Below are 72,089 nucleotides of genomic sequence, written 5' to 3' on the forward strand. Positions count from 1 at the left end.
CCACAAGGGCTTAAGTCGTTTTGCCTGCTTAATAGCAGCACAAATGTCACAGTCATGGATGACTTGTGTGATAGCATCCATGGAAATGTCTATGGATCTGTCACGAGCCCATTGGTATGTCGCATCTCTGCCCTGATGTCCTGACGAATCATGAGCCCACCGAGGAAGAATATCTCACCATGGTGTTTCCAGTTGAGATCAAGAATAGAGTCCATGTCTACTTGAGAAACTCTTGCAGCTAGATCTGCCTGATGGTTGTGTTGCTGTTCCTCAGTAGCTTTGCTCTTAGGAATGTGAGCATCGATGTGTCTCACTTTCACTGGAATTCTCTCGATTCGATCATCAATGTCCTGCCAACCACTCTTCTTCTAGTTCTTTAGCCAACCCCATAGAGCATTGGCTACCATCCATGAGTCGGTGTAGAGATAAAGCTTTGGCCACGTCTCACATTCAGCTACATCGAGAGCTAGCTGGACAGCTTTTACCTCTGCGAACTGACTGGATTCTCCTTCTCCGTCTTTCGCCTCTGCAACTCGGTGTGTTGGACTCCACACTGCAGACTTCCACCTTCGCTTGTTTCCAACAAGACGACAGGAACCGTCTGTGAACAAAGCATATTTCTTTTCATCATCAGAAAGGTCATTGTAAGGAGGAGCTTCCTGAGCACGCGTTACTTTCTCCTCTGGAGGTTTAGCACAGTTGGTACCTTCAGGCCAACTTGAGATCACCTCCACTAGACCAGGTCTTTCAAGATTTCCCATTCGAGCTCTCTGTGTTATCAGAGCCATCCACTTAGACCAGGTTGAGTCTGTGGCATGATGTGGAGTGGAGCCTTTGCCTTTGAACATCTAATTCAAAACTGGTAATCTGGGAGCTAAAAGAAGTTGTGATTCAGTTCCAATCACTTCAGAAGATGCTTTCACTCCTTCATAGGCAGCTAAAATTTCTTTCTCTGTTGGAGTATAATTAGCCTCTGAACCTCTGTAACCTCGACTCCAGAAACCAAGAGGTCGTCCACGTGTCTCACCTGGAGCTTTTTGCCACAAGCACCAGGTTGGACCATTGTCACTTGCAGCCGTGTACAAAATGTTCTTAATGTCTGGACCATCTCGGACAGGTCCCAGACGCATCGCTTGAATTACCTCTTGCTTTATCTGGTCAAAGGCTGCTTGTTGTTCAGGTCCCCAGTGGAAATGGTTTCTCTTTCGAGTCACATCATACAGAGGTTTCACAATCTGACTGTATCCAGGAATGTGCAGTCTCCAAAATCCCACTATCCCCAAGAAACGTAGGGTCTCTTGCTTGTTGGTGGGATTTGCCATGGTAGAGACTCTATTTACCACATCCACTGGAATGTGTTGACGTCCATCCTGCCATCGCACTGCTAGAAATTGAATCTCTGTGGAAGGTCCTTTCACCTTGTCTCGCTTGATGGCAAAACCTGCATTCAGAAGAATGTCAATGATTTTGTTACCTTTCTCGAAGACTTCCTCAGCAGTTTTACCCCAGACGATGATATCATCGATGAACTGGATGTGTTCTGGAGCACCTCCTTTCTCCAGAGCATCGTGGATCACTGCATGACAGATGCTTGAGCTGTGGATCCAGCCCATTGGTAGTCTGTTGAAAGTGTACTGGATTCCTCTCCAGGTGAAAGCAAACTGAGGCCTGCATTCCTCTGCTATGGGAATAGAGAAAAATGCATTAGCAATGTCTATGGTAGCATACCATTTGGCCTCTTTGGATTCCAGCTCATACTGTAGTTCCATCATGTCTGGTACTGCTGCACTCATGGGTGGTGTCACTTCGTTCAGGGCTCGGTAGTCTACCGTCAGACGCCAGTCTCCATTCTGCTTCCGCACAGGCCACACTGGACTGTTGAAAGGTGAATGAGTTTTTCTGACGACTTTTTGACTCTCCAACTGACGAATCAGATTCTGAATGGGCAACAAAGAGTCACGGTTGGTTCTGTATTGTCTGTGATGCACAGTCTGAGAAGCAACCGGCAATTTAATGTCCTGTATCTTATGTTGTCCCACAACTGCAGATTCATCAGAAAGCTCAGGTCTAGCAGACAGCCTCAATTTTTGTCCATCAATTTCTATAGAAGCTACTCCAAAAGCCCATTTGTAACCTCTAGGGTCTTTGAAACGCCCTTCTCTCAGAAAATCAATTCCCAAAATACAAGGTGCGTCAGGTCCGGTCACAACTGTATGCTTCCTCCATTGTTTACCAGTTAAACTTATATTAACCTCTACCTTACTTAAGTCTTGAGATCCACCAGTGACTCCCAGAATAGTTATAGACTCTGATCCCTGATAATTTGATGGTATTATGGTGCACTGAGCTCCTGTGTCAACCAAGGCCCTGTACTTCCGAAATTGTGAAGTGCCAGGCCACTGGATGTGCACATCCCAATAGATTCTATTATCTCTGTTATCCCTCTCCTCCCCCTGGCGGGAGGCAGGGCACCCCTAGTTATGGGGAACATGCGCACACGTGCATTGCACATAGTTTGCAGTGTTATAACTTTGCATGTTATAACTGGAGCCACTGTTGGAGCCATAAGAGTCGTTCTGGGGAACTGTGGAAGTAACAGCTACCCTTCTGGTATTGCTACCTTGGGTTCTGCCACTTTGCAATTCCCTCAGTCTCCTGAAAAGATTAGAAGTTGGTTGGCCATCCCAGCGGTTCATGTTCTCACCAAACTGATCACGCAGAGTTATCCAAATAGTTCTACGTGATTGCCTTGGTGGTCTATTTTGGAATGACCTGTTTTGGAATGACCTGTTTTGGAATGACCTGCTTGGAGGACGTGTATTCCTCACAGATGAAACTTGGACCCACCTGGAGGAAGAATTGAAATTATCCCTTTGTTCCAAGTGGGATATGGAATTTCTAAATTCATCTTTTAACTCTCTTATGCAATTCTGTATATCACCAGACATAGTTTTAATGGCCGAAACCAAAGAACCACGTGTCATGCTATCCTCCAGTTGTCTCATTTGATCACTGAATTGGCCAACCGTAGGAGAAGCTCCACCATAACTTCTTGACACAATTCTGCTTGCCAGAATGTTTGCATAATTAGAAGGAGCAAGTTTGATGATCTTTTTAGCAAGACCAATACCCACAGGAATGTCATCAGGATTCAGAGTTTCATGTTCACCATAGAGTATCTCTCTAACAGCAAATTCTCTCAAGTGCTTAATTCCCTCATCTATGGTAGTCCAGGGTTTAGGATTCCAGGGAAGATCATCTCGGGAAGGGTATCTCAGGGCGACTGCCATTAAAAGGCATATCCACAGATTAACCTTACCGAGAGCTTCACCTAGATGTCTATCTACCTACTAAGCCAAGCTAGAACTGGCTCCTTATGTGCCCTGGTGAAATCTTTATGGACATTGCGCAATTCCTCCCGTGGAGAAGAACACTCTGAAATATCATCTTCCTCCTCATCTCCCTGAATTCTTTGTCCATATAATCCTGCTGTCATTCTCCTAAGGATCTCTTTAAGCTGAGAACCACCTTTGCCAGCTGCTTTCCTAACTTCATCTCTATCCTGCTTTGATCTCACTAGGTTAGCTAGATCTTTAAAACAAACCTTCTCTTCCTCCTCAGCAGGATCTTTTAGAGCAGAGGGCCCCTCACCAGGATCAGTCTCCACCTCTTCTTCTCCATCTTTGCCCTTTCCACCTCTAGTCTTTAAAGGAGCCACCTTAACTGGAGCTGTGTTTGAATTTACAGCCACCTTAATGGAAGCTGACAGGTCCTGAGATAAACTTTGTCAGTATAAATGGGGAGCATTCATACTTTTCAAGCATAAAAGTTCATGGGGGACTGTGGAAAACCTCCAAAATTTTCATGCTCTGTCAGATGTGTTGCCCAGATCCCTGTGAGACAAATGATGGGTGTTGGTGGTAGCATGGAAAAAGCAGAAGTAGCATCTTTCTAAAAGGGGTTGAATACCACCTGCCAACTCACATTGACTTCTTTTTGCTGCTACCTTAATACCAATGGGATAAATGGTATTAGTTAGTCTAAGGTGAGAAAAATCACTAAAGATCACTGGTAGTTTTTGGTTCTTGCAGTCTTCAGTGCAGTTCAGCAGAATGTGACTCTGGCTGAGAGGGGATGAACTCAGAGGAGGCAACACTCATCAATGTAATTATGTGAAGAGTTATAAGTTGTTCTAAGTTTCTCCCTCCTAGCTTAATACCAGCCCAGCATCCAGGACTCAACGTACCCACTGCACACCAACCCAAAGAGCTCCTGCATCATCTCACCTGCACCCGTTCCTGATGTCCCTACAGCAACGGACTGTTCCCTATGTCCCTACAGCAACGGACTGTTCCTGATTTTTTTTTCTTTCCCTTTCAAAGACAGACTGATTCCTGATTCTTCACCACATGCCTGCCCAGTTCAAGCACCACCTACAGTGACCATCACCAGAGAGAGAGAGAGACTGCCCTGGGAGAGAGCGAGCCGGGATAGCAAGGGACTAGCACCAAGGATTCAAGTACTACATGTCAAGATTGCATGAAGGGACTGTGGCAGGAGGGAGGAAGTGGAACAGAGGGGTGGATTGTGAAAACAAAAGAACAAAGCAGGGTGGAGGGCTTGCGGGTACTTTACCCTCCCTGCAGGGCGTTTCCCCTGGGAAAGCTGAGTCTGTTCCACTCCCCCCTCCCTGCCCAGCTAGGGTATAAAAAGCAGGACATCATAGCTGTTGGATCTCCTTTTTGGCTCCTGCCTCTGCTGGATGAGAGCTACTGCAGCTGCCCTCCTGATCCTCAGCCACGTGGCCGGACCTGATCCTTTTCCCTGCTGCCTCCGCACCTCTTTTCTGTCCCACTCCCATCCATTCTTGTTCCTTGCCCTTGTGAACGTTTTTTTTTTCCCTGTTATTGTCATATATATATATATAATTTGAAGAAAAACGATTCGCCTCTCTACTTCCAAGCTGACTCCAGATTGTTGTTTAGTTGATTTGCTCCTTACCCTTTTTTTTTCCCCTCTCCTTGTTTGGGGGGGGTGGGGGGGGGAGTGGGGAAGAGATTCTCAGCCTTTTCCCCATTTGAGCTTTTAACTCTCAGTTAAGGCTCAAACCACTACAGTCATAACATCATTGGACACACTGGATTTTAAATCACAGCACATTTGTTCCTGTATGCATAAATTTTTGTGAACAGCTTCGCAATCCTGGAGGTGTGACATCCTGATCTCCTTCTCCGTTCCTGTTGTCACTCTAGTGATAAGTTTGTGCCATGCAGTCACAATGACTGCAAGATAATTTCTCCCCCTCTCCACCTCCTAAAAGGCAATTTTAATTTTTCTCCCTTTTCTACTGGACTGCGTAGAGGGTACCATCTCATTATTTGATAGTAGCAAAATTGATGCATGTCATTATTCTGGAGAGTGCTTTATAAGAAAGAGAGGGCACTAAACATTAGCTTAACTCAGCCCTCTCTGTGAGATGCATCACAATGTGCTGCTGCACATTACACTGGATTAATGCCAAGGTAAATTTAATCTTCTAATCTAAAATTTGTCTCACAGCTAAAATTATATTACTCTTTCAGTCTATTTCTTTTACCTTAAAATAAGACTATTTTTCCCCTGGAAGTTGAATATATTGGATGAAACAATATTTTCTTTTATGTGCACAAACTTTATCAAAAAGACCCAAACCAACCAACCAAAAACAACAAAAAAACTCCCACCCAATACAAAACCAAAAAACCCAAAAAAGACTGTACCTAGCAATATTTGCATTAAGAGTTTAAATAAAGGTTGTAATAAATTAATTAAGTTAAAAAGTGAATTTTTTTTTAAAGTACTTATACACAAGAATTTTCTGGATCTGAAAAAGAAGGCAAAATCTGCATTCAAGTATTACGTTGCTAATAGGGACAGGATTTTACCCTATCTCTTCTAGCTATGCTGGAAGTGCGGTGATGTCTTTTTATTTTCAGTATTCAAAGACCAAATACAATTAAAAGTGTTTTGTATGGAATAAAAAACTTTTGAACATAAGGCTCATGAGTAGCATGGGGAAATCAATAAGGATCTGTTGTTTACTTCTCCTTCCATTGCAAAACCAAAGGGCATCCAGTGAAGCTAGCAGGTGTATGATTGTATGCTTTATGCTTCATTTGTGTTTTTATTAAGTACCAGTCTCAGCTGATGATTTTTGTATGGCAAACTGTTTTTTGATATATGTTAGGGAAACTCCTGAAGTTAGATCTATAGTCCAATAAGGGTCAAGATTATTTCTTTGTTCCTCTGGTCTGCTGCCCGACATGTCCCATAGCTCCTCTCTCTCCTTAATAGATCGTGATCCCATTCTATATCTGACTTATTGTTAGTTTGTCTGGATATCAAGAAGGAACTGAATGTAGGGGTACTGCCAGATCCTGTGGAAATTGCGTAAGAACGTTTCATCTAGACACAGTCCAGCTTGGTGAGGGGACAAGGAGTAACAACAGCACCGAAAGACGCTCCCAGGGCTGAGGGTGAGGCGGAAAACTTCAGCCGACGCTCCGGACCGAGAAAGGCGAGCGGGGAGGGGTGACAGAGCTGCCCTGTCCGCCCTTTGCCGGGCGGATTGGGGGCCCGGCGGGGCCCGGCGGCGGGCGGGGCGCTGTCCCCGCGGTGGGTGCTGAAGGGGCGGTGCCGCTCCGGCACCTGCCACACAGCGCTACTCGCTGGTCTTGGAGCTTCGGCAGCCCGCAGTCAGCCATGGCAGCACTCCTCTGCCTCGGTAAGTGCCGCGGGAAGAGGGGAGGGCCCGGCCAGGACTCTCATTTCTCTCCGCTCTCTTCCCTTGGCGGGTTCCCCTTACAGCTCCCTCTCTAAGATGCGTCTCCTGGGGAGCGTCAAGTGTGGGGGACCAGGTAGTTGTCAGGGGTTTGTACTAACCTGCGATGCTGAGGCCCTGTGGCTTGGCTCACCCGTCTCCAACCAGGCTCCGGGCAGTGTCTGAAGCGGGAGTTAGGACAGGGTAGTAGAGACGGCACTAGCAAGAAGTTGACCAGACGAGGAGACACACGGGATGCCCTGCAAATAACAGCCACTTGTTTGCTGAGTGGAGAGCATTTCATGCTGGCAGTGCTACAAAAAGGGCTATTAACATTTCCCTTTTTGTCTAAGTGGAGAAAAAGGGGAAATCAACAAAGCTGGCACATAAGGAATTAGTAGAAGAGAATACATTGGGACAAGTATATTTCAATTTCTTTTTTTCTTCTTTTCATCTCTCTACATATTGTATACATCTTGATCTCTAGCATCCCACTGCTCTAAACTCATATCCCACTGTAGAAAACATTCTGTAGGTATTTCTGCCCTAGGTTTTGTAACAATGAAGTTGTCCTTTAACACTTTTGAAATATATTCAAATTACATTCAAATATAGTTTGCTTTTTGCCTTTGGAGATGGCTATCTTGGGGCTCTTACACTTGGTCAGAAACCATAGCTTGGTTCCCTGTTGTTCTTGTGTCGAGGGTTGGAAGGGTAAGGCCCAAAAGCCTCCTCCCTCCCCCCTGTAAATTAAAGGGAAAGAAAATTGAAGGGAAAGGGAAAAAAACCTCACAGCTGAATTAGCAAAGCAGTGGAGCTGTATATTTACAAAGCAATACAGGATATGCAGGGAAATATATACAAATTTACAATATTTACGATATATACAAAGATATACAATAAAGTAACACAGAAATGAGAGTTCCCCCCTCTGCTGAGGGGGTTCCCCACCTCCGCTCTCCCGTCTCTCCTCCCTTTGCCCAGAGTGGGTTAGAAAGAGAGAGAAAGAGAAAAAAAAATTAGAAGCAGTTTGTGTTAATTGGAAAGGAGTTAATACAGGCCTTGGTAGCTTGTCGGTTTCAAGGCCAAAGCCTTGGCCGAAAGCCCAGGACAGAGAGCTGCTGCCCTGCGGAGGAGCGGAAGCAAGACTGATAGAAAAGTGCTGGAATGCCCAGGATACCCTCCTGCACTCCCAGTTCAGAAGGTGCTTCCTCCCACTTTACCAATGAAATTAGTTTAGATCGTTCTTTTCATTTACCAACTTCCGTCCACCATATTCCCTTTCTTAAGGGGACAGCCCCAACCGGTGACATCTTGGTTACCTGACAGGTAATAATTCTGCAGTCTTGGCAGATTAATTCCTCCATCACTTAGTTCTCTGCAAAATGGAGGAGGTAAAATGTTCTTCCCCCCCCGATTCCCCTACCCCCTCCTTTTCACTTGAGACACCAAATTCCCCAGGGAATTCTATTCCTCCCCAGTGAGCCAATAGATGTCTGTATAAAAAATACAAACACTTGGAGAAATCTAAATTTATATAAAATTGAATCCCTCTTGTGACCGTTTGAGGCGGTGCCTTTAACAAAGTGACACCATGGTTGCATGTTTTATAACCAAGACAGATCTAAACTAATTTCATTGGTGGATTGGTAGAAAGCAATTTTGATTCCCAGTGAGACTAGTCTCAGTCTTGCACTTTCTCCTTCTGCAGCTCACAGCTTCTGGGCTTTCGGCCAGGCTGACCTTGGAAAAAGATAAGGCCTCTGCTAACACATATGCTCTAACCATATTTCTGCTTTTAATTAACAAATGATTCCTTTTTCTCTCTTTCTAACCCTCTTTGGGGAAAAAGGGGAGAGAAGAGGGTACAGGGGGAAACCCTTCCTCCAGATGGGGGGAAAGGAATCTCATTCTGTGTTACTTTGTTGTATATTTCTGTGTATATATTGTAAATATTGTAAATTCTGTATATAAACCTGCATTCCCTAAACCGCTCTGTAAATACAGCACACAATCCTTTGCTAATCCAACTGTGGTTTGTTTTTTTTTCCCCTTTCATTTCTCTTTCCCTTTACTTACGGGGGGGGAAGGAGGCCTTGAGGCTTTTCCCCTCAACCCTCGACACCTCTAAAAGTTTTAGCTACAAACTAACCCTGAACTCTTCAAGATAGGCAGTAGTGGCTGAGTGCTTCAAACACAAGAGTAAATAACTAAAGTGAATGACTAATGTAATTACCATTAACTTAAGGAACTGTATCAGCTACAGTGCACCAGATTCGGAAATCATATAGACCAAATTGTTTCATGTAGGCTTGCCAGTGTCCTCTCTGTACTGCTGCAGAAAAAAAGACTCACCATAATATGGCATTGGATCTTTAGAAGCCCTTTCTTAGACTGAATTAACTTCAATCACAGATTATGCCAGTCTTTGCAAAAGCACCTCCTCCTTTTGTGGTCAAGGTAGGTTCGGAGTAAACACACTCTGAAATAATCCTACCAAAGGAGCAGGAGCTGCTGATCCTTGTGCTGTATTGAGGCAGCCCCCTTCCCCACCCCTGGCAACAATAAACACTCAAATGGGTTGCAAAAAGTGATGGAAAGTTTAAATAGAAAGCAGTGAACATTTACAGAAAACCAAAAGCGCAGTGACAAAGAAAAATCCCAAAACAGACCCAGAGAGATCCCATCCCCACCTGAGGGTACACCCAAAACCCCCAGTGCTCCTTCTTCTCCCTCCCACTGCTAGGCTAGTCTCAGCTGGCCAGATCTGAGACTGCCCATCCCCCCGTGGCCTTGGGCCTAGCCAGGCCCAAAGCCAGGAAACATCTCCCCCAGTTACCGGCTGACAGATTAGGAAGAGAAGAGGAAGTGCTAGACTCCGCACTGGATCTTATAGTGGTGCAAAGGATTGTGGTAGGAAATACTACATAATTTCCTGTGTCCACCCCTCTGGGCTGGACTTCTGGACACAGGAAGTAAACATTTCAGGGGGGCACCCAGCTCAAACTGCAACAATCCTCTGCTCATTTAGGTCTACTTTGACTATTCATTTTCAGCCACTAGTTATGAAAAGTTGTTTTAATGGGAGGTAAACAGTGCAGGGGCATTGTGCTTTAAACACTAGTAAGATATGTAAATCTTCCATCATGTTAGACCTAAAAAAAAAGTAAATGGTCCTCCCAAAAACACCTTTTCATAATAAAGTCCCTGGGTTTGTCATTGTATTGCCTTATTTGCATACACACCCCTTTTCACCTGTAAGGTATTTGGCACCTTTTTTCTCTATCTCAATAAACAGTGAGTAATTTTACAATTGCAAATAAAAAACAACCTTTTGGGGACAGTCTCCGGACTAAAATGTTACAAACATCCAAAATTGCCCCTACGTCTGCCCAGCTAGACATTCCTCAAAGACTAGCAGTAGGATCCATTTGTATCAATCAGCCTTCCAGAGTGACTGACAGACACAGCCTGGAAGAGTGTATCAAACTGGAAATTATTGAGGTTATAACCAACCCTGCTGGGGAAGGACTGGCGCCAGCAAGCATATGTAGCCTTTTACACATCTCAGACACACTAGATGCTATTGTATCTCTTGGTTATAAAGTACTCAGCATTTCTTCATCTTTATCAACATGCAACCAGAAAGTGTTCTCTACAACAGCACTGTTATATCATAGGTAAGCATGATTTGCAGAAGTGAAATCACCCTAAATAGGGTAGTACCTCTAAAAGGTAGATTCTCTTCAAGATTATTGAGAGCCTTATTTGATATTTCATTTCTTATTTCTCAAAATGTGTCATTTGAAACATGCCATTTCTCTTGATATGGTCTGGACAAGTCCTGAGAGAATATTTCATGCCTCTTGTAGATGATGTTTAAGGGATTAAACAGTGCTGGCAGTTCCTCAAATTCTATATGAACTTCCCTGAACATAAGAGAAAATAGGAGACTTTGTCTATAAGATGCTATGTCCTTCAATATATAAAGGAAATACTTGCATTAGGTGTTCAGCAGCTAGATTGATAAGGCCTGAAATCATGTGTCTGAAACTTAATTTTAAAGAAAATTGAGACATGGTTATCAATTAGAAGTTGTGTTACATTGGGCACGCTGATGAAAGAGCAAAATCCCAAGTGATTTCTTTTCTAGCAGATTTCAATTTTTCTACTGCTAAACCAGAGGTGGTGATGATTTAAAATTCTTTACCTTGAAACATCCATATCATTGTTCAGTTTCAGAACATTTTTATGCAATTAAATTGGTCCTTGGGTCCAAGAGAAGCAGGTAAAGACATAAATGTGGTAGTTGTTGCCTAGAACAATGCATCAGTGAAGTAAAAACAAAGAAAATTAAGAGTACTGTAATATGAAATTAAAATATGCAATATGAATATGTAATGTGAAATATAAATGTATAATAAATATATATATAAATAAATATATATGTAATAAATATGTAATATGAAATAAAATCTCATCTATTATCTAACATTTGAGTAGCTGTCAAATTTCTTTCTCACAGTCTATTCAGAGGAATTCCTCTGTAGTTTCTAGCTTGACAAAGTTGCAGCCCAAATAAAATGCTCTTTTCTCTGTTAAAATGTAACCTCATAGAAAATTTGAATCTATAGATAAATCACAGTAAATTATATTGCTGTAATCTAAATGTAAATGAAAAAGTATAGTACAATATCTGTTCTATTATATGGTCACCATATTCTGTTTTTACAGTGTTACTCATGTACTTCACAAGTATATCTACTACCCAGACAAATCACAATAAAGCCTTCTCTCCACCCTGCTTTGATGACTTACTCTTCTTTTGTCCCATTTTCTCCTGACTACCACAAATCTTACAAATAATAAACAAATAAAATAAAACTAAAATAAAATAAAACTAAAATAAAAAACTAAAAAAATCCAAAGAATTCCAAATACTCATGCAAGTGGAACAGTCTAAACAATTCCTACTCACGAATACAATTCCTGGCTACTACAAAAACTCATGCAAGTGGAACAGCCTAAACCATTCCTACTCACGAATACAATTCCTGGCTACCACAAATACTTAGGCAAGTGGAATAAACCACAAATACTCATTCAAGTGGAACAATACCACAAATAATCATGCAAGCGGAATAATCAAAATAATTCCTACTCACGAATACCCCTCCTCTTTACCAGCCAGAGCCACCGCACCAGATCCACCGTACCTCCCCCCTTGCAGAACCTGAAACAGCGGACTCAAACACTCAAACTATGGTAGCCGAATACAAATGTAGCCGAATCCTTCCCCCCCCAAGCAGTATTCTCACCACCGTGGTCGTCGTCGCTTGGATCTCATATATGAAGTTTTACGGGGTCCACATCCTCCAATTGGATGTCAAACAACAAAAAAAAACACCAAAAAAGAAAAAAAAGGAAAATAAAAGAAAAAAGGAAAAAAAATTAAAAGAAAAAAATTAAAAATTTCTTTGCTTGCCTTTATTGAGTTCTGATCGTGCTGACCTTTCCGTCTTTTGACTACAATGAAGCCACAGAAAATGCTGTGGGGCGCCCCTTCATTTGCAGTTCAAAAGATGTGAAGGTTCAGACGATTCCCGGCCAACGCACCATTTGTTATAGATGACTCCAGGTAAAAGTTTTTGGTAACAGATTTATTGGCACTAAAAGGTCGTAAAAAGGCAATAAAAGCAATAACAGCAAGCAAAGCAGCGCGCTGGGCTTGGGAGGGGACAAAACTTCACCTCCACATCAGCCTTACAATAGTTTTTCTTCATCTTATATAGTTACATCATCTACATAGGCAAACTTATGCTAAATGAAGGCAGGCATATGATAATGAGTCTTAGAATAGGTGGTCAAATCCCTTCTCCCTACATTCAGTGTGGTAAGGGTCAAAGCATCCACTTTCATGCATGCCCAATTGTGCAGGCTTCTTATCCAAAGAAAACAAATTCCTAGTTCTGAATGTTTATCTTTAAGACAGCTCCTTCTCAGCCGTGATGTCTCCAATTAACCAGACAGTATCCTTGCAAGTCTGCAAGATAGGTTTCTTTCCCTTTACCCTCTAAACAGGCCTCACAAGATCCTGACCCTTAATCCCAGTGCACTCTAAGTCTTATAATTTTGACACAAATCATCAGTATATTCATCACAGCAATCAAGCCAGTTCCTTATCCATCTAGAGGTCCACCCATCAAACCCATGTGTCACCAGTTTGGAGACCAGGATGTGGTGCGGGACAGTGTCGAAGGCTTTGCTCAGGTCCAGGTAAATGACATCAGTTGCTCGCCCCTGACTGTTCCAAATCACCTCTTCACTATTCTTCTGAGCCTGTAGCGACTCCAGGAGGATCTGCTCCATGATCTTTCCAGGCACAGATGTGAGACTGACTGGCCTGTGGTTCCCTGGTTCCTCCTTCTTACCCTTTTTGAAGATGGTGGCAATGTTTCCCCTTTTCCAGTCTGTGGGGACTTCACCAGATTGCCATGACTTTTGAAATATAATAGAGAGGGGTTTAGCAACCTCCTCTGCCAGTTCTCTCGGTACCCGTGGGTGTATCCCGTCAGGTCCCATGGACTTGAACACTTTCAGGTTCTTCAGATGATCACGAACCTGATCTGCACTTACAATGGGCAGTTCTTCCTCCCCGTCCCTGGCATTGTCTTCCATAACATCAGGAGTGTGGCTAGAGGCCCATGCAGTGAAGACTGAGGTAAAGAAGTTATGAAGTACCTCAGCCTTTTCCTCATCACTTGTGACCATGTCACCATTTTCTGCTTTCTGCTGCACCAGGCCAGCTGGCAACAGATGGAGCACATCTGTCCCAGAGGAGGGGTAAGATCAGAGTGTACGAGAATGGCCTATCCCTCAAAGGGAAAAAGATTCTGGGGAGGGAATTGGCAGGTCTCATAGATAGGGCTTTAAACTAGTTTCGAAGGGGGAAGGGGTTGAAACCAGTCCCCCCAGGCTGGGGTCTGGGGGTGATAAGCCAGAGCCAGAGGTGAAACCAGCAGCCCGGATGAAGTGCATGTACACTAATGCACGAAGCATGGGCAACAAACAAGAGGAGCTGGAAGCCTTGCTGCAGCAGGAAAGTTATGATGTAGTTGCCATCACAGAGACGTGGTGGGACGACTCACATGACTGGAGCGCTGCAATTGATGGCTACAGGCTCTTCAGGAGAGACAGGCAAGGAAGAAGGGGTGGAGGGGTGGCGCTGTACATCAGGGAGGCACTAGATGCCATTGAGACGGAGATTAGGGATGATCGGGTTGAATGCCTGTGGGTAAGAATTAGAGGGAAGGCCAACAGGGCTGACATCCTGGTTGGAGTCTGTTATAGACCACCCAACCAGGAGGAGGATGTTGATGAGTCATTCTATAGGCAGCTTAAGGCTGTCTCAAGATCGCCTGACCTTGTTCTCATGGGTGACTTCAACTTGCCTGATATCTCCTGGGATCTTAACATAGCAGAGAAGTGGCAATCTAGGAGGTTCTTAGAATGCATGGAGGACAGCTTCTTATCCCAGGTGCTGCGAGAGCGTACCAGGGGCAAGGCTATGCTTGACCTCCTCTTCACCAATAGGGAAGGGTTGGTGGGTGATGTGGTGGTCGGAGGGTGTTTGGGGCCAGGGACCACGAGATAATTGAATTCTCATTATTTGGTCAAGCTAAGAGGGGTAGCAAGAAGACCTCCACTCTGGATTTCCGGAGGGCGGACTTCAGGCTACTCAAGGAACTAATTCAGAGGGTTCCTTGGGATAAAGCCCTTAAAAACAAAGGGGTCCAGGAGAGCTGGTCCTACTTCAAGGAAGAACTGTTGAAGGCTCAGGGACAGGCTGTGCCAATGTGCCGGAAGATGAGCCGCCGGGGCAGACGGCCAGCCTGGATGGTTCATGAACTTTTAATGGAACTAAGGGAAAAAAAGAGGGTGTATCACCTTTGGAAGAGAGGGGAGGCAACCCGTGAAAAATTTAAGGATGTTGCTAGGTCTTGCAGGAAGAAAATTAGGGAGGCAAAAGCGCACTTGGAGCTGAAACTGGCCTCTGCTGTGAAGGACAACAAAAAGTCCTTCTATAAATATATTAATAGCAAGAGGAAGGGCAGAGACAACCTCCACTCCTTGGTGGACACGGAGGGGAATGTTGTGATAAGGGATGAGGAAAAGGCAGAGATACTTAACACCTTCTTTGCCTCAATTTTTACTAGCAGGACAGAATGTCTTCCAGACAGCTGGCCTCCAGAGCTGGCAGAAGGAGCCAGGGAGCAGCATAGTTTTCCACTGTTCCAAAATGGGGTAGTTGGTGATCTGCTCAGCTGCCTGGATCCCCACAAGTCCATGGGACCAGATGGGTTCCATCCTAGGGTGCTGAGAGAGCTGTCAGAGGAGCTGGCCAAGCCGCTCTCCATCATTTTTCAGCAGTCCTGGCTCACTGGAGATGTCCCAGAGGACTGGAAGCTGGCCAACGTGGTGCCCATCCACAAGAAGGGCCGGTTGGATGAGCCAGGGAATTACAGGCCTGTCAGCCTGACCTCAGTGCCAGACAAGATCATGGAACAGGTCATCCTGAGTGCATTAACACAGCACTTAGAGGATGGCCAAGGGATCAGGCTCAGCCAACATGGATTTAGGAAGGGCAGGTCCTGCCTGACCAACCTGATCTCCTTCTACGAGCAGGTGACCCGCCTGGTGGATGTGGGGAGGCCTGTGGATGTAGTTTACCTGGACTTCAGCAAGGCCTTTGACACCGTCCCCCATAGCAAACTCCTGGCCAAGCTGTCAGCCCATGGCTTGGACAGCAGCACTCTGAGCTGGGTTAGGAACTGGCTGGATGGCCGAACCCAGAGAGTGGTGGTGAATGGTGTCACATCCAGCTGGCAGCCAGTCAGTAGTGGAGTCCCCCAGGGATCAGTGCTGGGCCCCATCCTCTTTAACATCTTTATTGATGATCTGGATGCGGGCATTGAGTCTATCATCAGCAAATTTGCTGATGACACCAAGCTGGGGACAGGAGTTGATCTGCTAGAGGGTAGAGAGGCTTTGCAGAGAGACCTCGACAGGCTGGACAGATGGGCAGAGTCCAACGGCATGAGATTTAACACATCCAAGTGCCGGGTTCTGCACATTGGCCACAACAACCCCATGCAGTGCTACAGGCTGGGGTCAGAGTGGCTGGAGAGCAGCCAGGCAGAGAGGGACCTGGGGGTGCTGGTTGATGGTAGGATGAACATGAGCCTGCAGTGTGCCCAGGCAGCCAAGAGGGCCAATGGCATCCTGGCCTGCATTAAGAACAGTGTGGCCAGCAGGAGCAGGGAGGTCATTCTGCCCCTGTACACTGCACTGGTTAGGCCACACCTCAAGTACTGTGTCCAGTTCTGGGCCCCTCAGTTTAGGAATGATGTTGACTTGCTGGAACGAGTCCAGAGAAGGGCAACGAAGTTAGTGAGAGGCTTGGAACACAAGCCCTATGAGGAGAGACTGAGGGAGCTGGGGCTGCTTAGCCTGGAGAGGAGGAGACTCAGGGGTGACCTTATTGCTCTCTACAACTACCTGAAGGGGGGTTGTAAACAGGCAGAGGTTGGTCTCTTCTCCCAGGCAGCCAGCACCAGAACAAGAGGACACAGTCTCAGGCTGCACCAGGGGAGGTTCAGGTTGGAGGTCAGGAGGAGGTTTTACACAGAGAGAGTGATTGCCCATTGGAATGGACTGCCCGGGGAGGTGGTGGAGTCGCCGTCACTGGAGGTGTTCAGGAGGAGACTTGACAGGGTGCTTGGTTACATGGGTTAGTTGATTAGGTGGTGTTGGGTGATAGGTTGGACGCGATGATCTTGAAGGTCTCTTCCAACCTGGTCTATTCTATTCTATTCTATTCTATTCTATTCTATTCTATTCTATTCTATTCTATTCTATTCTATTCTATGCTAGTTTCCTTTCTGAGGGGGCCCACACCTTCCCTAGTCTTCTTCTTCCCATTAATATACCTGTAGAAGTTCTTTGTGTTCCCTTTAATCTCCCTGGCTAGATTCAATTCAAACTCTGCTTTGGCTTTCCTAACCAGGACTCTTGCTGCTCGGGCAGCTTCCTTATATTCCCCCTGTTCTACCTGTCCTTCTCTCCACTTCCTGTAGAGTTTCCTTTTAAGTAATTGTGTGTCCAGTAGCTCCTTGCTCATCCAGGCAGGTTTCCTAGCATTTTTACCTGCTTTTCTCTTTGTTGGTATACAGAGCTCCTGGACTCAGAGGAGGTAGTAGTTTAGAAACACTGTTGGATTCAGATTCTTTCAGCCAAAGGATAGTGTTGAAAACACATTTACCATCAGTGAAATTTCTTATATTCTGGAATTCAATATTAAATCTCTCTCTAATCAATAAGACAGAGTCATCTGTGGATATGCTGAGAAATAAAATTTGCATTACATGAGCAACTTTGAAATCACAAACTTGAACACATAGGAATTGTACATACTGCAGTTTTCCAAGCAAGGAGTCAGAAAACCTGTGCTTGACAGTTAGGCTTCTAAAGGGGCATTTAGGTGCATAAATTCTGCTTTAATCTCAGTTATCCTAGATCTCAAGCAACTGAATATTTTGGCAAGAAGTTAATTTCTAGTTATAGTTAAAAGTTGGTTTAAAATGTTAAAAGTTGTAGCAATCTGTTAAAATCAATTTAGAATGGAATTATTGCACACATTGTGTATGTATCTGCTGTGCATACATGTTTTTATTTTCTGTCTTGTACCTTAAATCGTCATACTGCATAATAAATACTACTAAAACTTTAAGTGCTAGCTTTTGCTTCTAGAACTTAGATAAATGAATGAATCTTTCATCACATTGCAATGGGATGTTAAATACAACATTTAATACTGATGTGAGAAACAAACTCACTGCTGAAAATTTATAACCAGTTTATTATCAAATAAAGGCAACACAGCGCTGGGCGCATAGCGAGTTTGCTAGAGGCGCACCCTAACAACACGAGGTTAACTTAAATAGACAGCAGACATACATATTAATATATTAAAATATACATATTCATATATTCCCCAACACGCTCCCACTCCTCTCCATCAAGACTGAGACAAAACCTGCACTTTTGACCTGGCCAGTCTTTAGACCTCTTGGCACCTCCCCTTTCTCTCCCAATACCCCACACAATACAGACCATCAGCCCAACGATCCAGGCCAACGATCGAGCCCCACAGTCCCCAGTAATTCCCCTTGCAAAAGCCAAATATCATAACCAGTTTATCACAATCCCTCCCCTTCTTTCTACTACATTTGGCTTGAGCCATAATAACCTAACTTGGCAACAATTCTACAACAAGCAAAATCCAACTTAAAAGGAATGGAATAACAACTGATGTTCCTTGCCTGAAAATACTTCCTCTTTTACTTTAATAGGTACTATCTGGATGACACCTTTCTCCCTCCGAGAGGTTAATCCTGGGAATTAGGAGTCCGGTTTGACTTGCAACTCCACTCACATGGCCTATGGGGTTGCTGCCCACAGCCATGGTTCTAGATCTTCTTCGTGGCAATTACAGAGGTCTACCCGGTCTTGCCTCCTACAATCCCACCAATGCTCTGCTCGGACCGTGTCTCCTTCCCTTGTCCAGGGAGGTTGTACCAACTTTGAACCCTGACCTGTTTCTAGTTTGTGATGTTTTCAGGCAAGGACCATTACCACTCCTATTCTGATACTGGAACTCATCCTCATGTCCTCCATTCATAGAGCGGTAAGCTGCCTCCCTGGTGCCCAAGTAAAAGACGTAGTAGATAGAATTCCCAACCTCGTGAGTCCTTCGGACTACTACCCACTGCTGGTCTTTCAGGTGGGCAGTGACGATGTAACAATGAGAGGCTCACAATCTATTAAAAAAGACTTCAGAACCTTAGGGCAAATGCTAAAGGGATCAGGGGCTCAAGTCATGTTCTCTGCCATCCCTCTAACGTCAGCAATGGATGAGGACACACTGAGGAAGGGCCGACAGATCAATTCATGGCTCAGGGGCTGGTGCCATCAACAGGGCTTTGGGTTCCACAATCATGGATTGGTTTTCAAGGCACCTGAGCTGAAAACAACTCATGGGACACACTTGTCCCAGAGGGGGATAAGAATCCTGGGGCAGGAATTGGCAGGGCTCATTGATAGGGCTTTAAACTAGATTTGAAGGGGGAAGGGGTTAATAGTCTCCTGCTGGCTGGTGACAAACAGAGGGGCAGCTCACCACCAGTAGAGAGAAGGAGAGCTGGTAAGGGCTCTCAACTTCCTGCCCTGTGGAAAGCCACGAATGATCCACAAGGACATTCTGTGGAAACCGAGGGGAATTGGCACAAGAAGAGGACAGGGCCAGCCCAGCTGAAGTGCTTCTATGCGAATGCTTGGCAATAAACAGGATGAGTTAAGGGCCACTGTGCTGCTGGGATGCCACGACATAGTGGCTGTTACTGAAACTTGGTGGGATGAATCCCATGACTGGAATGTAGGCATAGATGGGTATAAACTCTTTAGGAAGGATAGGCAGGGAAGGAGAGGAGGAGGTGTTGCCCTCTATGTCAATAGCCAGTTGGAATCAGTGGAGCTCCAACTGGGGAGGGATGATGAGCTAGTTGAGAGCGTATGGGTTAAAATTAAAGGCAGGACAGGGGAAGGAGATATTACTGTGGGGGTCTCCTACAGGCCACCTGACCAGCAGATCCAAGCAGATGAGGCCCTCCATAGGCAAATAGAAGCGGCTTCCAGGTCACAAGCCCTGGTCCTCATGGGTGATTTCAACCACCCTGACATCTGCTGGAGGGACAACACAGCAAGGCACCAGCAATCCAGGATGTTCCTGGACTGCATAGAAGACAACTTCCTCCTCCAAATGGTAGAGGAACCAACAAGAAATGGTGCTATGCTGGACCATGTTCTCACCAACAGGGAAGGGCTGGTAAGCAATGTGAGGCTCAGAGACGGCCTTGGCTGCAATGACCATGAAGCAGTTGAATTTAATCTCCTCAGGGCAATCAGGAGGAAGTATTCCAAGCTCACGACCCTAGACTTTAGGCGTGCAGATTTTGATCGCTTCAGGGATCTGATAGCCAAAGTGTCGTGGGACAAAGCCCTGGAGGGAAGAGGGACCCAGGACAGCTGGTCAGTATTCAAGGACCACCTCCTCTGTGTCCAGGAGCTCTGTGTACCAACAAAGAGAAAAGCAGGTAAGAATGCTAGGAGGCCTGCCTGGATGAGCAAGGAGCTACTGGACACACAATTACTTAAAAGGAAACTCTACAGGAAGTGGAGAGAAGGACAGGTAGAACAGGGGGAATATAAGGAAGCTGCCCGAGCAGCAAGAGTCCTGGTTAGGAAAGCCAAAGCAGAGTTTGAATTGAATCTAGCCAGGGAGATTAAAGGGAACACTAAGAACTTCTACAGGTATATTAATGGGAAGAAGAAGACTAGGGAAGGTGTGGGCCCCCTCAGAAAGGAAAATGGTGACATGGTCACAAGTGATGAGGAAAAGGCTGAGGTACTTCATAACTTCTTTACCTCAGTCTTCACTGCAAGGGCCTCTAGCCACACTCCTGATGTTATGGAAGTCAAAGCCAGGGACGGGGAGGAAGAACTGCCCATTGTAAGTGCAGATCAGGTTCGTGATCATCTGAAGAACCTGAAAGTGTTCAAGTCCATGGGACCCGACGGGATACACCCACGGGTACTGAGAGAACTGGCAGAGGAGGTTGCTAAACCCCTCTCTATTATATTTCAAAAGTCATGGCAATCTGGTGAAGTCCCCACAGACTGGAAAAGGGGAAACATTGCCCCCATCTTCAAAAAGGGTAAGAAGGAGGAACCAGGGAACTACAGGCCAGTCAGTCTCACCTCTGTGCCTGGAAAGATCATGGAGCAGATCCTCCTGGAGTCGCTACAGGCTCAAAAGAATAGTGAAGAGGTGATTTGGAACAGTCAGCATGGCTTTGCCAAGGGCAAATCCTGCCTGACCAACCTGGTGGCCTTCTATGAGCAGGTGACAAAATTAATAGATGAGGGGCGAGCAACTGATGTCATTTACCTGGACCTGAGCAAAGCCTTCGACACTGTCCCGCACCACATCCTGGTCTCCAAACTGGTGACACATGGGTTTGATGGGTGGACCACTAGATGGATAAGGAACTGGCTTGATGGCCGCACCCAAAGAGTGGCTGTCAATGGGTCCATGTCCCAGTGGAGGCCAGTGACAAGCGGAGTCCCTCAGGGATCAGTCCTGGGACCTGTCTTGTTCAACATCTTTGTGGGTGACATGGACAGTGGCATTGAGTGCACCCTCAGCAAGTTTGATGATGACACCAAGCTGTGTGGTGCGGCAGACACGCTGGAGGGAAGGGAGGCCATCCAGAGGGACCTTGACAGGCTGGAGAGGTGGGCACAAGCCAACCTCATGAAGTTCAATAAGAGCAAGTGCAGGGTCCTGCATCTGGGTCGAGGCAATCCCAGGCACAAATACAGGCTGGGCAGTGACTGGCTGGAAAGTAGCCCTGAGGAGAGAGACTTGGGGGTGCTGGTGGACAAAAAGCTCAACATGAGCTCTCAGTGTGCACTTGCAGCCCGCCAAGCCAATCAGATCCTGGGCTGCATCAGGAGAAGTGTGGCTAGCAGGTCGAGGGAGGTGATCCTCCCCGTCTACTCAGCCCTGGTGAGACCCCACCTGGAGTACTGTGTCCAGTTCTGGAGCCCCTATTACAAGAGGGATGTGGAGGTGCTGGAACGTGTCCAGAGAAGGGCCACGAGGATGATCAGAGGGCTGGAGCACCTCTCCTGTGAGGACAGAGTGAAGGAGTTGGGGCTGTTCAGTCTGCAGAAGAGAAGGCTCCGAGGTGACCTAATTGTGGCCTTCCAGTATCTGAAGGGGGCCTACAGGAAGGCTGGGGAAGGACTTCTCAGGATATCAGGTAGTGATAGGACTAGGGGGAATGGAATGAAGCTGGAGGTGGGGAGATTCAGGCTAGATGTGAGGTGGAGGTTCTTCACCATGAGAGTGGTGAAACCCTGGAATGGGTTGTCCAGGGAGGTGGTCGAGGCCCCGTCCCTGGGGGTGTTTAAGGGCAGTCTGGATGAGTCTCTGTCCAGCCTGATCTAGTGTGGGGTGTCCCTGCCCATGGCAGGGGGGTTGGAACTAGAAGATCCTTGTGGTCCCTTCCAACCCTGAATGAAACTATGAAACTATGAAACTATGAATTTGGGGTACCACAGTCCATTTAGTGGATGAATCCACCAGTCCTTTGTTGGCTGTCTGTATTGTAGTCTCTGTGGTCCCACTAGCTGAACACAGTTTTTGGTACTTTAACACAAAGAACACAGATGAATCCTCTGTCCTAATCACTTCAAATTATAACTACAACAGCATTCATTTATAACCACACACATGCTCAGCACATCATTATAGTGCAGCAGAAAAATTTACCATCACTTTTCTAAATAACCAGTTTACCACTGCTATTACACTTTACCCATCCCCAATGACATCAAGTCCCAGGATCTTTTATACACGGAATGAAATCCTCGGTAATGTCAGATGTTTCAAAAGGTGGGTTTGTCTCGCTAGTTCCAGAGCCTTCAGACCAGAGGTGTTCCTGAAGTGGTCCTTTTACTCACGAAGCATGTGTCCACCCTTGTTTTGCAGTACGGACAGCTGTATCTGTTGTTAACAAAACCAAGAAAAGATCCTTCCCGGGGGGAAATTAGTGACTCTCCTTTCCAAGTTGTTATTAACACTTTACCCCCAACTGCAATCCCATATACATCAGGAATCCCAAAGGTGGGATCTGAGACCAGAACAAAACAAAAAGTTGCTTTCTGGGCCTCCTCTACTAATAAAGGTCGCTGATAAACAAATTGGCCCTCACCTAGTTACAGAATCTAATAACTTGGATAAGTATGCTACTGGTTTACGTGACCCTCCCCATTCTTGTGTCAGAACTCCATGGGCCACCCCTCCTTCCACATTAACAAAGAGTTGGAATGGCATATCCAGGGAAGGGAGGCTCAAAACTGGAGCAGTAGTCAAAGCCTTTTTAATTGTTTCAAATGTCTCCTCATCTCCCCCTGTCCAAACAAAGTTATCATCTCCTACAAATTTTTCCTATAAAAGCTTGACTAACTGCCTATATCTCTCAATCCATAATCTACAATATCCTAGTAACCCTAATAATCTTCTGACTTGTTTCTTTGTTTTAGGGGCTTGGAGACATATAATCCCTTCTACTCTTTCAGGATCTATCTTCCTGGCTCCATTACCTAACCATACTCCTAAATATTTAACTTCAGGTTCCACAAATTGTAATTTGCTTTTAGATACTCTTAATCCCGAATTTCCCAGGAAATTCAAGAGGTTTATGGTGGTCCTTCTAACTTCAACTGCCCCTTCTCCTGAAATTAATAAATCATCTACATATTGTGTGATATTGGGTGATGTGGTGGTTGGAGGGTGTTTGGGGTCCAGTGACCATGAGATAATTGAATTCTCGGTTTTTGGTCAAGCCAAGAGGGGCGGCAAGAAGACCTCCACTCTGGAGTTCCGGAGGGCAGACTTCGGGTTACTCAAGGAACTAATTCAGAGGGTTCCTTGGGATAAAGCCCTTAATAATAAAGGGGTCCAGGAGAGCTGGACCTACTTCAAGGAAGAATTGTTGAAGGCTCAGGGACAGGCTGTGCCAATGTGCCGGAAGATGAGCCGCCAGGGAAGACGGCCAGCCTGGATGGTTAATGAACTTTTAATGGAACTAAGGGAAAAAAAGAGGGTGTATCACCTTTGGAAGAGAGGGGAGGCAACCCACGGAATGTTTAAGGATGTTGCTAGGTGTTGTAGGAAGACAATTAGGGAGGCAAAAGCACACTTGGAGCTTAAACTGGCCTCTACTGTGAAGGACAACAAAAAGTCCTTCTATAAATACATTAATAGCAAGAGGAAGGGAAAGGACAACCTCCACTCCTTGATTGACATGGAGGGAAATGTTGTAACAAGGGATGAGGAAAAGGCAGAGATACTTAACACCTTCTTTGCCTCAATTTTTACTAGGACAGAACGTCTTCGTGACAGCTGGCCTGCAGAGCTGGAAGAAGGAGCCAGGGAGCTGCACAGTTTCCCTATGTTCCATGAGGAGGTGATTGGAACTCTCCTTAGCAGCTTGGATCCCCACAAGTCCATGGGACCAGATGGCATTCATCCTAGGGTGCTGAGAGAGCTGGCAGATGAGCTGGCCAAGCCACTCTCCATAATTTTCCAGCAGTCCTGGCTCACTGGCGAGGTCCCAGAGGACTGGAAGCTAGCCAACGTGGTGCCCATCCATAAGAAGTGTTGGTTGGATGAGCCAGGGAATTATAGGCCTGTCAGCCTGACGTCAGTGCCAGACAAGATCATGGAACAGGTCATCCTGAGTGCAATAACACAGCACTTACAGGATGGCCAAGGGATCAGGCCTAGCCAGCATGGATTTAGGAAGGGCAGGTCCTGCCTGACCAACCTGATCTCCTTCTATGATCAGGTGACCCGCCTGGTGGATGTGGGGAGGCCTGTGGATGTAGTCTACCTGGACCTCAGCAAGGCCTTTGACACCGTCCCCCATAGCAAACTCCTGGCCAAGCTGTCAGCCCATGGTTTGGACGGGAGCACACTGAGATGGGTTAGGAACTGGCTGGAGGGCCGAGCCCAGAGAGTGGTGATGATCTGCTGGAGGATAGAGAGGCTCTGCAGAGGGACCTCGACAGCAAACTCCTGGCCAAGCTGTCAGCCCATGGCTTGGACAGCAGCACTCTGAGCTGGGTTAGGAACTGGCTGGATGGCCGAACCCAGAGAGTGGTGGTGAATGGTGTCACATCCAGCTGGCAGCCAGTCAGTAGCGGAGTCCCCCAGGGATCAGTGCTGGGCCCCATGCTCTTTAACATCTTTATTGATGATCTGGATGAGGGCATTGAGTCTATCATCAGTAAATTTGCTGATGACACCAAGCTGAGGACAGGAGTTGATCTGCTAGAGGGTAGAGAGGCTCTGCAGAGAGACCTTGACAGGCTGGGCAGATGGGCAGAGTCCAATGGCATGAGATTTAACGCATCCAAGTGCCGGGTTCTGCACATTGGCCACAACAACCCCATGCAGTGCTACAGGCTGGGGTCAGAGTGGCTGGAGAGCAGCCAGGCAGAGAGGGACCTGGGGGTGCTGGTTGATGGTAGGATGAACATGAGCCTGCAGTGTGCCCAGGCAGCCAAGAGGGCCAATGGCATCCTGGCCTGCATTAAGAACAGTGTGGCCAGCAGGAGCAGGGAGGTCATTCTGCCCCTGTACACTGCACTGGTTAGGCCACACCTCGAGTACTGTGTCCAGTTCTGGGCCCCTCAGTTTAGGAAGGATGTTGACTTGCTGGAACGAGTCCAGAGAAGGGCAACGAAGTTAGTGAGGGGCTTGGAACACAAGCCCTATGAGGAGAGACTGAGGGAGCTGGGGCTGCTTAGCCTGGAGAGGAGGAGACTCAGGGGTGACCTTATTGCTCTCTACAACTACCTGAAGGGAGGTTGTAAACAGGCAGAGGTTGGTCTCTTCTCCCAGGCAGCCAGCACCAGAACAAGAGGACACAGTCTCAGGCTGCGCCAGGGGAAGTTCAGGCTGGAGGTCAGGAGGAAGTTTTACACGGAGAGAGTGATTGCCCATTGGAATGGGCTGCCTGGGGAGGTGGTGGAGTCGCCGTCACTGGAGGTGTTCAGGAGGAGACTTGACAGGGTGCTTGGTTACATGGGTTAGTTGATTGGGTGGTGTTGGGTGATAGGTTGGACACGATGATCTTGAAGGTCTCTTCCAACCTGGTTTATTCTATTCTATTCTATCTACTACAAATTCTAAAATTTCTTCCTGGGGTCCTGTAATGGGTTGGGGCAAACCCCCTCCCCACCACAGGGCAGAAACGACGACTCAGACAAAGGGATTGCAAAAGTGATGGAAAGTTTAAATAGAAAAACAATTAAAAAAAAAAAAAACAAACACCAATGAAAGCTTTACAGAGAACCACAAGCACCGTGACAAAGAGAGAGATCCCAGAACATACCCAAGAACATCCCATCCCCACCTGGGGGTACACCCAAACCCCCCCAGGGCTCTTTCTCCCCCCCAACCCAGCCTTGGGCCTGGGCAGGCCCAAGGGAGGCGGCTCACACCATTTTACCTAGGCTGCAGCTGGGGACGAAAGAGGAAGTGGAGACCCCGCATGGGCATTTTATAGGGGAGCAGGGCATTATGGGATTGAATCCCTGCCTGTGACCACCCCCTGGGCTGGGCCCACCCGTAGGGACGTCCCAGGTGTGTTCTGTGCAGTGGCATCCGGGCCAGCACCCAGCCTAAACCACCACAGGTCCTACTTTTAATTTTATCAAGGGCTCCTGTTGGTATTTTTGCCCCAGGTAAAAGAGCCCCTGACACCCCTATTGCTGATCTTCCTCAAAAACTTTAAGATCTCTCTTTCTCATTTGACAATCTCGTTTAAAATGTCCAATTTTCCCACAATAATAACATTCAGTACCCTTACTTCCAGTTTGAGCATTCCCCAGGTCCCAGTGAGGCCTGGGGGTTTTATCCCTCATAGGTCGAGGAGGTGGAGGGTGGGAGAATTGTGTTTTCTTCTCAGGTTTCCCCACCTGACCTGCTTCCCTCATGCTGGCTACCATAATTTTGGCCTTAGCTTTTGCTTTTTCCTCATCTCTACGCACATACACCTTCTGCGCTTCCCTCAAAAACTCTTGAAGTCCTCTATCTTGCCAATCTTCTATTTTTTCCAATTTTTTCTAATATCTGGCCAGGAATGAATGACAAAATTTACCTTTAACAATATCTGGCCATTCGGACTGCTGGGATCTATTCTTGAATATTGCTGTATATTTTTCCATAACCTCTCGAGCCAATCAGTCGGGGTTTCCTCCCTTCCCTGTTGACTATCAAATGCTTTTTTTGTATTTTGCCCCCTGGGTATTGCTTCCTTTATGCCTCTAATAACCAAGGTTCGATATTCATTCATGTTTTGTCTGCCCCTATCATCATTATGGTTCCAATTAGGAGAAGCTAGGGGCATCTTTTGATCACCTGGAGGTCCCTGCTGATTTTCCCTTTCCCAAATTCTCATTCCAGCTGTTCTAATCATCTGTCTTTCCTCTGAAGTAAAAAGGATTCCCATGATTGATTGCATTTCTTCCCACGTGTAAATATTTGGCCCCAAAAATTGATCAAATTGTTCTGCTACTCCAATTGGGTCTTCCAGGAGACCTTTTAATTCCTTCTTAAAGTTTCTCACCTCAGTAGAAGTGAGAGGGGCATTTACATATCCAATTCCCCGATTCGCTCCCCCCAGGGGCACCTCTCTCAAAGGATATAATGGCACTCCTTCATGTGGATTGTCTGAGTCAGTAGACTCTTCCTCTAAAACCATGACATTTGCCTGTCTTCTAGTTTGCCTACCTCCTCTCCTTTGGCGGGTGGATTTGCTAGTGTGTCCCTCTGCAGGGGGAGCGGGGGCCGTTGCTGCCGAGGGGAGGGGGGCTGTAGGGAGGACAGGGGCTGTAGGGAGGACGGGGGCTGCAGGGAGGATGGGGGCTGCTGGTACTGCAGGGTTATAAGGTGGGGGTAAGTGATTCAGTGGTTCCCACTTTTCAGGTTCTGGCTCTTCCTCTTCCTCCACCTTAAAAACCGTTACTGCCGCTGCTGACCAGACGCTGCCTTTCCAGCAAGTGGCATATTCACTCTCCTCCTGATTAAAAGGCTCCTTACTGTTAACATAAAGGTTGAGAGCCTGACAGATCCATCCTTCCAAGGACCCATATTGGGGCCAAAATAAATTGTCTGATCTGATCTTCTCTCTAGCCCATTTCTCCATACAATAATATATCATTGTTCCCTGATCTTTATCCCGCGTATTAGGATTCTCTTCCCAATACGGTAATTGTAACCCCAGAGGGCTGTCTGGGGGTATATCCCTGGGTACCCTTTCGCTCCCATTTTTCCCAGGGCTGGTCTGTTTACCCGACCCCTGCCCCATTTCCCGAGGTCCACACTCTCCGTCCCCAACCGCTTCGTCCCTTCACTGGCCAAGTCCCTCGCAAGAGCTTGGAAATGCAGTTAGAAGGACTCCACAATCACTTCATGAGACTGGACTGTCCAGCTCACGTCTCATGCACACACTCTCACTGACCTCAATACCCGGCCAACCGGACAATACTTACAGCCCTTTTCTTGCCCGGGTCTTTGTGCACTAGAATTACAGGCAGTCGCGACAGTTGGGAGCTCCTTCCCTTGCCTTTATCTTACAACTTTTGGCTGAATCTACCCGTGTTCTGAGAGGCTTCCAGGATCCTTCTTCTGGGCCGCCGAAATCGGCGGGGGCGCCCCCCCTTCCGAAGGGTCCATGAAGTCGTCGCAGGCAGGGTAATCACGTCGGGGTCACCAAATTGTGAGAAACAAACTCACTGCTGAAAATTTATAACCAGTTTATTATAAAATAAAGGCAACACAGCGCTGGGCGCATAGCAAGTTTGCTAGAGGCGCACCCTAACAACACGAGGTTAATTTAAATAGACAGCAAACATACATATTAATATATTAAAATATACATATTCATATATTCCCCAACACGCTCCCACTCCTCTCCATCAAGACTGAGACAAAACCTGCACTTTTGACCTGGCCAGTCTTTAGACCTCTTGGCACCTCCCCTTTCTCTCCCAATACCCCACACAATACAGACCATCAGCCCAACGATCCAGCCCCAATGATCCAGGCCAACGATCAAGCCCCACAGTCCCCAGTAATTCCCCCTGTGAAAGCCAAATATCATAACCAGTTTATCACACTGATGTGTAAAACTACAAGGAAATGTCAGTGAGAGCTTGCTTGTGGTGAAGTCAACTCATCACTGAAAAAAAATAATATTGATTGCAAATACAAAGGAATCTGGAGAATGACTATGACTGGTTTTAGATAATACCATTATCTAAAATGGCAGTCTGATAGCTGCATTTGCATTAATGAATACATTCATGCTACTGAAGGGATTCTCAGAGTTCAGATAGTACACATATTTAGAAAATTAAACTAGAAACACTACTCAAGAGCAAAGACAAGGATACCACTTACAGTCTGAAATGTATTGTACTCAGACTCAAATGATGGGCATTATCTTTTGGGGGGGGGGGGGGGAAGCCTGTTAGGCAAGAATGGATTAATTTTTATCTTAATCCAGTTTATAGAAAAGCATTTCCTTCTCTTTGATGTGGTACATGCTAAGTGAAAACATCATACTCTACTCATGAGAATCATGCAAGTAGTCTTTCTTTCTTTTGCATTGATGTTACAAAAGGAGATAGCCTGCATGTCTGGAAGGTATCCATGATATTAAACAGTTCATGGGGCTGTGAAGTGCTGAGAGCAATCACGCAGAGCAACAGGCCACAGGAATGCAAATCATCCACAAAGCCAGAAGTGGAGCTAGCAGGTGGCCTCTCCTATTCATCTAATGTCAACACACTGTTCAGATCAAGCCCTTTTAACATCTGGGTAGGCCCACTATTGCTTTTAATTAAATATAATACAGCCATTCAACGTTCTTGCATACAAGAAAACCACACAGTAAAAAAACATATCTTCTGCATACTGAGGGTTACTATAGTTATAAAAATAAATAGTACCATTTAACCTAGATTGTAAGGTAGTTTAAATTTCATATACTTTCCACATACCATTCAGTGTTCTACAGTTAGAGTTGACATTTTAGTTACTGACCATATTTCCATGGAAAATGTTCCTGCTCCTTCAGAGGATTTAGAAAGGGAAAAAAAACCTTATAATTAACTTTTTCTACCTTTGAAAAATTTCCATTGTAAAAGATTTTGAGCAGAAACATTTGTTCTCAAAATTAGTTTACAGAGAGAATTTAACTGTGTTAACGTATAAGCCATGGAAACTGTCATAATATCTAATTAAATTATTACTGACATTCCAATCAGTAGGAAAAAAACCATCTGTAACTGTAATTCTACTACAGGAAAAGCATAATTAAATCTATTCAGTAATGGGTAACAAGCTATTGCAGAAGTATACTGCAGTGTTTTAGAAACTTAGAATATTTCAAATATCTTTTTCAAGTATAATAAACTTGTTTTTCCTTTTTTTAAGTGGGAACATGAATATATGCATTCTTCTGGAAGCCTCTTTATTAGGATTTAATTTCAATGCATTTATGATTACATTAGTTCTTCTGTTTGAAACAGACTGCAAAAAATAACCACCATTATTCAGAGTCCAAGACACAGAAGAACATTAATGTGTTTTCAGTCTGTCTCTGCAAAGGGCAAACATTAATAGCATGCTTCATTTTAATTTCAAGAGATAAGTAAAATAAAGTTCACAGTGGAGTGCTTTCTTGAACAGAAACATTTTCCATAATGTGCCAGAAATGTGTGACAATGCTGAAGTGCATTATTTTAAAATATTAGGAAGGTAGGTGACTTGAAAGTAATAGGATATGATGCATTTAAACTAAGGTTGCAAGGTCAGCTGTTGGTAATGGTCTGAGAGTTTTAATGTAAATGATGGTTGCTCAGTAGCTCTGTGTAAAGAAAGACAGATGTCCAGCCCTTAATGGGCATATGTGATCATCCAAGAACTCCATCACAGTTGTCTTTTGTTACTCCAATCAGAAAAGACTGCATCAAACTGGAATCTCACTCTACAATGCCCATTCCCATCTGCACTGAGGTAGGCCAATGTTTGGAAAACAGATTTGCCTAAATTTGCCTACATTGTAGTTTTGTGCAGAACACAGATATTTTCCCTCCTTCCTCTAAAGTGGAAATTATCACTGAAATGTGTAAGAGACAATAAAAAACCAGCAACATGTCAAACTTCCAACTCAGCCGCTCCCAGATGTAAATGTAAAAGACTGAATTCCAAGTAGTAATGCTTTCCTACTTCCCAAACTCCATTTAATTAATTCAGATGCTTAATAGCAGCTATTACAAATGAAAAAATATCTAGTTTACATTCATTATTCTGAGATAAAGCCTCATATGTCTACTAACAGCCACAGCATGTACAAGAAGTGGTATCTTGATAGCATTTTCAAAGTGAATGTCAGGCTGCAGATTTGCAGGGGGTTGTATGCCTAAAAGCCCTATTAAATGTTTTCAAAATGTACGGCTATGTAACTTTCCCCAGTGTTAAGTTAGTCTAACTGTAGGCAAAAATGTGTGGCACAAATATGTGGCAGTTGTTGTGCAGATAAGAAAATTATTGGCCTGTGTGAGAGACTAAAAGTTTGTCTCTCTTGGTGTGAGTCAACAAAGATAAAATCACTTGCTGCTTGCCCACAATTGCTGATGTGTTGGGCAGAGCCACTGGAAGGAAGGTGCAAAGGATCCTGTCTACCAATCCTGGATGCAAATCAGCTTGTGATTGCATCGTGATAACACTGGACTACAACAATGGACCCAAGGACCCAGCCATCACGCCTTTAGGGCAAGACAATCTCCACCCATCAAGTACCCTGAGGATGACTCACCACCTGTTTCCTGAGGGTGTGGGCAAGTAGATGTGGTGGGAGGAGGCAGAGGCCCCCCCACCACCACCACTGCCCAAACTACACAAAAAATCTTCCTAGGAAATGATACCTGGCTACTTATGATTTCCTGGAAAGATTTCATGGGGGACAATAGCTGGATACTTATTTCCCAGAACGATGTCCTGGGTACTTACCTAAGGATGATTTCCCAGGACGATGTCCTGGAGACCAACACCTGGACACTTGCCTGAGGACTAAAAACTGCATAAAAGACTGGAGCCACTACTGGCTACTTTAGGAGAAATACACGGAAGGAAAATGTGGGGGACTGTATCCCCCGGACTGGCTTAGAGGGAGAAAAACGGAGATGAAGGAAAACACAGGAGATGGACCATGCCGCTGAGAAGGGAAAGCCAGGACAATGCTGCTCCGGAGAAAAGAGGCTGCCCAGAGGACCACAGCTCTTCTCCAGCAAAAGCCTCAGCACCGTTTCTCTACAGACCCAACATCTCCTGCAGCACCTTTCCTCCACGGACTCAAACCGTCTTGGGGGGAGTGAGGGGTGTGGTAATATAATTCCTTTCCTCTTCTCTCTCTCTTTTCTCTCTCTCCCTCTCTATTTTCTCCCTCTCCCCTTGTTATGTCCACTTTATTTATGTAATAAATAGTCTAGCTGTTGATATTTTGGCCTCGTTTGTGCCTCTAATTTCACAACACGGGAATATTTAAAAGAACTGTGTCTCTGGACTGAGACAGCCTGCTAGAGGAAAGAAACTTTAGAGTGCCACTCCTGCTCAGGTCACTGGCAAACCCTCAGTAGCCAAAATGCTGGGACTGGGGGGAAAGAGACTTTCTCTTTTATGTAACTTCTACCATGTGTTTGGGTTGGGTGGGGAGTGGTTGCCTGTGTTGAAGAGAGGGGAGGAGGAGCAAAACTGCAGCTTTAGTGCTGGCAAAGGTCTTGAAATTTCTGGAAATCTTTCAGGATGGACGTCTATTCAGTAGATGGTTGTTGTTGAAGAATAAGTATATAGTAATCATGCAGATTAATCTATTCTGATCACCTAGCAGCTGCTATTAGGCAATAGGAGCCAACAAATTTGCAAACTGTGTAGTTAAGAAACACCTTTAAGTGGTTATGCAGGTCAGACACGTAACACTAAATCATTTTGATGCAGAAAAAGGACACTATACTATTTCTTTTTGGTAATTGTATAAAATCTCTATGGTTTTCCATGATGAAAAAAACTGTTTCTTCTTATTTGTAGATGTTTCTCTTTAGACATGAGGAAACATATTTAATGAGGCATCTTATCAAGCATCTGTCTTTTTAGCACATTTTTTGTACCTGTTTATGGTTTCTCTAGTTTACAGTCTCTTTGGCAAAGAATAGAGAAATGCCATCTGAAGTTTCTATAAATATGGCTTTCCAACATTTTTAACTCTGAGAAAGACAGTTTGAAGTTCCAAAACTTCCAGATTCATTGTAGTTCTTTAACCAAATCAGCAATTGAAAACCTGCTCAGAATTTTTCTGCCATATCTTGTAATGAATCATAGAATCATAGAATCAATAAGGTTGGAAAAGACCTCAAGGATCATCAAGTCCAACCAAGGCACAGTGTTTCTGAAAATAAATCACTAGAAGAATTTTCATAGACCTTAGGAATTAATTTTAAAACCCAACTAAAATATTTCACTTATCTGTCTTAAAAGTACTACACCCACATTAAAACAGTTGATATTTTGGAAGCCATGACCTCACTGCAGTCTACCTCCACTTTGTAAAATGGTTCAGCTCTTCTTGAAAGGATTGGTCTCTCTCAGGTACTTCAATAAAATTGTGTAGCATTTCAGACTTTATTGAAACCTCTGCACCTTTCTTCTATTCATTTCATCATGAAAGTAATTATGTTTTGGAGGTGTTATCTCTGTTAAAAGACTATGTACATCTGTCAAATCTATTTTTACCAACACAATACTCTTTGGGGGAATTCTGAGGCACTTATAAAGATTTCAGTTGGATTAAGTGCTGTAATGAAAATGCTGCTCAAGTGTATTTTATACTACAGTAAGTACTTATTTCCGAATTCAGTTATACCTACAGAAATATATTCTGTGTTTGATTATCCAGGAATGCCAAAGATACATAGTATTTTGGCAGAATGACTTCAACTCTGCTAACTAAATTAGTGCTTTTGAAGTGGAGATTGGGTGAGTGTTACACACAGTTTGAATTTCCTCCTCTTGTCTACCAAACAGCAGCATTTACTTGACAGAAATGAGAATGTGAAGGCTGCTCTCTTTGCTCCTTCTCACATGTACTCTTCTTAAGCTTTTCCACTACATGATTGTAAATGTAGCTGTTAGACATTATTAAACTGCAGCTTGAGGAAAAAAAAAAAAAAGGAAAAAGAGCATTGTGGCCTCAGCTAGTATTTAGTAAGTGCTAGAATAAGACCCTCTCCCAGTACAAACAAGAAAGTATAGGCAGAAGAATGGGTTGCCTTAAGATTTTATTCTACATATATTTTGAGAAATAGCAATCTCGAATCTTTACTCTGCATTTGATGAACACTGATTTATTTTTTTAAATTTTTTTTTGCTATTTGCATCAGTCATTCCAAATCAGAATTCACAGATAGTCTCTTCAACTTTCTAGTTCTCATGAGTTCTTTTGGTGATGTCTTGATATACATTCAGTAGCTAGTTTCAGTTTACTGATTCATTGGGCTACTTGAAGACTTCACATTCAAATAAATTCAATTTTACCATCACTTTGAACTGAAGTTTGTTATTTTGTTTAGGTGTTTGGTTTGTGAGCCATTTAGGACAGATTCTATTGCTGCTTATCTTGTTTATTATCTCTATATGCTGAATGATGATTATACTGTTGATTACATATTATATTGATGAATATATTTTGCTGTTGTGCACATAAATAACAAAATATACAAAATCATTAAGACTGAGGATGTAATTACTGTTACATATTATGATCATCTTATTTATAACTTTGTGCCTTATAATCTTTCAGTAGTTTTACTATGATTTTACTTACTGGTCCTTCTTTTTGTCTTCATTGAAAGCAAATACATTCCTTTCTCCAGTCTTTGTGACCTCTTGATACAGTGAAACATTTTGAACTTTAAAAAGTTTTAAAATATGTTACATGACAGTTCCCATATAGAATTGTTCATGCCTTATCTTAAAAAGAGTTTAGAAAACTCCCCATACTTAGCAGATATCCAAAAAGAGCTTACAGACATGCTTAGAAGAATAAGATCTCCAACAGATCCCTTGAGGCTGTGATTCTCAGTTACACATGGAGGGGGTCTTAGAGGGACTGTACTTATTTATTAGACCAATAATATCAGTAAAATAACTGATACATTTTTAGGAACACAGGACTCGGTTAATCTGAAATGCAAGCAGCAAAACTTCAAGCTATGGGCAAACTGATTATAACTCTTATGATATCATTGCATTGCTCAGAATATTTGAATAGGAGGATGTCACCAACAGAAGAAATGATTCTTAGTCCTTAAATAGTCAAAAGCTACATTTTAGGGAAGCATGTTCTACAAAGGACTGTAATCAGAGATGCATGTAAATACAATATATCCAGTATAAGGGGGAAAAAATAGTTTGGAAAGCAATATAGCCATTGCTATGTACATGTAAAGATGAGTTCTCTAGTTGACCCTCTGCACCCAGCAACTTGTGCAGTTCAAACTCCAATTCAGTATGTGTACTACATGAGTATGACAGACACAGCCAAAGAAGAGTGTTCAGATTTCTGACTCTTGCACATACTTTAACTTTACCTTCTAAAGCATAATATCTGCTCTTTCAATACAAATGGTTAGCCTGTTCTTTGGGTAAGGAGTGTAGTATTTCTAACACTTACATAGTATTCTGATGCTTAGGGTATGCAGCCAAGGTCCCACCTTAACCTCAAGTGATTTGAATCTTTATTTCATTCCAGAAAATGAAAACATTTATTGACTGTCCTGCTGAAGATGCACCACTGGGCTGTCAAAAAACAAACCGAGGAACATAAAGGAGTTCTATTTCTCACAATAAGAATGGTGACACACTGGGACATGTTGTCCAGAGAAGCTGTGGATGCCCCATCCCTGGAATTGTTTAAGGCCAGGTTGGATGGGGCTTTGCATTCCTTGATTTAGTGAAAGATGTCAACTAAACCATGCAACCAAGCACCCCATCAAGTCTCCTCCTAAACACCTCCAATGATGGTGACTCCACCACCTCCCCGGGCAGCCCATTCCAATGGGCAATCACTCTCTGTGTGAAGAATTTCTTCCTAACATCCAGTCTGAACCTCCCCTGGTGCAGCTTGAGACTGTGTTCTCTTGTTCTGGTGCTGGTTGCCTGGGAGAAGAGACCAGCCCCCACCTGTCTACAGCCTCCTTTCAGGTAGTTGTAGACAGCAATAAGGTCTCCCCTGAGCCTCCTCTTCTCCAGGCTAAGCAACCCCAGCTCCCTCAGCCTCTCCTCATAGGGCTTAGGGGAGCTTCTGTAGACTGACAGCTTCAAAGAATGCTTTATAATAAAACTAAGTCCCTAAGAAACAAACAGAATAGTAATATATTATTAAAATTAAAACCACATTATTAAAAGGACTTTATGGTAGTGTTTGAATTGTTTTTCTGGTTTTCTGGCTGACATTTTCCTCCCTGCTGTTCCATACTTTCCCATAAGCATTGTCACAGCTATAGGTTTCAACAACCCTTCATCTGCTCTTGAGGTTCTGACAACTTCTTTTTTTCTCCTCTTAAAAACTGCTCATAGGGCTTTTTACTAGTGCCAATTTTTTTTTTTAATATAAAAAAGTAAGTTAAACAGGGCTAATGGCTTTCTTGAAATGAGGAGTAACAGCAACAAACACTAAAGCAGAAAGACAAAAATACCTCTAGCTGCTTTCTCTTACATTACTTCTTGTGTTTCTCTTTTTACAATGGTGGACTTACCTTTTTCATCATGCTGGATTCCAATACCATTACTGATAGCTATGTAGTAGAGGTATACTATGAGAGAAATAAAAAACCAACCAACAAAACAACAACAACAACAAAAACAACCAAATGAACAAAACCAAAATGAAAAAATAAACCTAACCAAAAAAAATCCCAAACAAAGCTTCAACACCACACACACACAAAAAAACCCCCATCAACAAAACAAAGAAAACCCACCACAAACAAACAAAAACAAAACAATAACAACAAAACCAAACAAACAAAAACACACTCACACAAAAAAAAAACACAAAAAAAACCCACCTTGGACAATAATCAAACCCATGACTTGGAAAAAATCATTCACTGAATTGGGGAATTAAGGAGTGGATAAGTACTTGTTTGGGCTGAGGAATGTGTAAATTCTCTATTTTGGAATCAGTAATGCATCTATTAGCAATTATATTTAGTTGATTGGGTGGTGTTGGGTGATAGGTTGGACGTGATGATCTTGAAGGTCTCTTCCAACCTGGTTTATTCTATTCTATTCTATTCTATTTAGCTAGACCACAGTTGCTTGCCAAATATCTAAGCAATAAATTGGATGGAGCTATTATTTTAAACTTGTTCTTACAATCCATAGTGTGTAGACTGTTGTAATACTCTGGAGCTTTGATCAATGGGTAAAAAATGAAAAGGATTGTGATGTTATAACTAATAAATCTATTGCAATTTAGTACTGCATTTAAGTATCAGTGGGCAGAGTTGAAAAGAGGTATTTCTATATAATTAGGTGTTCTATTTATAAAATGAGATTATGTTTTGTTTGTTTGGTGGGGGTTTTGTGGTTTTCTTTGCGGGGGTTGTTTTTGGTTTGGTTTGGCTTTTTGTTGCTGTTTGTATTCTAGGATCATGACAATTATGATTTTGGTCCCTCTGTAAAAGAAACCTGTGACCGTTTGAGGCTGTGCCTTTAAGAAAGGGACAGTGCTGGGGCACTCTGGCTGAATATTTTGGTAGATTGGTAGAACGCAGCTTTAAGTTTTAGTGCAGTTGGAATTTTTTCTCAGTTTGTTCCTTTCCCTCTCTCTTCCAGCTTGCCTGCTTCTGGGCACCTAGCCAGAGCGACCTTGGATAAGATAAGCACTAATCCTGCATGAGGCCTACTAAAATAATTTTTCCTTAATAACTGTCTTTTTCTCTCTCTAACCCTTTTTGGGAAAAAAGGGAGGTTGGAGGGGAGAGCGGGGTACAGGGAGGGAACTGTCCTCTGTCCGGAGGGGGGAATTTCGTTCCTGTATTCTTTTTTTTTTCCTTGCTGTATATTTCTGTGCATATATTGTAAATACTGTGTATATATTGTGTATATATACAACCTGCATTTTCACATTGCTTGTAAATATAGCATCCCTTCCGCTTCTCCGACTGAGTTAGCTGTGTTTTTTTTCCTCTTTGTGGGGGAGGGAAAGCTAGGCCTTCTCTCCCAACCCACTACAAAACCATAGAGGAGCATTGTCCATTGGTCTCGTGATACTGTTTAGGAGTAAACATCCATTACCATACTCAGGACATTGCTCTCATAAAGGTAATGGCTGTTGTCAGGTTATAGTTTTCCAGAAAGGAACAAAGGCATTACATTCACAGAGATCAAGCTGAAACACTAAATTTAACCTTGCATGCCTGAATGTGTTAACACTGTAATATAATGAAAACTGCTAGAAGAGTATCTTATTAACAGTTTATAGTGATAAGAATTTTTTCCTTGGAAAAATTCAACTTCAGTCACCCTAAAACGCTACATAAATTCTGTTAAATTCATGCAACAGTTTCATTTGGTTTTCTTCAAGCTAAATTTTCCACAAAGCTTCTGGTGTGGAGAGCCTTCCTCTGATCTTTTTATCCAGTGGCTTGAGGGTTAAAGTATTAATCCAAAGAGTGGCTAATGAATTCTCTGGATTAAAGGATCTTAACCATTATCCTTCAAGAAGGGTTTGAAATTTGCAGTGTCTTCTTGGGGGCAAGTAGGCAGAGTGTTCTTTTGTTGAAGCTGCATTTTATGCAAATGCACTACAACTACATCCAAATACAAGCATTTACCAGATGGATGAGTAACTTAACTAGACCCAGTATTTGTATTGCTGAGTATCAGGAACGTAAATCAGCCCTGTCCCATGCATTGCTGGATCTGGCTCCTTAGCCTCCTCCCTTTTCCAAACCAGTCACAAGATGGATCTGGCTTCTGAGCCTCCTCCCTTTTCCAAACCAGTCACAAGACCAGTATTGTTGCTGTCCTACAGAAACAGAGCTTATTAGTTTGGGCTTGGCAAACTAGTCATCTAAGGTTTATAACATTCATCTGGAGGAAGATGACCCAAACCTAAATTTCCTTGATTCAGAGCACATGTGGTAAAAGAAAGCATACTGCTGGAGGGTCAGCCCTAACTTGTATATTTCTCCTATCATTGGTAGGAACACATGAATATGTTCTTCACTTATTAATCACTGGAAAATTTTGTTATTGGTAAAATGTACCTTCTATACTGTGGTTTCAGCCTATTCCTTCTTGATCAGTCTTTCACTGGCTGAGAAATTAGATCTTTTGCTTCCACTTCATTTATTTCAACTCCTCCCATAGGGTACATTTCTTTATGCTTAGCACTATTTATTTGTTCTTTCTGGATAAACTAGGTCTTCAAGATCTCAGATTACTCACTCTTCTCTCCATTTTTCCCCAAAACAGCACAGCAAGGCTTGATCAGAATAGAAGGATTATTTAATGTGCCCTGCAGTCTGCCAGTCTCACATTGGAAGAGTCCTTTCTTGATACTTCAGAAACACCAGAAAACTTCTTGCCTTACTGTGAATTGAGTGCAGTTTATAGAGACCTTAGAGGCTTCTCCCCACTTCTGCCACAACTTCCTATAAACCATTAGGGAGTATCCTGGATTTGCTGGGACAGAATCCCACATTAGCCATGTGCTGTAGGCCTTCAGCAGTTCCAAGCCAGCCAGGACATCTCACTCAGGTGGGTTCACAGGTATATCCCTGTGACCGTTTGAGGATGTGCCTTTAAGAAAAGGGACACTATGGCTGAATGTTTTATAAACAAGGGACAGGTCTAAACTAATTTCATTGGTGGATTGGTAGAAAGCAACTTTAAACTCTGCGTCCAGCAGAGACTTCTCAGTCTTGCACTTTCTCTTTTCGCAGCTTGCGGCTTCTGGGCTTTCGGCCAGACTGACCTTGAGCAGATAAGGCTTCTATTAACATATAACGGCTTTTAATTAACAATTATTCCTTTTCTCTCTTTCTAACCCTCTCTGGGGAAACGGGGGAGAGAAGGGGGGTACAGGGGGGGGAACCCTCCTCAGTAGAGGAGGGATTCTCATTCCTGTGTTACTTTGTTGTATATTTCTGTGTATATATTGTAAATACTGTAAATTGTGTATATATTCCCCTGCATTTCCTAAACTGCTTTGTAAATACAGCACACAATCCTTTGCTAATCCGGCTGTGTTTTTTTTTTTCTCTTTCAAGTTTGTTCCCTTTACTTACAGGGGGGGGAAGTAGGCTTGAGGCCTTCCCCTCAACCCTCGACAATCCCAGACCATGAGCATTACACTCAGTATTAAGGAGGAAGTTTGCTACAAAGAGGAGAATCTTCTGCTTGGGTTTCTCTTCCCCTTACTCCTATTTAGGACTGCCTTCCTGGATGTTGTGATTGCTGCACTTTTCTGGGTTGAATATGACTTTATATATCTTTTAATGGTATTAATTTGACTATTCAATCAATTTTCATTTCAACCTGTGGGTTGCCTCTTCTTTTCCTGACTTCATTTTTCTGCTGGGGACACATCATCAGGTGATGGAGTAACTGCTAGAGTTTAGTCCCAAATACAGGCTAAGTGTAGACAGGGTGTTAAAAATGAGTTGATCTCAAATGTTTTGTTTGATATCCTGTCACAGTAGTTCTGATATCATTCTGTTACAACTGGGGAATTAAAATAGTCATTGAGAAAGCTAGGTTACCCTATAGAATGACCACTAACAATTAAGGAGTTCTTAGGACAGTGACTAACCCAGCCAGCTTTTTAGATCTATTCTTACCCAAAATACAACATTACATTTCTTTATTAACTCACCATAATGTATCCAGGAAATCATTACCCAGAAATTTAGGATGTGGGTAGTAGGTTGTACAAATAATTGCTTTTTCTGTGACCACAGAACCAGAATACACAACACAATTTTTATTTCCTCTCTCACTAATTGAAATAAAATGAATTATTTCTTTGATATTTTAGGGGTCTAAACAGGAAATTGAAGAGTGAAGAAAGAACCGTTATACTATATTCTACGGGAAGAGGCTGAAAATGCTCCAAAATAAAGAAGCAGGTGGAGGGCTTGAGTACGACATCTTTTAAGGAACTATCCAACCCACCGTGTTATATCCTAAGTATGAGTGTACTGATGGGGGCAAAATAGGCTCATAAAGGACACTTAGACTAGAGAATCAAACCACGGAATTTAAAGCACTGGGAAACTTCTCCTTTCCAGAATTTATCTTTTTTTTTTTCCCCTCCACTTAGAACAATTAAAGAAAATTCAAATCAAATTGTCAACTGTTTTGGAATGCCTTCAATTTGTACTTTAGAAAAGCATAGGGAAGAGTAAAGATATTTGTTACTGAAAAAAAATAATCATCCAACATCAGTAGTTAAAGCAGAGCATACTTTCAAGCCTCTATTCAAAGCAAAGCACTGTAAAAAACCCTGCAAATCGTGGTGGGTTGAGAGAGAAGGCCCAGCTTTCTCTCCCCCACAAAGAGGAAAAAAAAACACAGCTAACTCAGCTAGAGAAGCAAAAGGAATGCTATATTTAAAAGCAAAAATGAACTGCAGAATAGAATAGAATAGAATAGAATAGAATAGAATAGAATAGAATAGAATAGACCAGGTTGGAAGAGACCATAGAATAGAATAGAATAGAATAGAATAGAATAGAATAGAATAGAATAGAATAGAATAGAATAGACCAGGTTGGAAGAGACCTTCAAGATCATCACGTCCAACCTATCACCCAACACCACCTAATCAACTAACCCATGTAACCAAGCACCCTGTCAAGTCTCCTCCTGAACACCTCCAGTGACGGCGACTCCACCACCTCCCCGGGCAGTCCATTCCAATGGGCAATCACTCTCTCTGTGTAAAACTTCCTCCTGACCTCCAGCCTGAACCTCCCCTGGAGCAGCCTGAGACTGTGTCCTCTTGTTCTGGTGCTGGCTGCCTGGGAGAAGAGACCAACCTCTGCCTGTTTACAACCCCCCTTCAGGTAGTTGTAGAGAGCAATAAGGTCACCCCTGAGTCTCCTCCTCTCCAGGCTAAGCAGCCCCAGCTCCCTCAGCCTCTCCTCATAGGGCTTGTGTTCCAAGCCCCTCACCAACTTCGTTGCCCTTCTCTGGACTCATTCCAGCAAGTCAACGTCCTTCCTAAACTGAGGGGCCCAGAACTGGACACAGTACTCTAGGTGTGGCCTAACCAGTGCAGTGTACAGGGTTATATATATACACAGGTTATATATATACACAATATACAGTATTTACAATATATATACAGAAATATACAGCAAAGTAAAAACAAAACAAGAATACAGGAATGAAATTCCCTCCTCCTGGGGAGGGTTCCCCCCCTGTACCCCCTTCTCTCCCCCTACCTCCCTTTTTTCCCAAAGAGGGTTAGAAAGAGAGAAAAAGGCAGTTATTAATAAAGCAGAATTCTAGTAGGCCTATTTGTAGGATTAGTTGCTGATCTGTTCAAGGTCACTCTGGCAAGGAGCCCAAAAGCAGGCAGGCTGGAAGAGAGAAGCAAAGGAGCGAACTGAGGAAAGTTCCAACTGAACTCAAAACTTAAAGTTGCATTCTACAAATCTACCAATGAAATTCATTTAGAGCGGTCTTTTGTTTACAAAATATCCAGCCAGAGTGTCCCAGCACTGTCCCTTTCTTAAAGGCACAGCCTCAAACGGTCACAGTCCACCCCTTCTAAATTATTTCATTGGCTGTTTATACTGTCCATCCAATCCGAAACGATATTTACAGTTCGTGAGTAAATTCCATAGTCCGTTCCGGCTATACTCAGATGTAGATGATTCAAAAGTCCAAGAAAATCATGAAACAGGGAAAATGGAAAACAGTTTGTCTCTTCACAGATGAAGTGAAGAAAAAGAAACAGGGATTCTCAGGGTCTCTTAGTTGACTCAGGGCTCTCAGGGTTCTCAGGGTTCGTGCACTGTAGATTCCTCGCTGATTCTTCTTTTGGACGCTATGTAGCGGTACAACAGTCTGAAATTAAACTCTTTCAGCTAACGTTAGATTTCTTTGTGGAATACACTGAATTTCACCATTCTCTTGCATTACCCAATAAGTGTGACCCAGACCTTCAGCTGAAACCACCCCTCGGACAGGTTTAGCCTCTCCTGAGGGTGAAAACACCCAGTTTTACCTAATGGATTCTTTTCTCTAACAACAGGAACTCTATCACCTTCTACTTTCTGTATCAGAAGCCCAGAAGCAGGCAAGCTGGAAGAGAGAAGGAAAGGAGCGAACTGAGGAAAGTTCCAACTGAACTCAAAACTTAAAGTTGCATTCTACCAATCTACCAATGAAATTCGTTTAGACCTGTCTTTTGTTTACAAAATATCCAGCCAGATTGTCCCAGCACTGTTCCTTTCTTAAAGGCACAGCCTCAAACAGTCACACAAATTTATCATGACAGTATAATAAAAACTTGTACAATATAAACCACTTAAAACTACTCTAAATAGTAACTTTGCAGAGGAATTTTCTTAATATAGAGGGCAGAAGATTAAAGATGTCCTGCCAGAAAAACAGAATTAAAAGATACAGCTCAAATGTATATTTAGGATTGTGAAAGATGAGGGATGGTAGTGATTACTTTCGAGCTCTACCAAGCACCTTTGTCCAATTAGTCAAATGCTTTGTTTTCAGAGTTGCTGGCTGGTGTAGACATAAGTACTGCTGATGGAGACTGTTAATCTTTATTGTCTTTGAATTTGATATTCTGTAGAGTGAGAGCCAAATACTAATACCTGTTCTAAAAAGCAGAATGCAAGAACAAACTGCATAAGCACAAAGTGACTTTTCATAAGAATTTTGAAAAGGTATCCTTCCACTTCATTATCTCTCCTTCTCTCACCTAGACCTTGTGCTCAATATTCCTTATTCAGAAAAAGGTTTGGGTCATCCTCCTGATGGGCTTAATTCCCTGACTGCCTCAACCTGCCTTGCATTCTTTGCAATTTTGTACATGAGTTTAAATGAACTAAAATGTATTTGTTATTCTGCAGAGATCCTCAGAATAATTATTTTAGCAAAAACTTTCTATAAAGCTGGGCATTTTCAAATAAAAAAGATAAAAATTAGAGAGTGTGAGAACTCCATTCAAAAGTTACTGCTATTATTATAAGGGACTGATAGGAAAGCTTTCAATCATTAAAAAGTCTGAAAAACAATTATGATAATTGGTCCAATTTTCCCTCTCAGCATATGTGAGAGAAATTACCAGATTAAAACAGGGGTAGACCATTCTCTAACTTTCCTATTGGCAGAAGATGGTGGTTATTTGTATGTCAAAGAATGCTCAGATGGTTCTAGAGTCTTGTTGCTTTTTTATTATTGCTGTCTCTTCAGAATAATTGACACAGTGATAGCTGGACTGCTAGAACAGTTTTTATCAACACAATGAATCAGCCCAGTATGTTTCTTAAATAAAAAAGTTGAGTCTTTACAAAATTATTAGGTAGACTTTTTTTATTTAACCTCTTTTCACTTAGAAAATGTCTCAATTAGTATTTTTTTCAAATGCAGGAATAAGCTTTAGCTTTGACAGTGCTGAATTCATTGACATCTGCTAGTTGTTTCTGTCCTCAACAAACTCCTGTTCTGGGTGAATTTACAATTAAAATGCTTCTCCAGAAGAGAAACACCAAGAGAGAAAAGATCACAGTGGTACTACTCTTAAGATGAAGATGTGTATATGGGGTAGGAAGACTATGGCTGTAGGCAGTGAAGCAGCTTTTCTGTGAACAGGTTCAGAGTACCATGCACATCTCACTGGAAGAAGTATGAAGTCTTGTAGACATTTAACCATTTTTACAGCACTAATTTCAGAAAGGTGGTGCCCCAGTTGCAGAAAGAAGCTGATATTGGATAAGAAGGAAGAAGTTCCAGGAATGGGTGTCACTGAGGAAGGAAGAGAAAGATAAAGAAATGTGAAGCTACCCATTCTATTTGATCAAACATAGTTTCATAGTTTCATTCAGGGTTGGAAGGGACCACAAGGATCATCTAGTTCCAACCCCCCTGCCATGGGCAGGGACACCCCACACTAGATCAGGCTGGACAGAGCCTCATCCAGCCTGCTCTTAAACACCCCCAGGGACGGGGCCTCGACCACCTCCCTGGACAACCCATTCCAGGGTTTCACCACTCTCATGGTGAAGAACCTCCTCCTCACATCCAGCCTGAATCTCCCCACCTCCAGCTTCATTCCATTCCCCCTAGTCCTATCACTACCTGATATCCTGAGAAGTCCTTCCCCAGCCTTCCTGTAGGCCCCCTTCAGATACTGGAAGGCGACAATTAGGTCACCTCGGAGCCTTCTCTTCTGCAGACTGAACAGCCCCAACTCCTTCAGTCTGTCCTCATAGGAGAGGTGCTCCAGCCCTCTGATCATCCTCGTGGCCCTTCTCTGGACACGTTCCAGCACCTCCACATCCCTCTTGTAATAGGGGCTCCAGAACTGGACACAGTACTCCAGGTGGGGTCTCACCAGGGCTGAGTAGAGGGGGAGGATCACCTCCCTCGACCTGCTAGCCACACTTCTCCTGATGCAGCCCAGGATCTGATTGGCTTTGCGGGCTGCAAGTGCACACTGAGAGCTCATGTTGAGCTTTTTGTCCACCAGCACCCCCAAGTCTCTCTCCTCAGGGCTATCCTCCAGCCAGTCCCTGCCCAGCCTGTATTTGTGCCTGGGATTGCCTCGACCCAGATGCAGGACCCTGCACTTGCTCTTATTGAACTTCATGAGGTTGGCCTGTGCCCACCTCTCCAGCCTGTCAAGGTCCCTCTGGATGGCCTCCCTTCCCTCCAGCGTGTCTGCTGCACCACACAGCTTGGTGTCATCAGCAAACTTGCTGAGGGTGCACTCAATGCCACTGTCCATGTCCCCCACAAAGATGTTGAATAAGACAGGTCCCAGGACTGATCCCTGAGGGACTCCACTTGTCACTGGCCTCCACTGGGACATGGAGCCATTGACAGCCACTCTTTGGGTGCGGCCATCAAGCCAGTTCCTTATCCATCTAGTGGTCCACCAATCAAACCCATGTGTCACCAGTTTGGAGACCAGGATGTGGTGTGGGACAGTGTCAAAGGCTTTGCTCAGGTCCAGGTAAACGACATCAGTTGCTTGCCCCTCATCTATTAATTTTGTCACCTGCTCATAGAAGGCCACCAGGTTGGTCAGGCAGGATTTGCCCTTGGCAAACATACCTAGTCCAATCTCTACATTTCTGTGGTTTTCATTCAACACAAAGCGTGTGCAGCCTTGAGGGCTCAGTGTGGGCTCAGTGGTATTACTTAATGGAAATGAAGATGGCCAGGAAATCAGCAAAGTCTGAAGCTACTGGCAGAGGAATGGGTTTAGTCTTCAGTTGAAAAGTGCTCCATCATTTATGTCCCAATCCTCTGTCCATGTAACCCCACTATATGGATCTTGCAGACAAACATCTTCCTCTGCTCTGGTTAGCTCAATGCTCAAGGTCTCCACCATTGTGTCAATCTTATCTTGGCAATTTTTAACTTTGTTTTATTGTTATTTTTTAACTGGCTTTCCGTATTTCTACACCCCTCTTTTGCAGCATCCTCTTCTGCTACAAATGCCCAGAACATCCTGTGAATAGAGGTGGAAAGTCAGTCTTTCTGGTATGCTCTGGAAGATAAAAAAAGCTAGGAGAGAAAAAGAAATCCAAGTACCTAGTTTCTTTATCTTCACTCTTTTGGAGTCATATTAGGAATTACATGTATATTAAGAGTAGAGTACTTACATTCTTAGACCATGACCACACTCGTGTCAAGTGCCAGTGTCAAAGCCAGTTAAATCATACAAATTTGTTACACTCCGGCTTTGCTGCAGCAGACCATCTATATTAGAAATTTGCCCCATCACATCTAGCACATCTAGCCCCAGCACATCTAGGAGGCAGGACTCAATTCTATCTTGGGCAGGACTAAAAGGAACAACTCAAAGAGCAGTGGCCACTAGAGTGGAAACCTAACCCTGTTAAGGTCCATTAAGCATAGTGAGGCCAGGATTTCACCCCAGCCCCTCTTTTCCTGATTTATGTGTGTGATTTGGCAGGGGAAAAGGTCAACTGAAGGTAGACAGTCAAGCTATACATACAACAAAGAGAGAGGGAGGGGGGAAAAAAGCAACACCAAGGATTACTTTTAAAGACAGACCTCAGCTTCTTTAGCATTAAACAATGAAGGAGAGCACATAGGTTTCAACAGGATAAAAGCAGGCTTTATTTTGTAAAGAGTTCTCAGGATGAAACAAAAGACTGTAAATGTACCTCCTATCTGCAGATCTGAGGTGGTGAAGGAAAAGAAAGTGGGTGGATGGTTAATAAGAATAGCTTGAAACCATGCTTTGTTAACAGAGTAAAATTAGCTTGCTGAGAACCTTTACTTTCCACATAACTTTTAACAGGAGCATTATTTTATAGATCTCTCCAGTACAGAGCCCATTTACAAATTCACAACAATTAACCACTGAACTTGAGCTAATTTTCTTCTGCTTAATTAATGATAGTATATCTGAGTTGGGTTGCTAGCACATCTATGGCAAAAAGCTTGTTGGCATTTTTATTCTGCACACCTAGGGCACTTTCACACTGACTTGGTTTCTCCCCATAAAATACACCCAACTGAACCTGGATAACATTTAGAGGTGTTTAGAGTATTTAGAGTATAATATCTTTGCAAAGAAATCCAAATAATAATATGGTTACAGGAGTATTATCATAGCCAGGCTACTTAACCTGGGAAACACTTGAAGAAACCTGCTCTCCTGAGGGCAGACAGAGTCCACTTCTCAGGGAAGGGAAGAGCAAGTTTACCAACTATATCAAATTGTGTAGTGTGTGGTCGACATGCTCAGGGCAAGGGATGCCATCCAGAAGAACCCTCACAGGCTTGAGAGGTGAAACAATGCCAACCTTATGAAGTTCAGTGCTAAGTGCAAGGTCCTGCTTCAGAGTCAGGGCAATCCCAAGCACAAATAAGGCTGGGTAGAAAATGGATAGAGTCCTGAGAAGGACTTGGGGGACCTAGTTGATGAGAAGCTCAATATGAGTCGGCCATGTAGGCTTGCAGCCCAGAATGTGAAACCAATCCTGTGCTGCATCAAAAGCAGCATGTCCAGCAGGTCAAGAGAGTTGATTCTTCCACTCTACTCTGCTCTCATGATGCCACATCTGGAGTACTATGTCCAGCTCTGGAGCCCTCAACACAAGAAGGACATGGAACTTTTCAGAGTAGGTCCAGAAGAGGGCCATGAAGATGATCAGAGGGCTGGAGCATCTCGCCTACAAAAGACAGGCTGAGAGAGTTGGGGTGGTTCAAACTGGAGAAGGCTCTGGGGAGACCTTAGAGGAGCCTTCTAGTATTTGAAGGAGGCCTACAGGATAACTGGAGAGGAACTTTATACAAAAGGCATGTAGTAACAGGACAAGGTGTAATGGTATCAGACTGGAATAAACTTGGATTGAGAATGAACATTTAGAAATTCTTCACCATGAGGATGGTCATGAACTGGAACAGCTTGTCCAAATAAATTGCAGAGGGTCCAAGTGTTCAAACCCAGGTTGGATGGGACTTTGAGAAACCTGGTGTAGCAGGAGGTGTCCCTGCCCATGAGAGGGTATTGGAAATAAATGACCTTTAGTGTCTCTTCCAATCCAAATAATTTGTGTAGCATAGAGCAGGGCAAACCAACTAGAATAAAAATAGAGGAGTGGCCAATTCAAATGCCCTTTTTGTTTGCATGTTGTTGAAAATATGAAAAGCCAAAGGTCTGTCCAGCTCAGCACCTGCCTGAGGGCAGAAGTTACAGCAGATGCTGAGGGAGAAATGATACCCCTGCCTTCTCCTGTCATACCTCCCATACGTTTGCCATATAGATGAGTCAAAATCTGTAATTTGTGCTTTTTTATATATACATTTTTTATAGTTACATTTTAGAAGATGTATACCATACCTGACATCATAAAACCTGCTTCTAGGTGCAGTTATAGTACTGAGTGTCAATTCATTCTTCCATTTCTACAAACCACCTGCACATGGAAACACACTTTTATGCCTGAACATTTGTGTTTCTGTGGTGCCTAGCACCAAGGAACAGGCGAGGCCTGTCAGTGTTCCAGAACTCACCATCCTGTTTTAAAACTATGGCATCTCCTTTCTCTTAATTTTCAAATCTTTTCTGTGATTTTACAAATCCAGTACACAGACCATCCCCTTCATTTGTTTCAAAACCAAATGGGCTTTTGGCTGGAAGTGCCCACTACAACTCCACTCTCAAATTCAGAAATAGAAGTTTTTCCACAAATTCTTTAGGACTTTTCTACCTTGCACTGTGAATTTCATTGTGAGTTATGTCATGGCAGGTGTTCATCTCCCCTCACCTTCTTAATGCAGGAAGCATATGGGGCATTACCCACAATAATAACCCCACTGAATATCTCTACCAGGAAAGATGATGGGAAAGCCAATTAGCCAGTCTGGAGTTCCTTTTCATAAGGGAAATGCCATGGGGGTTATGGGGCTTGTGTAATAATAGCCTTATTCTAGAATATTTTCCTATACGAACTTCATGTTCAGGTTATGGGCTCAAGGGAATGGTTTATAAGGAAAGGAGGTAACATCTCTGAATTACAATTGAAGAATACATCGATTCAGGTTTAATATCAAATTGTTGTGGGGATTCAGGCTCCTGATCTTATCAAGCTATGTTTTTCACTAAATTAATTCTTCCTTTCAGTCCTCGAGTCCATTCAAATTTATTTAGCAGATCCATCTTTGGAGGAGGAAATCCCAACATTATTAAATTCAAAGAAAAAAAAGTAGAAAAAAAAATTATTACTTGAAAAAATATGTTGATTAATACTGAAGGGCTCTCTGACCAATTTAAACTAATCTGAATCCATATAATACATGGAAAATCATTCTGAAGTTGTAACTTAAGAAACTATTTCAGTCTTGAAATGTTGTATTTTTTTCTGTTACACAAAAGTGAGTGTATTTTCACTCTAAATTATACACATATTTAACTCTCATCCTCCAAAAAACCCTCTTTTGACAGTATTCATTAAGTCTATAGTAATACTCTAAACATTATGTACTAGCAATATTTGCAATACAAGAGACACGATATAACAATCAAGACAAACTAAATCAGATAACTTAGCTACAGCACCTAACTTCCCTTTCTGTATATTTAAGGCATCATCCTCTTTTCTTCTTCTATGATTTTAGCCAAACTGTGTGATGTTGTTTATAATGTGCTCTTGTATTGGGATTGCAATTTTAAAACAAGTTTCTTGTTGGGCCAGATAATGCCACCACACTGCACAGCACCAGTTGAAGATTGTCCCAAATGCATAAATTATGCAATGTTTCCATATTTGTTTGTGCTAACCCCAGTCTAGCTATTTTCCCACTCTCCTCCTGGCAAAGAAATATTTGCCAAGCAATCACTGAACTAATATGTAAAAAACAGAATGTGAAACAACATTTTTTGTTCTCTTTTCTCAAATGAAAGTACACAAAATAAAGAAGCATAAAAAGTAAATATAAGCATTTATATATACTCAAAGATGGTATCTGTCAACACAGCTCAGGGTCTTACAGTCAGAGCAAAGTATACTGCAGCTGAAAAGAAGACTGTATGATTCTGTGCTGGTACTCTCATGTGATGGGGAAGGCTGCAACACCAGACAACCCTCTGCAATGGCTGTGAAGTTACAACCAATAAAATTATGCAGAGGTTTACCTAAGTAAGAGTGCCTAAAATCTTAATAGTGTTAGATCCTGTGTTTTCAATCATACATAACTTTTGCCCTGTTATACATGCTCAGGTATTGTAAGAAAAATTTAAGAGCTATAATGGAAGAGGGTTGAAAATACCTTTTTTTCTTGAATCTGGAAAATTAACTTAAATCTCTGTGACTCAGATCAATAATCTGGTGTCAGAATGCTTTAAAAAATGAGAGCTATATGGCTTAAGAGAAACACAGGCTTTTTCCTTTCTTTTTTTTGAGTGAACTGAATGTGATGATGCAATGACTGCTAAAATTTTCTGTTTAATAATACTATATATTTAATATACTCTCCTCAGTAACATTGTGAAGCAACCATGATTCTGTGAAACTAGGAAGTTAGGACGTTACTAGATTTCCAAGAAGAAAGAAAGCTTTTCCAAACCTGATGGATGCTTACATGTTCTTTTTTGTTTTTTTCTTTTATCTTCTTTTCCTTTATCTTTTATTTTCTTACCTTTTTCTCTTTTTTCCTTTTATTTTCCTTTTTTTCCTTTTTTTCCATTTCCTTTTCCTTGTCCTTGTCCTTTTTCTTTTCCTTTTCCTTTTTTTTCTCTTCATTTTACAGGTTTCCTCAACATTGTTGTGAAATCTGGCTTAGTAGCATGAACTGTTTCACTTGCTTTCACCAGCTCTGGCCAACTAACGTGGTTAGTCTTTATTAAGTGACTAACAATGCTGTGGACTTTTACAAGCTTCTGTCACAAGATATATAACATAGGTAAAAGCATAAAGAAGAGATTAATCCTGGAAATCACAACATACATGGTAAATGTCCACCTTGTTCTTGAGAGGTTAACTGCATGTGTGTTTATTCAACATGCTTTTCTACATAAAGTGGGCATTGTGTGACTTTTTGAAAGCTAAAGATGAGATAATTTTTTCCAGAGTATCTTTTGAAGGTTTTGCCCTTTTGTCATTATGAAACATTTGAAGGAGAGTAATGTGGAATTTCTTTCTCTTTATTTTTTTTCCCTACTAGAAATAAATCTCTGTGGAATTGACATTGACACAAAACAAATTTCTTCAGTCTTACACAGAAAAAACATTTAAAATACTGTTAACTAAGTATAAAATTAAGCAAGACATTAAAAATATGCACATTAGAATATTTTGAAAATTAAAAAATAAAGAGAGAGAACAGGAAAAAGTTGAGCTTCAAACTCTAAGAGAAGTGTTACAGGAAAAAAAAAACACATTTCAGAAGGTTTCTTTAGATGAATCTTGATTGTTATGTAGACAAACCTTTTTCTATATCTACTAATCAGCAGGACTACAGATAACTTTTTCCCAATCTATATTATTTTTATAGTAATTTTGGCATGGTATCACAACTGCTGTCAGCAAAGCCTGAAAGGATACACCGTAATTTGTTTCTTAGTGATAACACAGCACTTACTGCACCGGGTACAATCTAGCTTTGCTGGATAGAAACAATCTTTGCATGCCCACAAACTACAGCTATTGATTTCATCATGCTCCTTCCTTAGCAATCAGACACTAAAGGCTGCTGGCACACAAATCTTTCAGTGTAGAAGGTCTTTAGGATGCAGGTAAATAAGGAAGCTACAGTTTTGGTAGATGAAGTTCTTGGCAGGTCAGCTTTTAATTATCTTAGTCCTGTAATGACTGGTAATTTCATCACTCTGATCCTTACTGTACATGCTAGTCTCTCTTTACCTGAACAAGAGTGGTGATGGTATCTCTTCTACCAAGCCATACTGTTGCTTATTTTATTTGCATTATGGATCCATTTGTCCACCCCACCCCACTTATTTAGCTACACAGAAATGCTATAGTTATCTACCTTCCTGAAAGATGCTAAAATAAATGTTATGTTAAGGCTTTGTAATCTGAAGGCTTGGTAGCCTGTCTTTCATTGGCTGGAGCTGATTTTCCCTCAATGAATTAAAAGTTCATTTGCTATTTTAAGGGAATCCAGTAAGGTTTTGTTCTGTGGGAGGGCAGTACAGTGGGGAAACAGTGAGGTTTGGATTCCAGCCAGAATTAACTGGAGAATTTCTGGGGTTTGGCTGTATTTGCTATAACAGCAGATTAGTCTATGCTGAAAGATTTACTGAGGCTTGCACAAAATTAGAAAATCAAGTCTGCTTATGGTGAATAACTTTTCTAGTATGCCAAAGCCTGCTTAGGTATCCTCTGTGCAGTCCACCACTGCCTACCTTCTTTGGACATCTGATGCCTGGATCATAGCAAAGGCATCTGAGCAGAACATATATTTTGATTCCTTGGATGTGCTTTCTTGCAAACATGAAAATAGAAACAAAGACAAAGAAGTGAAAAAGTCTAGAACTTCATTCTCTTCCTTGTTTCTCCACAGCCTAGCAATTATTCAAGACACAAAGGCATGAATTTTAATATATAGGACAAAATATCTTTCCAGGAATATTTGTGAATGAGCTACAATTAATAAATAGTTTCACTGGTTTTGATTGTTTTTGTTCAAACATCATCCAGACAGACCTATTTTCTGTCTTAGGAATCTGTGATAAGCATTTAATGCTTAAACATAAATTTAAGCTTTACTTTTTAATTTATTTTTTTTTTACATCAGTGTAACTCATTTTAGCTCATGGCATTTTTCCTTATTTAAATCAGTACAAATTGGAGTAGAGTCTAACCTAGTAAAGAGAACTAAGGTCCTATGAATAATGAAATTCATAGAGAATTTTTTTTAACATAAAATCTTTTATGCCCATGTCAAGATTATTGAAAAATGTTTCATGTCACAATACTTATGGAATAACTCTTATTTAAATCTAGGATTGCTCTAAGGGATCCCAATGTTTTCTTCCACATCATTTCTATATTTTTTTTTCCACTTTGCCCACAAAATTTGTCTATTTGTGTTTTATACTGACCACTTTTTAACAGACAAAAGCTATTTCCATATAAAAGTGAAATTTAGGAAGAAGAAACATCAGAAAGCTGTTTCACAGATTTTTGGCCTGGTACCAGGAAACTGTGGAGAAGTAAACATTACATCTCAGATACTGACTATGAGGTCATGGTACACTCAGCTATGAAAAGTCATTCATAAACTACTACCTCTCTGGTTTTAAGGGACGGTGTGGGGTCCATATTCTTCCTTTGTACCTTGAAAATAATAAACCAAATGGATTCACTCTCATGGGAAGAAATCTGTGAGTAGAACTGGATGCTGTTGTTAGAAGAAGAGTTTATTTTTAAAAACAAACCAAACAAAAAAAAGAAAAAAAAAGGAAAAAAAAAAGAAGGAAGTAATCACACAGTATCACACAGTATCACACAGTATCACTTAGGTTGGAAAGGACCTCGAGGATCATCGAGTCCAACCTGACACCGCAGACCCCATGACTAGACCATGGCACCAAGTGCCACGTCCAATCTCCCCTTGAACGCCTCCAGGGTCAATGACTCAACCACCTCCCTGGGCAACCCATTCCAATGCCGAATGACTCGCTCGGTGAAGAACTTCCTCCTCACCTCGAGTCTGAACCTCCCCTGGCGCAGCTTGAGACCGTGTCCCCTTGTTCTGGTGCTGGTTGCCTGGGAGAAGAGGCCAACTCCCTCCTGGCTACAACCACCCTTCAGGTAGTTGTAGAGGGCAATGAGGTCACCCCTGAGCCTCCTCTTCTCCAGGCTAAACAATCCCAGCTCCCTCAGCCTCTCCTCATAGGGCTTGTGTTCAAGGCCTCTCACCAGCCTTGTTGCCCTTCTCTGGACACGCTCAAGTGTCTCAATGTCCTTCTTAAACTGAGGAGCCCAGAACTGGACACAGTACTCAAGGTGCGGCCTAACCAGAGCAGAGTACAGGGGCACTATGACCTCCCTGCTCCTGCTGGCCACACTATTCCTAATGCAGGCCAGAATGCTATTGGCCCTCCTGGCCACCTGAGCACACTGCTGGCTCATATTCAGGTGGCTGTCGATCAGCACACCCAGGTCCCTCTCTGTCTGGGAGCTCTCCAGCCACTCCGACCCCAGCCTATAGCTCTGCATGGGATTGCCATAGCCAAAGTGCAGCACTCGGCACTTGGACTTGTTGAAAGCCATCCCATTGGACTCTGCCCATCTTTCCAGTCGGTCGAGGTCCCTCTGCAGAGCCTTTCTACCCTCTAATTGACTAACATCTGCCCCTAACTTTGTGTCATCTGCAAACTTGCTGATGACTGACTCTACCCCTTCATCCAGATCATCAACGAATATGTTGAAGAGGACAGGGCCCAGCACTGATCCCTGGGGGACACCACTGGTGACTGGCCTCCAGCTGGATGCGGCCCCGTTCACGACCACTCTCTGGGCCCGGCCCTCCAGCCAGTTCCTAACCCAGCACAGAGTGTAGTGGTCCAATCCACAGGCTGACAGCTTAGTCAGCAGTTTGCTGTGGGGGACGGTGTCAAAGGCCTTGCTGAAGTCTAGGTAGACCACATCCACAGGCCTCCCCACATCCACCAGGCGGGTCACCTGATCATAGAAAGAGATCAGGTTGGAGAGGCAGGATCTGCCCTTCCTGAATCCATGTTGGCTGGACCTGAGCCCTTGGCCGTCCTTCAGGTGCGCAGTTATTGCTGCCAGGATAATCTGCTCCATCACTTTCCCTGGCACTGAGGTCAGGCTGACTGGCCTGTAGTTTCCAGGTTCCTCCATCCGACCCTTCTTGTGGATGGGGACCACGTTGGCCAGTTTCCAGTCATCTGGGACCTCACCAGTGAGCCAGGACTGGAGGAAAATGATGGAGAGTGGCCTAGCTAGCACATCCGCCAGCTCTCTCAGCACCCTAGGATGGATCCCATCTGGTCCCATGGACTTGTGGATATCCAAGTGGCTCAGCAGGTCCCGAACTAACTCCTCATGGATTTCCAGGGTATTACTCTGCTCCCCGACCCCAACGCCCAGCTCCGGAGACCACTCGTCCTGAACTCCTGCCTTGCTGTTAAACATTGAGGTAAAGAAGGTGTTCAGGACCTCAGCTTTATCCTCATCCTCAGTAACTGTGTTCCCCTCCAGGTCCACTAGGGAGTTCAGGTTCTTCCTGCCCTTCTTCTTATTGTTAATATATTTATAAAAATGCTTTTTATTATCTTTGACTGAGGTGGCCAGCTTCAGTTCCAGCTGGGCCTTAGCCTCCCTAATTTTATTCCTACATAATCTAACAGCTTCCTTGAACATACCTCGAGAAGCCTTCCCCTCCTTCCAAAGGTGATACAGCCTCCTCTTCCCCCTTAAATCCTCCAGGAGCTGCTTGCTCATCCAGGCTGGTCGCCTTCCCCGCCGGCTCGCCTTCCGGCACATGGGAACCGCCAATTCCTGTGCCTTCAAGAGCTCCTGTTTGAAGTAGGTCCAACCCTCCTGAACCCCTTGGTTCATGAGGGCTGGTACCCAGGGGACTTTGCAGACAAGTTTTTTAAATAGGCTGAAGTTTGCCCTTCGGAAGTCCAAGGTGGAGGTTCTGTTGGTGCTCCTCCCAATCTCCCTGCATATTGAAAACTTCACTATCTCGTGGTCACTGCACCCTAGGCAGCCTCCCACGATCACATCTCCCACCAGCCCTTCCCTATTGCAGAACAGCAGGTCAAGCAGAGCCTGTCCCCTGGTAGGCTCGCTTAACAGCTGTGCCAGGAAGCAGTCCTCCATTCGCTCCAGGAATCTTCTGGACTGCCTCCTCCCTGCTGAATTAAGTTCCCAGCAGATATCTGGGAGGTTGAAGTCACCAACAAGGACAAGATCAGATGATCTTGAGACAGCCTCCAGTTGCTTGTAGAACAACTCATCAGCCGCCTCATCCTGGTTGGGTGGTCTGTAACAGATTCCAATCAGGATGTCAGACTTGTTAGGTTGTCCTCTGATTTTGACCCACAGGCTCTCAACTACCTCGTCTTCCACCACAAGTTGTGTGGCAGAGATTGACTCTCTAATATACAGAGCCACCCCTCCTCCTCTTCTCCCTCGCCTGTCCCTCCTAAAGAGCCTGTAACCCCCCATTGTAGCACTCCAATCGTGGGTGCTGTCCCACCAAGTTTCTGAGATGGCGACTACATCATAGTCGCCCTGATGGATTAGGACCTCCAACTCCTCTTGCTTGTTGCCCAGGCTGCGTGCATTGGTGTACATGCATCGCAGCTGGGTTCCTGACTTCTCAACTGACCCTACCTTGCGCCCTACTCTTACCTCTGCAGAGGGACCGATTGCCTCACCCACCCCCTTCAGACCTAGTTTAAAGCCCTCCTAATGAGCCCTGCCAACTCCAGTGCCAGGACTCTTTTACCCCTTCTAGATAGATGCACCCCATCAGGACCCAGCAGGTCAGGTGCAGTGAAAGTTGCCCCGTGGTCATAGAACCCAAAGTTCTGCCGCTGGCACCATCCCCTGAGCCAATTGTTGATGGTGTGGGTTCTCCCATTCCTCTCAGTGTACACCCCTGACACTGAAGGAATTGAGCAGAACACCACTTGAGCTCCTGCCCCATCAATCAATTGTCCAAGGGCCCTGAATTCCTTCTTAATTGTCCTAGTGCCCTTCCTGTCAATCTCATCACTCCCAGCCTGTATTACCATCAGAGGGTAATAGTCAGTGGGCTGGATTAATTCAGGGAATCTCTTCGCAATGTCCCTAACCCCTGCCCCTGGTAGGGAGCAGACCTCCCTGTGGGATGGGTCGGGACGACATATGGGTCCCTCAGTACCCCCCAGGAGAGAGTCCCCAACAACTATAACCCTTCTCCCTTTCTTTGTGGAGCTGGTCGTTATAGCCGGTGGGGACCGCTTGGGCTTAGGCTTCCCCCCAGAGCTGGCTGTTACAGCTGGTGGGGTCCGCTTGGCCTTAGGCTCCCCTCTGGATGGCTGCCCCTCAGACTCAGCCCTCTCATCCTTACTGCCCTCAGCCTGCAGGGCCTCATACTTATTATGCAAGGGCAGAGGAGGAGGAGGAGAGGGTCGGGGTGGATTTCTCTTGCCACCCCTGGCAGGGACCCGTATCCATCCCTCTCTGCCTCCAGAAACCCTTCCCTCAAACATGCTAGGACAGGAAGAACAAGTTATTTGCACAATAGCAAGATATACTCAGATCAAGCAGCCTCTTTTCAAAGTGTGATTGTGGAATGTAATGGCTGCTCAAGATTCTGCTAACTTGTGGGAGATTCATGACCAGTAGATTAATTTGCTTTTCACCAATTACAATTTATCTTATATCAGGACTATTTCATAGTTTCATAGTTTCATTCAGGGTTGGAAGGGACCACAAGGATCATCTAGTTCCAACTCCCATGCCATAGGCAGGGACACCCCACACTACATCAGGCTGGACAGAGCCTCATCCAGCCTGCTCTTAAACACCTCCAGGGACGGGGCCTCGACCACCTCCCTGGACAACACATTCCAGGGTTTCACCACGCTCATGGTGAAGAACCTCCTCCTCACATCTAGCCTGAATCTCCCCACCTCCAGCTTCATTCCATTCCCCCTAGTCCTGTCACTACCTGACATCCTGAGAAGTCCTTCCCCAGCCTTCCTGTAGGCCCCCTTCAGATACTGGAAGGCCACAATTAGGTCACCTCGGAGCCTTCTCTTCTGCAGACTGAACATCCCCAACTCCTTCAGTCTGTCCTCATAGGAGAGGTGCTCCAGCCCTCCGATCATCCTTGTGGCCCTTCTCTGGACACACTCCAGCACCTCCACATCCCTCTTGTAATAGGGGCTCCAGAACTGGACACAGTACTCCAGGTGGGGTCTCACCAGGGCTGAGTAGAGGGGGAGGATCACCTCCCTCGACCTGCTAGCCACACTTCTCCTGATGCAGCCCAGGATCTGATTGGCTTTGCGGGCTGCAAGAGCACATTGAGAGCTCATGTTGAGCTTTTTGTCCACCAGCACCACCAAGTCTCTCTCCTCAGGGCTACTTTCCAGCCAGTCACTGCCCAGCCTGTATTTGTGCCTGGGATTGCCTCGACCCTGCACTTGCTCTTATTGAACTTCATGAGGTTGGCTTGTGCCCACCTCTCCAGCCTGTCAAGGTCCCTCTGGATGGCCTCCCTTCCCTCCAGCGTGTCTGCTGCACCACACAGCTTGGTGTCATCAGCAAACTTGCTGAGGGTGCACTCAATGCCACTGTCCATGTCACCGACAAAGATGTTGAATAAGACAGGTCCCAGGACTGATCCCTGAGGGACTCCGCTTGTCACTGGCCTCCACTGGGACATGGACCCATTGACAGCCACTCTTTGGGTGTGGCCATCAAGCCAGTTCCTTATCCATCTAGTGGTCCACCCATCAAACCCATGTGTCACCAGCCTGGAGACCAGGATGTGGTGCGGGACAGTGTCGAAGGCTTTGCTCAGGTCCAGGTAAATGACATCAGTTGCTCGCCCCTCATCTATTAATTTTGTCACCTGCTCATAGAAGGCCACCAGGTTGGTCAGGCAGGATTTGCCCTTGGCAAAGCCATGCTGACTCTTCCCAATCACCTCTTCACTATTCTTTTGAGCGAGTAGTGACTCCAGGAGGATCTGTTCCATGATCTTTCCAGGCACAGAGGTGAGACTGACTGGCCTGTAGTTCCCTGGTTCCTCCTTCTTACCCTTTTTGAAGATGGGGGCAATGTTTCCCCTTTTCCAGTCTGTGGGGACTTCACCAGATTGCCATGACTTTTGAAATATAATAGAGAGGGGTTTAGCAACCTCCTCTGCCAGTTCTCTCAGCACCCGTGGGTGTATCCCGTCGGGTCCCATGGACTTGAACACTTTCAGGTTCTTCAGATGATCACGAACCTGATCTGCACTTACAATGGGCAGTTCTTCCTCCCCGTCCCTGGCTTTGACTTCCATAACATCAGGAGTGTGGCTAGAGGCCCTTGCAGTGAAGACTGAGGTAAAGTAGATATTAAGTACATCAGCCTTTTCCTCATCACTTGTGACCATGTCACCATTTTCTTTTCTGAGGGGGGCCACACCTTCCGTAGTCTTCTTCTTCCCATTAATATACCTGTAAAAGTTCTTAGTGTTCCCTTTAATCTCCCTGGCTAGATTCAGTTCAAACTCTGCTTTGGCTTTCCTAACCAGGACTCTTGCTGCTCGGGCAGCTTCCTTATATACCCCCTGTTCTAGCTGTCCTTCTCTCCACTTCCTGTAGAGTTTCTTTTTAAGTAATAGTGTGTCCAGTAGCTCCTTGCCCATCCAGGCAGGCCTCCTAGCATTCTTACCTGCTTTTCTCTTTGTTGGTATACAGAGCTCCTGGACACAGAGGAGGTGGTCCTTGAATACTGACCAGCTGTCCTGGGTCCCTCTTCCCTCCAGGGCTTTGTCCCACGACACTTTGGCTAGCAGATCCCTGAAGCGATCAAAATCTGCACGCCTAAAGTCTAGGGTCGTGAGCTTGGAATACTTCCTCCTGATTGCCCTGAGGATATTAAATTCAACTGCTTCATGGTCACTGCAGCCAAGGCCGTCTCTGAGCCTCACATTGCTTACCAGCCCTTCCCTGTTGGTGAGAACAAGGTCCAGCATAGCACCATTTACATTTTCTCTGTCATCTACATGCATTAGGACCAGGTTAATGTGCAAACCATGTACTAAATTATGTCCTGTATAAATCTTTCCTGCTAAATACCACACTCTATGTCCTTACTTCCTGAGAATAACCTTTGATCTTCACGTCAACAAAAAAAATAATTACCATCACTGCCCAACACAGGACAAGTCATTTCACTCCTAAATAGCTGCACAGCTGGAGACAGATGTGTTCTTCTTCCTGGATAGACCCTAAAGGGTCTTCTGTGAGGCTTTATATCATAGTTGTCATTCGTTTATCAGTGTCCAAATGTTGTACACTGCAAATGTGTGTAAAACATTCTTAGAATTTCAAACAATAACAAATCAGAATGGGGGGAAGGGGGAGAAAAGGCTACAGGAAAAAATAGAAGTCTCACAGCTGCGCAAACTTAAGTAGCTCTATTAGCAGAAAATGCAGTCCATAAGTTACAGAAGAAGTTGTTTTAAGAAATACATTGTCAGTTTTCAAATCCAGTGCCAGGCTAATTAAAATGTTTGAAATCTTCCGTTATCATGTACAAAGACATCTGGACTGGTCTACTGTAGAGGACCCATGCGTGGGTTTTTTAGAAACATGATATTTTCTGACTGAAGTGGAAGACAAAAGACTCCTTATATTTTTCCTTTTTTTCCAGGTAAAGAAGATTTTTCTGTAAAGCATATGCCTCAGTGTTTCATTCGGCTTTTCCCTTATTTTGACCATTGTGTCTCTTTTAGGCATTGAGGGTTTTTTCCCCCCTAATCATATCAAAGATTGTCTCATTTCTGCTACATTTGAAAAATATTAAATTAAAAATTACAGGGAAATATGTATTTAAATTAATTTTATGATGCAATAAAGAGCAAGAATTTAAAGGAGAACAAAAAAAGAGAAGGTAAATATTTTTAACATTAACTTGTGAAATGCAATATCATAATGGTATCACAACCCATTATACAGTTACCCAAGAGGAATATAAAAACCTTCAAAGACAATTTAATGAGATCAAACATCATATGAATTTGTTTCAATATGACATGTGCAACTCAAAATGAAAAATGAACAGAATATTTATCAGTCTGCATAATTAATAAAAGAAAATATATTTTCTTTTAATTAAAAAATCAGTAAGATTCAATCAGAAAATATCATCTCTAAATGCCCAATTATGTTGATTTTCTTTTTTCCCTTTACAGCTGTCTACTCTGTCATCAGTCTCCCCTGGTCTCTGCAGGAAACATGGACAGTTGAGTTGCTGCTGCTTTGTTCAGCACCACAACCCTTTCCACCTGGGAATGGCACTTCTCTCAGCAATCTTAGTTTAAAAGATCAGACTGAAATCAAGTGGGAAAACAGTCTGGATGGAAAAAAATTACATGGCCTGTAAACAAACAGCCGTGTTCATTTGGGTACTCTTTCTATACTCAGCAATTTGATAGGCCTGGACAGATCTGTTTTCTCTGGATGAAACAAAGATCTCATCTTTGCCAAATGCTCTTTTTCATCCTGGAGGTGGGTCTATCTCCTTCTGTCAGTCAAAACTACATTCATAATAATGAATAAAATTACCAAGGGTTCACCCTGAGGCTTAAAGGCTTGGCATGATGCATTTCCATAGGGCTAAGTTCGCCCCACTCTCCCTATGCAATATGGCCCCACTCATTCTGCCCTTTGGGAACAGTCCCCTAGTCCATACCATCCCAGAACTGACAGAGTACTAAGTAGCATGAATCAAAACTCTGTCCAGAGAGAATATTAGCAATTATTAATCAGCAGTTTGGAGATGGACAACAGGACAGATAGAGAAACATGATGAATACTGCCCTTGTTTAAGTTACAGTAGACACAGTGATTGAAATTGCCATTCAGTTCTGAGATATATTTCAAATATATAGATGAAACAAATAGACAAAGGTTTTCTAATCATTTGCATATCTGTTGTGCATGATTGCAGTATTTCTTAGTCACTGTCCTGGAAGAGGCATTAGCAAGCCAGCTAAACCTGTTTAGCCACTGCCCTTTCTCCTCCTCCCGTTACAGGGTCCAAGTTTGAGGTTGAGAAGCCAATAGGCAGGTGCCTTTGAGGCTGCCTGGAGGGGGTGGAAGCTGGACTACGAGCCTCATGTTTCAGAGAGGCAACTGCACGTGTCAGAGGCTATGAGAGAAGGCGTATGCAGTTTTGCCTGCCAGACAATATTTTGAACTGATTGGTGGGATTTGAATAGCTAATGTGCCATTGGGCCATTCAGTTTTCAAAAATGAAATTTATAGGGGAAGACTGCAGAGCCCACATCTTCTTCTCTCTCTCATTTTCTCCCCCCCTGTTCGTTAATGGAATTCAAGGCAGTGACAAGCACCTACTTCATGCTCCTGTCTTTAGGGTAATTAGCTTCTTTTGTCCTAGCAGCACAGTGTTTACATCTCCGAGACAGCAGTGTGTCTCCCTCTCTCTCACTTCCTCTAATTTTGGATACTACCCTTTGGATTACAAATATGAACTCAGAGCATCGCTTCATTCAGCAAAGGTTTTGGTAGTTAAGGGCTTGGCGGTTAGTGAGAAACGTATGCTAATTTACCTGGTTATTTCAGAGGTTTATAGCTTGTTTACCTGTTGTGAACCCGAGGAGGTCTGTCTCACCACCCAGGGCAGTATTGCTGTTTGTTTTGCACTTATAAGAAGTTTCCAGTTTGTTCCTGTGTATTCCAAGTTCTGATTTTTCTAGACTGTTATTCCACCATTTATTAGCATCCTGTTGTGAGAAACGAACTCACTGCTGAAAATTTATAACCAGTTTATTATAAAATAAAGGCAACACAGCGCTGGGCGCATAGCGAGTTTGCTAAAGGTGCACCCCAACAACACGAGTTGAACTGATATAGACGACAAACATACATATTTATATATTAAAACGTACATATTCATCTATACCCCAGCACGCTCCCACCCCTCTCCATCAGGACAGACAAAACCTGCACTTTTGACCTGGCCAGTCTTTAGACCTCTTGGCACCTCCCCTTTCTCTCCCAATACCCCACACAATGCAGACCATGAGCCCAACGATCGAGCCCCACAGTCCCCAGTAATTCCCCTTGCGAAAGCCAAATATTATAACCAGTTTCTCACAATCCCTCCCCTTCTTTTTACTACATTTGGCTTGAGCCATAATTACTTATTCCCAATTTCAACTTCCTGGTAAAGGAATGGGATAACAACTGATGTTCCTTGCCTGAAAATACTTCTTCTTTTACTTTAATAGGTACTATCTGGGTGACACCTTTCTCCCTCCGAGTGGTTAATCCTGGGAATTAGGAGTCCGGTTTGACTTGCAACTCCACTCACATGGCCTATGGGGTTGCTGCCCACAGCCATGGTTCTAGATCTTCTTCGTGGCAATTACAGAGGTCTACCCGGCCTTGCCTCCTTCAATCCCACCAATGCTCTGCTTGGACCATGTCTCCTTCCCTTGTCCAGGGAGGTTGTACCAATTTTGAACCCTGACCTGTTTCTAGTTTGTGATGTTTTCAGGCAAGGACCATTACCACTCCTATTCTGATACTGGAACTCATCTTTATGTCCTCCATTTGGGGTACCTCAGTCCATTCAGTGGATGGATCCACCAGTCCTTTTTGTATTGCAGTCTCTGTGGTCCCACTAGCTGAACACAGTTTTTGGTACTTTAACACAAAGAACACAGATGAATCCTCTGTCCTAATCACTTCAAATTATAACTACAACAGCATACATTTATAACCACACACATGCTCAGCACATCATTGTAGTGCAGCAGAAAACTTTACCATCACTTTTCTAAATAACCAGTTTACCACTGCTATTACACTTTACCCATCCCCAATGACATCAAGTCCCAGGATCTTTTATACACAGAATGAAATCATTGGTAATGTCAGATGTTTCAAAAGGTAGGTTTGTCTTGCTAGTTCCAGAGCCTTCAGACCAGAGGTATTCCTGAAGTGGTCCTTTTACTCACGAAGCATATGTCCACCCTTGTTTTGCAGTATGGACAGCTGTATCTGTTAACAAAACCAAGAAAAGATCCTTCCCGGGGGGAAATTAGTGACTCTCCTTTCCAAGTTGTTATTAACACTTTACCCCCAGCTTCAATCCCGTATACATCAGGAATCCCAAAGGTGGGATCTGAGACCAGAACAAAACAAAAAGTTGCTTTCTGGGCCTCCTCTACTAATAAAGGTCGCTGATAAGCAAATTGGCCCTCACCTACTTACAGAATCTAGTAACTTGGAACAATGCCCTACAGGATTTTTACTTCCAGTCCAGTCCTGGGTCAACACCCCTTATAGATGTACAAAAAGATCAAATGATTTGTCCATGTCAGGCAAATTTAAAACAGAGCATCAATCAACATTCTTTTTATTTATCCAATCACTCATCATCTTCTTGACTCCATTTAATATTACTATTGAGGGCTAATTTATCATATAAGACTTTTACCTCTTTTTTTTCCTCTCTATCCATAATCACCAGTACCCTTACAGCAGTTACCAACATTCTAGTTTTTGCCTTCTGTTTCTCTTCATCCCTCCTTACAAACATCTTCTGAGCTTCACATAATAATTCCTCTAAACCTCTGTCTTGCCAATCCTCAATCTTTTCCAATTTCTAATATCTGCCCATGGTTTTGCCACAAACTGCATCCTGAGAAGTATTACCCCAGCTGCAGAACTGGGATCTATTCCAGATTAGAGCTGCAAACTTCTCTTTAATCTTACCATCCACTCCATAGGAGGCTTCCTCTGATGCTCACACTAAAGGCTTTATAAAAATTTCTGGGCACAGCTTCTTCAATTCCTTGTCCCATGTTCTGTCTCCCTTGAAGCTGTTGATGGTCCCACTGAGGATCTTGATTAGGCCACTTCTGATTTCTTGGTGCCCCCCCCAACTCTGATTTTACCTCTCCCATATTCTCACACCAGCCTGTCTGCCTTTTCCTTGTCTTTTTCCTTCAATATGGGAACAGGGGTAGGGCGTGAAGCCCTAATCCAAACAGCAGCATATTCAGCTTAAACCATTTTTTTATAATATGATCCCTAAGGCGCTCTCTGAGATGGGAATGGGAGGGAGTTCTGATGACTTGCTTTTGTCCCATTCTCCTGATCACTAATCACTGCCCGGGGGTCAAAACCGAGCGGCGGCAGTTGAAGCGCCAGCTCCGAGCCACTAGCCCGCTCCCTGCGAACGACAGACCCCCCCTCACTGTGCCGATCCCCTGCAAAGTCAAACCGCAAAAAAAAACCTCGCCCGCGGCAGCCCAGGTCCCTGCCCTCCTGCGGAAACCTGAAACCACGGAAAAAAAAACCTTCCCGAAGCAGGTCCCTCAAACCGAGGTCCCCCCCTAAGAACTGGGACGTCAGACCCGCGAGCTTGACCACGCCACGGGCCCCCACAGTTCGAGCCCCACTAAGGAACCGAACGCAGGATACGAAAAACTCCTGAACCTGGGTCCCCCACCGCCGGAACCCTGGAAACCAGGACGTCAAACCCGCGACCGCCACCGCGACGCGGGCCCCCACGGTTCAAGTCCCCCTAAGGAACCGACTGCAGGATACCAAAACCCCGAAACCGGGCCCCTCACCACCGGGACGCCAAAAACTGGGACGCAGCAACGGTCACTCGATCCCTACGGACGACCAGTCTCCACAGCCCCTAGACCGTAGAAACAACGCTGCCCCTTCACAGCCCAAAACCAGGGCTGTGAAGACCACCTGACTACCATCCAGAATCCTGGAATCCCCACCCACAGTGAAATTCCGGGACCCCGGAGCCAGGACCCCTCCTTAGCTACCACGACTTTAAACCTTTCCCCTTTTGCCCCTAAAACTCGCTCTCCACACCCCCTCTAGGAACCTTGGTAACACGAGTAACCTTAACCCTCCTTCTCCAACCTGAGCCTGGCCACCTCCTGGGCCTGATCCTTTACCAGTCCCTAGTGGGCACGGCTCAGCCATTACATCTCTCCCAGCAACAGCTCCTGCTCCGCCCGCCACACTACCGCAGGTGCTGGTGCAAACACTGACTTGCAGCTCCAGCTGCTCTACGTGCAGCCCCTACCCTAATGGCCCCAGCTCCAGGCCCGCCCGGAGCCGATCCAACTAAGCTTAAAAAAACCAAACCCTTAAGATCTCTCCCACAATTCCTTTTGGCCTTATCCTTATCCTGCGTATTGTGCCTCCAACACGCAACCCCAGAGGACTGTCCGGGGGTATATCCCTGGGTACCCTTGTTGCTCCCATGTTTCCCGGGGCTGGTCTACACTTGACCCTTGCCCCATTTCCCGAGGTCCACGCTTTCCATCACCAACCGCTTCGTCCCTTCACTGGTCAAGTCCCTCGCGGGTGCTTGGAAACGCAGTTAGAAGGACACCACAATCACTTTGTGGATCCGGACTGTCCAGCCCACATGTCACGCATACACGCACACTCACTGGCCTCAATACCCACCCAACCGGACAATACTTACAGTCCTTTTCTTGCCCGGGTCTTTGTGCACTAGAATTACAGGCAACAGCCAGGAGCTCCTTCCCTTGCCTTTATCTTATAATGTTGGCTAGATCTACTCGTGTTCTGAGAGGCTTCCAGGGTCCTCCTTCCGGGCCGCCGAAATCGGCGGGGGCACCCCCCCTTCTGAAGGGTCCCAAAAGCTGCTGCAGACAGGGTAATCACGTACGGGTCACCAAATTGTGAGAAACGAACTCACTGCTGAAAATTTATAACCAGTTTATTATAAAATAAAGTCAACACAGCGCTGGGCGCATAGCGAGTTTGCAAGAGGCGCACCCCAACAACACGAGCTGAACTGATATAGACGACAAACATACATATTCATATATTAAAACGTACATATTCATATAATCCCCAGCACGCTCCCACCCCTCTCCATCAGGACAGACAAAACCTGCACTTTTGACCTGGCCAGTCTTTAGACCTCTTGGCACCTCCCCTTTCTCTCCCAATACCCCACACAATACAGACCATCAGCCCAACGATCCAGGCCAACGATCGAGCCCCACGGTCCCCAGTAATTCCCCTTGCGAAAGCCAAATATTATAACCAGTTTCTCACACTGTGTAATTAACCTATCATCAACCAGGCAAACAAACCTGAATCAAATTGGCTTGGGAAAATAATATTTGTTATTTAATAAATAAAATTCATATTTTATCATATTTCTGGCTTGTCAATTTGATCAAAAACTATATCAGTCACAGACAAGTCTCAAGCACTGCAGTCGAAAAAATATATTTCCTTCAGTCACATGAAAAACACAATTCTCACTGGCAATCACAGAACAGAACAAAAACTGACTATGCAAGATAAGGAGAAAAAGCTCTTGCACTTTTGTTTGCTGAAATAGAGTTGTATAAGGAAGAAGTTCTATACAGAAAGAGTGATTGCGCTATGGAATGGGTTGCCCGGGGAGGTGGTGGAGTCGCCGTCATTGAAGGTGTTCAGAAGGAGACTTGATGGGGTACTTGGTGCCATGGGTTAGCTGTTTGGGTGGGTTGGATTGGTTGATGGGTTGGACACGATGATCTTGAAGGTCTCTTCCAACCTGGTTTGGTTTATTCTAATAAAGGTTTATTCTAATAAAGTGATTCTTTTCTGAAGTAAGATTCCCCAAAATAGTGAGCTGAATCTGATGAAAATTAGACCAGCTACTATGTGTGAGAAACAAACTCACTGCTGAAATTTATAACAAGTTTATTATAAAATAAAGGCAACACAGCGCTGGGTGCATAGTGAGTTTGCTAGAGGCGCACCCTAACGACACGAGTTGAACTTATATAGACAGCAAACATACATATTTATATATTAAAACGTACACATTCATATATTCCCCAGTACACTCCCACCCCTCTCCATCAGGACTGAGACAAAACCTGCACTTTTGACCTGGCCAGTCTTTAGACATGTTGGCGCCTCACCTTTCTCTCCCAATACCCCACACAATACAGACCATAACCAACCAATCAGCCCAACGATCCAGCCCAACAATCCAGCCCCACGGTCCCCAGTAATTCCCCTTGTGAAAGCCAAATATTATAACCAGTTTCTCACATATGTGAGGGTCTCACATTACATTCACAAGAGAAATGCAGGAAGCTTTCTTGGTCTACATCTTTTTAACGTGTCTGTGAATGGGAGTCTTCACAGTGGCCACAGGGTTCAGACTGCAGATTACATATCCTGAAGCAACCAGGGAGTATCACATTCTGTATAAAACATTTTTCAGCTAAAGCGGCAAGCAGTGATACTTTCAAAAGATTCTGAGGGACGTTAAAGTGTAAGTCAGTTTTCCATCCAGGACCCTGGTCTGTACAGACTGCAATCATCAAAAAGCTGAGAACCGTGACCCCGGTGGTTTACATATAACATTCTCCTAGACATTCTTTACCTCAGTCTTCACTGCAAGGGCCTCTAGCCACACTCCTGATGTTATGGAAGTCAAAGCCAGGGACGAGGAGGAAGAACTGCCCATTGTAAGTGTAGATCAGGTTCGTGATCATCTGAAGAACCTGAAAGTGTCCAAGTCCATGGGACCCGACGGGATACACCCACGGGTACTGAGAGAACTGGCAGAGGAGGTTGCTAAACCCCTCTCTATTATATTTCAAAAGTCATGGCAATCTGGTGAAGTCCCCACAGACTGGAAAAGGGGAAACATTGCCCCCATCTTCAAAAAGGGTAAGAAGGAGGAACCAGGGAACTACAGGCCAGTCAGTCTCACCTCTGTGCCTGGAAAGATCATGGAGCAGATCCTCCTGGAGTCACTACTCGCTCAAAAGAATAGTGAAGAGGTGATTGGGAAGAGTCAGCATGGCTTTGCCAAGGGCAAATCCTGCCTGACCAACCTGGTGGCCTTCTATGAGCAGGTGACAAAATTAATAGATGAGGGGCGAGCAACTGATGTCATTTACCTGGACCTGAGCAAAGCCTTCGACACTGTCCCGCACCACATCCTGGTCTCCAGGCTGGTGACACATGGGTTTGATGGGTGGACCACTAGATGGATAAGGAACTGGCTTGATGGCCACACCCAAAGAGTGGCTGTCAATGGGTCCATGTCCCAGTGGAGGCCAGTGACAAGCGGAGTCCCTCAGGGATCAGTCCTGGGACCTGTCTTATTCAACATCTTTGTCGGTGACATGGACAGTGGCATTGAGTGCACCCTCAGCAAGTTTGCTGATGACACCAAGCTGTGTGGTGCAGCAGACACGCTGGAGGGAAGGGAGGCCATCCAGAGGGACCTTGACAGGCTGGAGAGGTGGGCACAAGCCAACCTCATGAAGTTCAATAAGAGCAAGTGCAGGGTCGAGGCAATCCCAGGCACAAATACAGGCTGGGCAGTGACTGGCTGGAAAGTAGCCCTGAGGAGAGAGACTTGGTGGTGCTGGTGGACAAAAAGCTCAACATGAGCTCTCAATGTGCTCTTGCAGCCCGCAAAGCCAATCAGATCCTGGGCTGCATCAGGAGAAGTGTGGCTAGCAGGTCGAGGGAGGTGATCCTCCCCCTCTACTCAGCCCTGGTGAGACCCCACCTGGAGTACTGTGTCCAGTTCTGGAGCCCCTATTACAAGAGGGATGTGGAGGTGCTGGAGTGTGTCCAGAGAAGGGCCACAAGGATGATCAGAGGGCTGGAGCACCTCTCCTATGAGGACAGACTGAAGGAGTTGGGGATGTTCAGTCTGCAGAAGAGAAGGCTCCGAGGTGACCTAATTGTGGCCTTCCAGTATCTGAAGGGGGCCTACAGGAAGGCTGGGGAAGGACTTCTCAGGATGTCAGGTAGTGACAGGACTAGGGGGAATGGAATGAAGCTGGAGGTGGGGAGATTCAGGCTAGATGTGAGGAGGAGGTTCTTCACCATGAGAGTGGTGGGACCCTGGAATGGGTTGTCCAGGGAGGTGGTCGAGACCCCGTCCCTGGGGGTGTTTAAGAGCAGGCTGGATGAGGCTCTGTCCAGCCTGATCTAGTGTGGGGTGTCCCTGCCCATGGCATGGGGGTTGGAACTAGATGATCCTTGTGGTTCCTTCCAACCCTGAATGAAACTATGAAACTATAAACTATGAAATCCTCAGGAAGAGTAAAGTTGCTGTCTCTAGGGTCCAGAAGCTGAATGAAGAACTGACTAAGCTAATGAGCAGATAGTGCTAAAGCAGTTTTGAAAGACTTTCCAGAGAAGAAGGCCCCATGTAGCTTGAATTCATGCCACAAATTCCTTTGTGAACTAATATTTTTGTAGTCTTAGGCACAAAATGCAGTACTAGTAGTAAAAGGTAACCATGTGAGTGTTTCCTTCTGCCTAAAAAACTGAATCGAGACCAGTATGTGGTAATGTGGGGTTCAGAGCAGCTTGAGGGAATTATAGCCCACATCTCCCACGTGAGTTCTTCAGTCATTAAGGTAATGACCCTAATAATCATAAACATATTTTCTCTCCCACACAAAGATTTAAGTATGCTACTAAAAGAACAATTTCATGAGACAGTACTAAAACCATGTAATCCCAAAATATCGAAAGCCACTTCATAATCCCTAGTTAAGGCATAGATGTCTGAGAATGATCAGTTGTATGCCATGTACCTGGTAAAGTAGAGATAAAAAGGAAGAGCTGCAATCCATGGGCAGAAGATGACAGTGGCTGCCCAGGCTGGGCAGGGTGCTCAGCTAGGTCACAGGAAGATCTAGCAGTGTCCACTTCAGTTCTTGAGTCATCTGCTACCACAGAGCCAATTCTGGATTTGTACTAGCTCATGTGATACAGTCAGGTGATCTGGCCTCCAAATAGGAGCCAAACTTAAACTGTTCATGTGCAAGTAAGAACAGAAGAAAAAGCAAAAATGCAAATCTTCCACAGTTTAAGTGACTGGAAACTTAACCTTCACAGCTCTTGGGGTGGAGTAAACATCTCAGATCCCGTGTTTTTCATGTCGTGTAATCCGGCATGCTCTGATGCTGGGTTTCTGCAGCAGTCTGAGGCAACTCATGGTTCCACCCACCCTTGGCTCCCACCCTTTCTACTACAGATCTGAGCATTTGACCGGGATTGTGCTGACCCCAGTCAGTATGCTGAGGAAACAACTGCCTTTTTTCACATCCGTTGTCGTAGGGTTGGGGGAAAGGTCGGGCCTTCTCCCCCCCCTGTAAATAAAGGGAAGAAAATTGAAAGGGGAAACAAAACCCCACACAGCCGGATTTGCAAAGGAGTGTGTGCTGTATATTTACAAAGCAGTTTAGGGAACGCAGGGAAATATATACAGATTTTACAGTATTTAAAATTGTAGTGGTTTGAGCCTTAACTGAGAGTTAAAAGCTCAAATGGGGAAAAGGCCGAGAATCTCTTCCCCATTCCCCCCCACCTCCTCCCTCCAAACAGGGAGAGGAGAAAAAAAAAGGGTAAGGAGCAAATCCACTAAGCAACAATCTGGAGTCAGCTTGGAAGTAGAGAGGCAAATAATTTTTTTTCTTCAAATTCTATATATATAACAATAACAGGAAAAAAAAAGGTTCACAAGGGCAAGGAACAAGAATGGATGGGAGGGGGACAGAAAAAAAATAATACAAAACCAGTCTTTCTCTGAGGAGGCGCAGAGGCAGCAGGGAAAGGGATCAGGTCCGGCCACGTGGCTGAGGAGAAGGAGGGCAGCTGCAGTAGCTCTCATCCAGCAGAGGCAGGAGCCAAAAAGGAGATCCAACAGCTATGATGTCCTGCTTGTTATACCCTAGCTGAGCAGGGAGGGGGGAGTGGAACAGACTCAGTTTTCCCAGGGGGGAAACGCCCTTCAGGGAGTGTAAAGTACCCGCAAGCCCTCCACCCTGCTTTCTTCTTTTGTTTTCAGAAAAAGGCGTTAACCCACCACAACAATATATACAGAAATATCCAACAGAGTGACACAGAAATGAGATTTCCCTCCTGTGATATGGAGGGCTCCCCACCCCTGTATACCCCTTCTCTCCCCTTTTCCCCAGAGAGGGTTAAAAAGAGAGAGAAAA

The sequence above is a fragment of the Melanerpes formicivorus genome, unplaced genomic scaffold (genome assembly GCF_026170545.1).
Source record: "Melanerpes formicivorus ecotype bairdi unplaced genomic scaffold, bMelFor1.0.p_v2 SCAF_9, whole genome shotgun sequence".
Taxonomy (NCBI): Eukaryota; Metazoa; Chordata; class Aves; order Piciformes; family Picidae; genus Melanerpes; species Melanerpes formicivorus.